Here is a 72,089-nt window from a genome sequence, read left to right as displayed (position 1 = left end):
AACTAGTGATATGCAGCATACACACAGCTACACACAGATACAGGTTGACATGGGGAAGGGAAACTAGTGATATGCAGTACACACACAGCATCTCACACATACAGGCTGACATAGGTAAGGGAAACTAGTGATATGCAGCACACACAGATACAGGTTGACATGGGGAAGGGAAACTAGTGATATGCAGCACACACAGATACAGGTTGACATGGGGAAGGGAAACTAGTGATATGCAGCACACACACAGCTACACACAGATACAGGCTGACATGGGGAAGGGAAACTAGTGATATGCAGCACACACACAGCTACACACAGATACAGGTTGACATGGGGAAGGGAAACTAGTGATATGCAGCACACACATCTACTCACACATACAGCTTGACATGGGTAAGGGAAACTAGTGATATGCAGTACACACGGCCTCTCAGACATACAGGCTGACATGGGTAAGGGAAACTAGTGATATGCAGCAAACACAGCTTCTCACACATACAGGCTGACATGGGTAAGGGAAACTAGTGATATGCAGTACACACAGCTACTCACACATACAGGCTGACATGGGTAAGGGAAACTAGTGATATCCAGCACATACAGCTACTCACGCATACAGGCTGACATGGGTAAGGGAAACTAGTGATATGCAGCACACACACAGCTACACACAGATACAGGTTGACATGGGAAAGGGAAACTAGTGATATGCAGTACACACATCTACTCACACATACAGCTTGACATGGGTAAGGGAAACTAGTGATATGCAGTACACACATCTACTCACACATACAGCTTGACAATGGTAAGGGAAACTAGTGATATGCAGCAAACACAGCATCTCACACATACAGGCTGACATGGGTAAGGGAAACTAGTGATATGGAGCAAACACAGCATCTCATACATACAGGCTGACATGGGTAAGGGAAAGTAGTGATATGCAGCACACACAACATCTCACACATACAGGCTGACATGGGTAAGGGAAACTATTTATATGCAGCACACACATCTATTCACACATACAGGCTGATATGGGCGAGGGAAACTAGTGATATGCAGCACACACAGCTACTCACATATACAGCTTGACATGGGTAAGGGAAACTAGTGATATGCAGTACACACGGCTTCTCAGACATACAGGCTGACATGGGTAAGGGAAAATAGTAATATGCAGCACACACAGCTACTCACACATACAGCTTGACATGGGTAAGGGAAACTAGTGGTATGCAGTACACATGGATTCTCAGACATACAGGCTGACATGGGAAAGGGAAGCTAGTGATATGCAGCACACACAGCTACACACACAAAAGGGATTAGATGGGCTAGGGATACTTGTGATATGCAGCACATACAGCTACTCACACATACAGGCTGACATGGGTAAGGGAAACTAGTGATATTCAGCACATACAGCTACTCACACATACAGGCTGACATGGGTAAGGGAAACTAGTGATATGCAACACACACAGCTTCTCACACATACAGGCTGACATAGATAAGGGAAGCTAGTGATATGCAGCACACACAGCTACTCACACATACAGGCTGACATGGGGAAGGGAAACTAGTGATATGCAGCACACACATCTACTCACACATACAGCTTGACATGGGTAAGGGAAACTAGTGATATGCAGTACACACGGCCTCTCAGACATACAGGCTGACATTGGTAAGGGAAACTAGTGATATGCAGCAAACACAGCATCTCTCACATACAGGCTGATATAGATAAGGGAAACTAGTGATATGCAGCACACACAGATACAGGTTGTCATGGGGAAGGGAAACTAGTGATATGCAGCATACACACAGCTACACACAGATACAGGTTGACATGGGGAAGGGAAACTAGTGATATGCAGCACACACAACATCTCACACATACAGGCTGACATGGGTAAGGGAAACTATTTATATGCAGCACACACATCTATTCACACATACAGGCTGATATGGGCGAGGGAAACTAGTGATATGCAGCACACACAGCTACTCACATATACAGCTTGACATGGGTAAGGGAAACTAGTGATATGCAGTACACACGGCTTCTCAGACATACAGGCTGACATGGGTAAGGGAAAATAGTAATATGCAGCACACACAGCTACTCACACATACAGCTTGACATGGGTAAGGGAAACTAGTGGTATGCAGTACACATGGATTCTCAGACATACAGGCTGACATGGGAAAGGGAAGCTAGTGATATGCAGCACACACAGCTACACACACAAAAGGGATTAGATGGGCTAGGGATACTTGTGATATGCAGCACATACAGCTACTCACACATACAGGCTGACATGGGTAAGGGAAACTAGTGATATTCAGCACATACAGCTACTCACACATACAGGCTGACATGGGTAAGGGAAACTAGTGATATGCAACACACACAGCTTCTCACACATACAGGCTGACATAGATAAGGGAAGCTAGTGATATGCAGCACACACAGCTACTCACACATACAGGCTGACATGGGGAAGGGAAACTAGTGATATGCAGCACACACATCTACTCACACATACAGCTTGACATGGGTAAGGGAAACTAGTGATATGCAGTACACACGGCCTCTCAGACATACAGGCTGACATTGGTAAGGGAAACTAGTGATATGCAGCAAACACAGGATCTCACACATACAGGCTGACATGGGTAAGGGAAACTAGTGATATGCAGCACACACAGATACAGGTTGTCATGGGGAAGGGAAACTAGTGATATGCAGCATACACACAGCTACACACAGATACAGGTTGACATGGGGAAGGGAAACTAGTGATATGCAGCACACACAACATCTCACACATACAGGCTGACATGGGTAAGGGAAACTATTTATATGCAGCACACACATCTATTCACACATACAGGCTGATATGGGCGAGGGAAACTAGTGATATGCAGCACACACAGCTACTCACATATACAGCTTGACATGGGTAAGGGAAACTAGTGATATGCAGTACACACGGCTTCTCAGACATACAGGCTGACATGGGTAAGGGAAAATAGTAATATGCAGCACACACAGCTACTCACACATACAGCTTGACATGGGTAAGGGAAACTAGTGGTATGCAGTACACATGGATTCTCAGACATACAGGCTGACATGGGAAAGGGAAGCTAGTGATATGCAGCACACACAGCTACACACACAAAAGGGATTAGATGGGCTAGGGATACTTGTGATATGCAGCACATACAGCTACTCACACATACAGGCTGACATGGGTAAGGGAAACTAGTGATATTCAGCACATACAGCTACTCACACATACAGGCTGACATGGGTAAGGGAAACTAGTGATATGCAACACACACAGCTTCTCACACATACAGGCTGACATAGATAAGGGAAGCTAGTGATATGCAGCACACACAGCTACTCACACATACAGGCTGACATGGGGAAGGGAAACTAGTGATATGCAGCACACACATCTACTCACACATACAGCTTGACATGGGTAAGGGAAACTAGTGATATGCAGTACACACGGCCTCTCAGACATACAGGCTGACATTGGTAAGGGAAACTAGTGATATGCAGCAAACACAGCATCTCTCACATACAGGCTGATATAGATAAGGGAAACTAGTGATATGCAGCACACACAGATACAGGTTGTCATGGGGAAGGGAAACTAGTGATATGCAGCATACACACAGCTACACACAGATACAGGTTGACATGGGGAAGGGAAACTAGTGATATGCAGTACACACACAGCATCCCACACATACAGGCTGACATGGGTAAGGGAAACTAGTGATATGCAGCACACACAGATACAGGTTGACATGGGGAAGGGAAACTAGTGATATGCAGCACACACAGATACAGGTTGACATGGGGAAGGGAAACTAGTGATATGCAGCACACACACAGCTACACACAGATACAGGCTGACATGGGGAAGGGAAACTAGTGATATGCAGCACACACACAGCTACACACAGATACAGGTTGACATGGGGAAGGGAAACTAGTGATATGCAGCACACACATCTACTCACACATACAGGCTGACATGGGTAAGGGAAACTAGTGATATGCAGTACACACATCTACTCACACATACAGCTTGACAATGGTAAGGGAAACTAGTGATATGCAGCAAACACAGCATCTCACACATACAGGCTGACATGGGTAAGGGAAACTAGTGATATGGAGCAAACACAGCATCTCACACATACAGGCTGACATGGGTAAGGGAAAGTAGTGATATGCAGCACACACAACATCTCACACATACAGGCTGACATGGGTAAGGGAAACTATTTATATGCAGCACACACATCTATTCACACATACAGGCTGATATGGGCGAGGGAAACTAGTGATATGGAGCAAACACAGCATCTCACACATACAGGCTGACATAGGTAAGGGAACCTAGTGATATGCAGCACACACAGCTACTCACACATACAGGCTGACATGGGGAAGGGAAACTAGTGATATGCAGTACACACATCTACTCACACATACAGCTTGACATGGGTAAGGGAAACTAGTGATATGCAGTACACACGGCCTCTCAGACATACAGGCTGACATTGGTAAGGGAAACTAGTGATATGCAGCACACACAGATACAGGTTGTCATGGGGAAGGGAAACTAGTGATATGCAGCATACACACAGCTACACACAGATACAGGTTGACATGGGGAAGGGAAACTAGTGATATGCAGTACACACACAGCATCCCACACATACAGGCTGACATAGGTAAGGGAAACTAGTGATATGCAGCACACACAGATACAGGTTGACATGGGTAAGGGAAACTAGTGATATGCAGCACACACAGATACAGGTTGACATGGGGAAGGGAAACTAGTGATATGCAGCACACACACAGCTACACACAGATACAGGCTGACATGGGGAAGGGAAACTAGTGATATGCAGCACACACACAGCTACACACAGATACAGGTTGACATGGGGAAGGGAAACTAGTGATATGCAGCACACACATCTACTCACACATACAGCTTGACATGGGTAAGGGAAACTAGTGATATGCAGTACACACGGCCTCTCAGACATACAGGCTGACATGGGTAAGGGAAACTAGTGATATGCAGCAAACACTGCTTCTCACACATACAGGCTGACATGGGTAAGGGAAACTAGTGATATGCAGTACACACAGCTACTCACACATACAGGCTGACATGGGTAAGGGAAACTAGTGATATCCAGCATATACAGCTACTCACGCATACAGGCTGACATGGGTAAGGGAAACTAGTGATATGCAGCACACACACAGCTACACACAGATACAGGTTGACATGGGAAAGGGAAACTAGTGATATGCAGTACACACATCTACTCACACATACAGCTTGACATGGGTAAGGGAAACTAGTGATATGCAGTACACACATCTACTCACACATACAGGCTGACAATGGTAAGGGAAACTAGTGATATGCAGCAAACACAGCATCTCACACATACAGGCTGACATGGGTAAGGGAAACTAGTGATATGGAGCAAACACAGCATCTCACACATACAGGCTGACATGGGTAAGGGAAAGTAGTGATATGCAGCACACACAACATCTCACACATACAGGCTGACATGGGTAAGGGAAACTATTTATATGCAGCACACACATCTATTCACACATACAGGCTGATATGGGCGAGGGAAACTAGTGATATGCAGCAAACACAGCATCTCACACATACAGGCTGATATGGGAAAGGGAAACTAGTGATATTCAACACACACAGCTTCTCACACATACAGGCTGACATAGATAAGGGAAGCTAGTGATATGCAGCACACACAGCATCTCACACATACAGGCTGACAATGGTAAGGGAAACTAGTGATATGCAGCACACACAGCATCTCACACATACAGGCTGATATGGGAAAGGGAAACTAGTGATATTCAACACACACAGCTTCTCACACATACAGGCTGACATAGATAAGGGAAGCTAGTGATATGCAGCACACACAGCTACTCACACATACAGGCTGACATGGGGAAGGGAAACTAGTGATATGCAGCACACACATCTACTCACACATACAGCTTGACATGGGTAAGGGAAACTAGTGATATGCAGTACACACGGCCTCTCAGACATACAGGCTGACATTGGTAAGGGAAACTAGTGATATGCAGCAAACACAGCATCTCTCACATACAGGCTGATATAGATAAGGGAAACTAGTGATATGCAGCACACACAGATACAGGTTGTCATGGGGAAGGGAAACTAGTGATATGCAGCATACACACAGCTACACACAGATACAGGTTGACATGGGGAAGGGAAACTAGTGATATGCAGTACACACACAGCATCCCACACATACAGGCTGTCATAGGTAAGGGAAACTAGTGATATGCAGCACACACAGATACAGGTTGACATGGGGAAGGGAAACTAGTGATATGCAGCACACACAGATACAGGTTGACATGGGGAGGGGAAACTAGTGATATGCAGCACACACACAGCTACACACAGATACAGGCTGACATGGGGAAGGGAAACTAGTGATATGCAGCACACACACAGCTACACACAGATACAGGTTGACATGGGGAAGGGAAACTAGTGATATGCAGCACACACATCTACTCACACATACAGCTTGACATGGGTAAGGGAAACTAGTGATATGCAGCAAACACAGCTTCTCACACATACAGGCTGACATGGGTAAGGGAAACTAGTGATATGCAGTACACACAGCTACTCACACATACAGGCTGACATGGGTAAGGGAAACTAGTGATATCCAGCACATACAGCTACTCACGCATACAGGCTGACATGGGTAAGGGAAACTAGTGATATGCAGCACACACACAGCTACACACAGATACAGGTTGACATGGGAAAGGGAAACTAGTGATATGCAGTACACACATCTACTCACACATACAGCTTGACATGGGTAAGGGAAACTAGTGATATGGAGCAAACACAGCATCTCACACATACAGGCTGACATGGGTAAGGGAAACTAGTGATATGCAGCAAACACAGCATCTCACACATACAGGCTCACATGGGTAAGGGAAACTAGTGATATGCAGTACACACATCTACTCACACATACAGGCTGACAATGGTAAGGGAAACTAGTGATATGCAGCAAACACAGCATCTCACACATACAGGCTGGCATGGGTAAGGGAAACTAGTGATATGGAGCAAACACAGCATCTCACACATACAGGCTGACATGGGTAAGGGAAAGTAGTGATATGCAGCACACACAACATCTCACACATACAGGCTGACATGGGTAAGGGAAACTATTTATATGCAGCACACACATCTATTCACAAATACAGGCTGATATGGGCGAGGGAAACTAGTGATATGCAGCAAACACAGCATCTCACACATACAGGCTGACATAGGTAAGGGAAACTAGTGATATGCAGCACACACAGCTTCTCAGATATACAGGCTGTCATAGGTAAGGGAAACTAGTGATATGCAGCACACGCAACATCTCATACATATACAGGCTGACATTGGTAAGAGAAACTAGTGATATGCAGCACACAAAGCATCTCACACATACAGGATGACATGGGTAAGGGAAACTATTTATATGCAGCACACACATCTATTCACACATACAGGCTGACATGGGTGAGGGAAACTAGTGATATGCAGCACACACAGCTACTCACATATACAGCTTGACATGGGTAAGGGAAACTAGTGATATGCAGTACACACGGCTTCTCAGACATACAGGCTGACATGGGTAAGGGAAAATAGTAATATGCAGCACACACAGCTACTCACACATACAGCTTGACATGGGTAAGGGAAACTAGTGGTATGCAGTACACATGGATTCTCAGACATACAGGCTGACATGGGAAAGGGAACCTAGTGATATGCAGCACACACAGCTACACACACAAAAGGGATTAGATGGGCTAGGGATGCTTGTGATATGCAGCACATGCAGCTACTAACACATACAGGCTGACATGGGTAAGGGAAACTAGTGATATTGAGCACATACAGCTACTCACACATACAGGCTGACATGGGTAAGGGAAACTAGTGATATGCAGCACATACAGCTACTCACACATACAGGCTGATATGGGTAAGGGAAACTAGTGATATGCAACACACACAGCTTCTCACACATACAGGCTGACATAGATAAGGGAAACTAGTGATATGCAGCACACACAGCTACTCACACATACAGGCTGACATGGGTAAGGGAAACTAGTGATATGCAGCACACACATCTACTCACACATACAGCTTGACATTGGTAAGGGAAACTAGTGATATGCAGCAAACACAGCATCTCTCACATACAGGCTGATATAGATAAGGGAAACTAGTGATATGCAGCACACACAGATACAGGTTGTCATGGGGAAGGGAAACTAGTGATATGCAGCATACAAACAGATACAAACAGATACAGGTTGACATGGGTGAGGGAAACTAGTGATATGCAGTACACACACAGCATCTCACACATACAGGCTGACATAGGTAAGGGAAACTAGTGATATGCAGCACACACAGATACAGGTTGACATGGGGAAGGGAAACTAGTGATATGCAGCACACACAGATACAGGTTGACATGGGGAAGGGAAACTAGTGATATGCAGCACACACACAGCTACACACAGATACAGGCTGACATGGGGAAGGGAAACTAGTGATATGCAGCACACACACAGCTACACACAGATACAGGTTGACATGGGGAAGGGAAACTAGTGATATGCAGCACACACATCTACTCACACATACAGCTTCACATGGGTAAGGGAAACTAGTGATATGCAGTACACACGGCCTCTCACACATACAGGCTGACATGGGTAAGGGAAACTAGTGATATGCAGCAAACACAGCTTCTCACACATACAGGCTGACATGGGTAAGGGAAACTAGTGATATGCAGTACACACAGCTACTCACACATACAGGCTGACATGGGTAAGGGAAACTAGTGATATGCAACACACACAGCTTCTCCCACATACAGGCTGACATGGGTAAGGGAAACTAGTGATATGCAGCACATACAGCTACTCACACATACAGGCTGACATGGGTAAGGGAAACTAGTGATATGCAGCACACACAGCTACTCACACATACAGGCTGATATGGGAAAGGGAAACTAGTGATATTCAACACACACAGCTTCTCACACATACAGGCTCACATAGATAAGGGAAGCTAGTGATATGCAGCACACACAGCTACTCACACATACAGGCTGACATGGGGAAGGGAAACTAGTGATATGCAGCACACACATCTACTCACACATACAGCTTGACATGGGTAAGGGAAACTAGTGATATGCAGTACACACGGCCTCTCAGACATACAGGCTGACATTGGTAAGGGAAACTAGTGATATGCAGCAAACACAGCATCTCACACATACAGGCTGATATAGATAAGGGAAACTAGTGATATGCAGCACACACAGATACAGGTTGTCATGGGGAAGGGAAACTAGTGATATGCAGCATACACACAGCTACACACAGATACAGGTTGACATGGGGAAGGGAAACTAGTGATATGCAGTACACACACAGCATCCCACACATACAGGCTGTCATAGGTAAGGGAAACTAGTGATATGCAGCACACACAGATACAGGTTGACATGGGGAAGGGAAACTAGTGATATGCAGCACACACAGATACAGGTTGACATGGGGAAGGGAAACTAGTGATATGCAGCACACACACAGCTACACACAGATACAGGCTGACATGGGGAAGGGAAACTAGTGATATGCAGCACACACACAGCTACACACAGATACAGGTTGACATGGGGAAGGGAAACTAGTGATATGCAGCACACACATCTACTCACACATACAGCTTGACATGGGTAAGGGAAACTAGTGATATGCAGTACACACGGCCTCTCAGACATACAGGCTGACATGGGTAAGGGAAACTAGTGATATGCAGCAAACACAGCTTCTCACACATACAGGCTGACATGGGTAAGGGAAACTAGTGATATGCAGTACACACAGCTACTCACACATACAGGCTGACATGGGTAAGGGAAACTAGTGATATCCAGCACATACAGCTACTCACGCATACAGGCTGACATGGGTAAGGGAAACTAGTGATATGCAGCACACACACAGCTACACACAGATACAGGTTGACATGGGAAAGGGAAACTAGTGATATGCAGTACACACATCTACTCACACATACAGCTTGACATGGGTAAGGGAAACTAGTGATATGGAGCAAACACAGCATCTCACACATACAGGCTGACATGGGTAAGGGAAACTAGTGATATGCAGCAAACACAGCATCTCACACATACAGGCTGACATGGGTAAGGGAAACTATTTATATGCAGCACACACATCTATTCACAAATACAGGCTGATATGGGCGAGGGAAACTAGTGATATGCAGCAAACACAGCATCTCACACATACAGACTGACATAGGTAAGGGAAACTAGTGATATGCAGCACACACAGCTTCTCAGATATACAGGCTGTCATAGGTAAGGGAAACTAGTGATATGCAGCACACGTAGCATCTCATACATATACAGGCTGACATTGGTAAGAGAAACTAGTGATATGCAGCACACAAAGCATCTCACACATACAGGATGACATGGGTAAGGGAAACTATTTATATGCAGCACACACATCTATTCACACATACAGGCTGACATGGGTGAGGGAAACTAGTGATATGCAGCACACACAGCTACTCACATATACAGCTTGACATGGGTAAGGGAAACTAGTGATATGCAGTACACACGGCTTCTCAGACATACAGGCTGACATGGGTAAGGGAAAATAGTAATATGCAGCACACACAGCTACTCACACATACAGCTTGACATGGGTAAGGGAAACTAGTGGTATGCAGTACACATGGATTCTCAGACATACAGGCTGACATGGGAAAGGGAACCTAGTGATATGCAGCACATACAGCTACACACACAAAAGGGATTAGATGGGCTAGGGATGCTTGTGATATGCAGCACATACAGCTACTAACACATACAGGCTGACATGGGTAAGGGAAACTAGTGATATTCAGCACATACAGCTACTCACACATACAGGCTGACATGGGTAAGGGAAACTAGTGATATGCAGCACATACAGCTACTCACACATACAGGCTGATATGGGTAAGGGAAACTAGTGATATGCAACACACACAGCTTCTCACACATACAGGCTGACATAGATAAGGGAAGCTAGTGATATGCAGCACACACAGCTACTCACACATACAGGCTGACATGGGTAAGGGAAACTAGTGATATGCAGCACACACATCTACTCACACATACAGCTTGACATGGGTAAGGGAAACTAGTGATATGCAGTACACACGGCCTCTCAGACATACAGGCTGACATTGGTAAGGGAAACTAGTGATATGCAGCAAACACAGCATCTCTCACATACAGGCTGATATAGATAAGGGAAACTAGTGATATGCAGCACACACAGATACAGGTTGTCATGGGGAAGGGAAACTAGTGATATGCAGCATACACACAGATACACACAGATACAGGTTGACATGGGGAAGGGAAACTAGTGATATGCAGTACACACACAGCATCTCACACATACAGGCTGACATAGGTAAGGGAAACTAGTGATATGCAGCACACACAGATACAGGTTGACATGGGGAAGGGAAACTAGTGATATGCAGCACACACAGATACAGGTTGACATGGGGAAGGGAAACTAGTGATATGCAGCACACACACAGCTACACACAGATACAGGTTGACATGGGGAAGGGAAACTAGTGATATGCAGCACACACACAGCTACACACAGATACAGGTTGACATGGGGAAGGGAAACTAGTGATATGCAGCACACACATCTACTCACACATACAGCTTGACATGGGTAAGGGAAACTAGTGATATGCAGTACACACGGCCTCTCAGACATACAGGCTGACATGGGTAAGGGAAACTAGTGATATGCAGCAAACACAGCTTCTCACACATACAGGCTGACATGGGTAAGGGAAACTAGTGATATGCAGTACACACAGCTACTCACACATACAGGCTGACATGGGTAAGGGAAACTAGTGATATGCAACACACACAGCTTCTCACACATACAGGCTGACATGGGTAAGGGAAACTAGTGATATGCAGCACACACATCTACTCACACATACAGCTTGACATTGGTAAGGGAAACTAGTGATATGCAGCACACACATCTACTCACACATACAGCTTGACATGGGTAAGGGAAACTAGTGGTATGCAGTACACACGGCTTCTCAGACATACAGGCTGACATGGGAAAAGGAACCTAGTGATATGCAGCACACACAGCTACACACACAAAAGGGATTAGATGGGCTAGGGATGCTTGTGATATGCAGCACATACAGCTACTCACACATACAGGCTGACATGGGTAAGGGAAACTAGTGATATCCAGCACATACAGCTACTCACACATACAGGCTGACATGGGGAAGGGAAACTAGTGATATGCAGCACACACAGCATCTCACACATACAGGCTGACATGGGTAAGGGAAAGTAGTGATATGCAGTACACACGGCCTCTCAGACATACAGGCTGACATGGGTAAGGGAAACTAGTGATATGCAGCACACACAGATACAGGTTGACATGGGTAAGGGAAACTAGTGATATGCAGCACACACAGATACAGGTTGACATGGGGAAGGGAAACTAGTGATATGCAGCACACACACAGCTACACACAGATACAGGCTGACATGGGGAAGGGAAACTAGTGATATGCAGCACACACACAGCTACACACAGATACAGGTTGACATGGGGAAGGGAAACTAGTGATATGCAGCACACACATCTACTCACACATACAGCTTGACATGGGTAAGGGAAACTAGTGATATGCAGTACACACGGCCTCTCAGACATACAGGCTGACATGGGTAAGGGAAACTAGTGATATGCAGCAAACACAGCTTCTCACACATACAGGCTGACATGGGTAAGGGAAACTAGTGATATGCAGTACACACAGCTACTCACACATACAGGCTGACATGGGTAAGGGAAACTAGTGATATGCAACACACACAGCTTCTCCCACATACAGCTTGACATGGGTAAGGGAAACTAGTGGTATGCAGTACACACGGCTTCTCAGACATACAGGCTGACATGGGAAAGGGAACCTAGTGATATGCAGCACACACAGCTACACACACAAAAGGGATTAGATGGGCCAGGGATGCTTGTGATATGCAGCACATACAGCTACTCACACATACAGGCTGACATGGGTAAGGGAAACTAGTGATATCCAGCACATACAGCTACTCACACATACAGGCTGACATGGGTAAGGGAAACTAGTGATATGCAGCACACACAGCATCTCACACATACACGCTGACATGGGTAAGGAAAAGTAGTGATATGCAAGACACACAGCTTCTCACACATACAGGCTGACATAGATAAGGGAAGCTAGTGATATGCAGCACACACAGCTACTCACACATACAACCTGACATGGGTAAGGGAAACTAGTGATATGCAGCACACACACAGCTACACACAGATACAGGCTGACATGGGGAAGGTAAACTAGTGATATGCAGCACACACATCTACTCACACATACAGCTTGACATGGGTAAGGGAAGCTAGTGATATGCAGTACACATGGCCTCTCAGACATACAGGCTGACAATGGTAAGGGAAACTAGTGATATGCAGCAAACACAGCATCTCACACATACAGGCTGATATAGATAAGGGAAACTAGTGATATGCAGCACACACAGATACAGGTTGACATGGGGAAGGGAAACTAGTGATATGCAGCACACACACAGCTACACACAGATACAGGTTGACATGGGGAAGGGAAACTAGTGATATCCAGTACACACACAGCATCTCACACATACATGCTGACATAGGTAAGGGAAACTAGTGATATGCAGCACACACAGATACAGGTTGACATGGGGAAGGGAAACTAGTGATATGCAGCACACACACAACTACACACAGATAAAGGTTGACATGGGGAAGGGAAACTAGTGATATGCAGCACACACACAGCTACACACACATACAGGTTGACATGGGGAAGGGAAACTAGTGATATGCAGCACACACGTCTACTCACACATACAGGCTGACATGGGTAAGGGAAATTAGTGATATGCAGCACACACAGATACAGGTTGACATGGGGAAGGGAAACTAGTGATATGCAGCACACACACAGCTACACACAGATACAGGTTGACATGGGTAAGGGAAACTAGTGATATGCAGTACACACACAGCATCTCACACATACAGGCTGACATAGGTAAGGGAAACTAGTGATATGCAGCACACACAGATACAGGTTGACATGGGGAAGGGAAACTAGTGATATGCAGCACACACAGATACAGGTTGACATGGGGAAGGGAAACTAGTGATATGCAGCACACACAGATACAGGTTGACATGGGGAAGGGAAACTAGTGATATGCAGCACACACACAGCTACACACAGATACAGGTTGACATGGGGAAGGGAAACTAGTGATATGCAGCACACACACAGCTACACACAGACACAGCTTGACATGGGGAAGGGAAACTAGTGATATGCAGCACACACATCTACTCACACATACAGCTTGACATGGGTAAGGGAAACTAGTGATATGCAGTACACACGGCCTCTCAGACATACAGGCTGACATGGGTAAGGGAAACTAGTGATATGCAGCACACACATCTACTCACACATACAGCTTGACATGGGTAAGGGAAACTAGTGGTATGCAGTACACACGGCTTCTCAGACATACAGGCTGACATGGGAAAGGGAACCTAGTGATATGCAGCACACACAGCTACACACACAAAAGGGATTAGATGGGCTAGGGATGCTTGTGATATGCAGCACATACAGCTACTCACACATACAGGCTGACATGGGTAAGGGAAACTAGTGATATCCAGCACATACAGCTACTCACACATACAGGCTGACATGGGTAAGGGAAACTAGTGATATGCAGCACACAAAGCTACTCACACATACAACCTGACATGGGTAAGGGAAACTAGTGATATGCAGCACACAAAGCTACTCACACATACAACCTGACATGGGTAAGGGAAACTAGTGATATGCATCACACACAGCTACTCATACACAAAGGCTGACATGGGCCAGGGATGGTAGTGATATGCAGCACACACAGCTAAATACATATACAGGCTGACATGGGCTATGGATGCTACTGATATGCAGCACATACAGCTACACACACATACAGCCTGACATTGGCTATACATTTAAAACTGTGGAGGTACAACCGAGCAAGCTCTTTCTACGAGGATTTCAAAAAGCGGCATCAAACTGCTGAGAAGTTTTTTGATCAAGGTTACAACATTCAAGGCCTCAGTAAAGCTTTCAAAAAGTGTTATGGTACACACGTGGAGGACATTTCCAAATTTTACGCATTTCATGACAAAAATCATGCAGTTCCCTATTTTTGACTAGTACCACATGTTCCCGTGTTTTTCCAGGCGAACGGTGGGGTACGCTCTCCTTTTCGCGAAAACCTGGTATCACCACTTTTTGATTGTGCTCACGACATAGTCGGAATCTACAATAGACACTGCTGAAATTTCTTATGAATATGGTAAGGGTTTTGACAAGTCTACGAAAGGTTCCAAACGCATCAGCATATATGTGTTGATGTTATCAGAAACAAGTCTCCCAGACGGTTCCATGTGAGGGCTGTGCAAGGCGGTTGCCATAGTTTGTCGAGACTGACTTGAGTGGATATTGGTCCTCGCTACAACTTGAAATCATTTCATGTTGACCCAAAATCTCGACAAACGTGTTAGACATTCTTCTTTCACTCACCAACCTCAACCATGTGCGGGGTATAAAGGTGCCCGACCTTACGTGCGTCTACAAGTTTAGACGTTGAACTTTGAGAAATACAAGTGCTTTCGGCGAACAGTTGACATTTTGTGGTGAATTTATAGTGTCGTGTATATGAAATCACTGAACCTAGATCGCAGATACACGTGGCGTCTCATCACTGTTCTGATATGATCTTGTGGAAGGTTCGTTACGCCAAATGTCAGTGTTACACTATCACACAAACTGACAACAATCTACGCCTGTGTCTGGCTTGTAAGTTTTGGGTGGTGGTGTGCAATGCCGACCTGATGGCGTATTGATAGATCTGTACCGGATACGTGTCTACCTGACCGGCATGGTCGTGTCTATACTGTCATTCTACATAAACCGTTTTGACTTTTAGGTTGATAATAAAAGGAAAAGGGCAACTAGGTAGTTTCTTGCTGGCTGTTTACCGAACACACTACAGCTGAATCAAGCAGGTAATGTACACATTAAATGCACTTACATTTTTATTTATATACGTATTCGACGTAATAAGCGCCCGGGACACTCTCTAATGAGCGTGTACCTAGATGAGTGAGTGAGTGAGTGAGTTGCTTTTAACAGTATTCCAATTTAATCACGGCGTGTCAGCTTAATGTGGGAGGAAAGCCCGAAGTGATGCAGGTCTCAGACGTTTACCACTTCGGTGAAACCCACGAGCACGGATATGGTGCTGACAAACCTAGAAACATAATCGGGGTGAACCGGGATACGAACCCACAATCATAGGTTTCTGGCGTGCCAAAGGTACGCAACTCTGCACAGCGAATCGCGGCGCCCTAGACGACTGGGCCGGCCACCCGTGCCCCCTGTACTTAGATGGACGTGACAGGTGTATGGTGCCAATTGTTTATCAGTCAGCATATCATCCTAATTGATTTCCATCACTTGATTGTCTGGTTTGTTCCCATGTCACCGTGACATGACAGGAGCCCTGATGTGCGTGAGGCAAAACAACATACTTTTTGTAAATAATTGCGTCAGTGGCGGGTGCTACCGATAAGACAGGACATGTTTACCCTTTTCCCGAACATCTGATGTCATCACTAAGATCCCTTCACATATTTTACACCATTTTGCCTTTTAGAATCCGTTTCGTCGGATAATCGAGACTGGTTATTCACTGGCGTTGTCGTTTCGTATCTACAATGCCACGGATAGCGATGTCCCCCAGTCGGTACAATTTAAGTGCACTTACTGATGTAATTCAACTTAACATCTGTTCACATTTGTGAAAATATCACAGAAACCAAATACGATGGAGCTCAAGTATGTCGCACATGACATACATATGGAAGTCGATCAGACCGTTGTGAAAAACCATCACGAGTTAATCAATTGCATGTAGTATCTATGGTTTCCATACAGAACGATCAGGCGTGCCTCCAGAAACAGCTATGGGGTGGTAGATGCCAATTGTCTACACGTTGTGTACGGACACCGACGACCTAATCTCTTTAGGGGTCCAAGCATACCTTAGCAAAACCTTATGCTCAACGCTTGTGCATCTTGGACATTTCTGATTTCCATAAATCTATCACTACCTATTTGTATTGTGAATATGGCTCCAATTTCGTGATATTTATGATTCGACATGAACTAACCTTTTATTATCACACTGGGCGTCTGAAACTGGTGCCGTATGTCCAAACCAGGTTTCTGTTAAACCATTATTTCGTAAGCAGTATGTCATAATACAACCTCTGCATGTCAGCATGGCTGCACGTGATTTAATACACAAAAGAGTGCTGTCTGACAGGTCGGAGGTCTTGCTCACATAGATGTGCTACTATTTCAGAACAGCCCTCTGGGGCAAGTCGTCGCACCAATCGTTGGTTAATTTGTCTGACGTCCAGTAAATGATCTACGACAAAGAATTGTAAGTATTATATTTGGAAGTGTCATTTACCGAGGACGATTTTTGGATTGTGGAAACATACGACTTCCGATAATAAACAGAAGGAATAGTTCGTTGAACGAGATGACCTGGGTTCGTGGAATTGATGCAGGTCCCCCTGTGACGAAGTTGGGTTACGGCTTCTATAAGGGAGGGACTGTTGATTTGGTTGGACTTTATTTATGGTGACTACCTGTGGTTCGTCTTGCGGAAAAGACATCGTTTTATCAATGTTCAACAAACTGTGACCTCGCGTAGGCCGCCAATGAAATGTCATGCTGGAAACAGTCTGTTCATTTTAATGAAATCACGAGCTTTTCTTCCTGGATTGTCTGTTCGCCACGTCCATACTCAGCATTTCTCCATGTCATTCCTGTTGCACGGGATATATTAATGTGTTGGTTGGTTGGTTTGTTGTTTAACGCCGCACTCAGCGATAATCCAACTATATGACGGCGGTTTATCATTAATCGAGTCTGGACCATACAGTCCAGTGATTAATATCATGAGCCTCGATCCCCGACATTGGGATCGATGACATGCATCAACCAAGTCAGCGAGCCTGACCACCCGATCCCGATAGTCGCCTTTTACGACAAGCAAAGTCGCCTTTTACGGCAAGCATGGGTCACTGAACCCGATCTTGCACTTTCCAGGAAAACATGCAATGTTTAAGTACCATTTGTGAGAGATGAAAATACGTTTGTGATGAACTTGAGGATGAAATTATGTCGCAAAATACAGGTGGGGTTTATTCCTATTACAGGATATTTACCATTCCAAACGAGACTCTCGTGATGACCTCTATACTGTAGTTCAAATTTCTTCTCCGACCGGAACATGTTCACAGGCTCAGTAAAGGAAACATTAACACGTGCGCAATATTCCAGCTACAGCACCGCGTCTGGCAACCCAAACCGCCTAGGTGTGTTCCACCCGCGTTGATTGTGTTTTGACTCAAATAAAACTAGAGACAGTACTGGGGCAAAATACTATTTTATTTTTAAAGTATATTTTCTTAACTATACAAATACATGTGAAATATAGTTACATACGATATATGTTATTAACTTGTCATTTGTGCTGAAGTGATTCTGTCTCAACAAGCATGGACAACTGCAGAAGATCTGAAAAGAAAATGTAGTTATTAATATCTTCCCTTATACTACTAACGTTTTCATCTACCAAGAAATATTGCACACCGAAACGCGCTATTGAGTGAGTGAGTGAGTGAGTGAGTGAGTGAGTGAGTGAGTGAGTGAGTGAGTATGCATTTATGTTGCTTTTAGCACTGTTCCAGCCATATCACTTCAGAAATAGGCTTCACACATTTTACCAATGTGAGGAATCGAACCCGTATCTTCGGCGTGACGAGCGAACGCTTTAGTTACTAGGCTACCCCACCGCCCCGAAACGCGCTATTGAATAGATTTATTACTGTACAATATTCGTCACATCGGCAGATTGATATACTCCAGTGAGCTATATGGATTACATGATGATCCTTTTCATGTCTTGTCCAATGACTCGTCATGAAATTTGATAAACAGGAATAGGCACATGTTCAAAGGCTTATGCGGCATGACGTGATATTAACTCAAGTGAAATATCGACTTCATATTTTTAGAGGAGACTTTAGGGGAATTGGGGTTTAATGTCGCGTTCAAGATTATTGCACTCTTAAAGCGATGTGTATACAAGTATGCGTATGGCTGTTTGCACTAGTCCAGATTTTTGAAGTGCTTTGCCCAGTAAGACACCATGTTTAACATGGATACCCCACTCGCATTTATTTAATAGACTTTCAACCACCCATGCTTTATTCCCTCATTGCTGAGCGTCAGGCATTGTAACAAGTACCATCTTTTAAATGTATCATCCGTTCATATTTATTTACCATATGTTCCTGTGTTTTTCAGGTGAATAATTGACTTGCCTTGGCATGTGTTTGTTATGCCTCTGGTGGGTCACATTTTCACTATTTGATTCATAAATTCATGTTTATCATATAGTCGAAATCATACAGAAATTTCTGATGATTATTGAAAATGTTTTGTCGCTTTTATTTATCATTTTTAATACACATGAACTGTGTTATTAATGAATTAACATATTCATGATATTATGAAAAATCACTGTTATAAGAAAAGATAAAAGTATTATTCTGATATAACACGAAATTGTTGACAGGCATGCACTATATTAAAATTCCTTTGCATAAAAACAAGTGGAGGATTGCACCTACCTGAAATGTCCAGTTGGTTATCCCCATCAGTATCGGCCAATTGGAGAATGACTCTGGCCTCTTTCGGTGTGTAACCGAGTCTACCGTCGAGGTAGGTCAACACGCTGTACAGCTCCATGCCGTTAACAACGCCGTCTTCGTTCTTGTCAAAGTCGAATATGCTCTGTCCGTTGGCTCCCGACATAACACCCGGCAGGTGAGGCACTGTGGCTCCGAATACTGTGTGTGTGAAATAATCGTGAACAGGTTTCGCCAATTGTAGCATGGAGTGAGTGAGTGAGTGAGTGAGTGAGTGAGTGAGTATGGTTTTACGTCGCTTTTAGCAATATTCCAGCCATATCACGGCTGATATCACCCATGTCGGGAATCGAACCCGAGTCTTCAGCGTGACAAGCGAACGCTTTAACCCCTAGGCTACCCGACCGCCCTGTCGCATGGAAGTTTGATGACGTTTAACAGGTGATATGACGATAATGTCTACATTTCGATAAATCATTATTTTCTGATTTCCTCAAACATAATTTGAAACGCCATGTTGATTGCACCTAGGGAAAATATATTGACATAAAATAATTGGGTGCGTGAGTGTTTAATTCCGCTTTGAACAGTATTCCAGTTATATCACGGCGTGTGAGCTTAATGTGAGAAGAAAGCCCGAAGTGATACAGGTCTCCGACGTTAACCATTTTGGTTAAACCCACGAAAACCTAGGAACATAACTGGGGAAAACCGGGATTCGAACCCACAATCATAGGTTTTTGGCGTGCTGTCGGGACGCAACTCTGCACAGCGAATTGCGGCGCCTGAGATGACTGGGCCATCACATAAATTAAGACTATAAACGGTGAAGCATAGTTGAACATCGCATCCCGAACGTACTGGCAGATGACAGTAACGGATATGCATTGATTTCGCTGTGTGTTATTTTGTCAGTGTGAGGGTATCCATACTATAATGTTCCAACATATTGCGTTGTTGCATTACTTTTTTCCATCAGTATTTCCATCGGTTCTCGAATAAGGAACTTGTGCACAGCAATTTTCTATATTAACAATATGCAGCTACGTCGGACCAGGACCGCCCCCGTGGTCTAGAGGTAGAGCGTCCGCTCGGAAAGCGGAAGGTCCGGGGTTCGATCCCTGGCCACGTCATACCAAAAGACGTTAAAAGATGGTACTTGTTGTTACCCTGTTTGGCGCTCGGCATTAAGGGGCTAAATCAAGGACTTGTCGGCTCGGAGTCAGTATACTGTGTCTGAGTGGGATATTCATGTTAAACTGCGGCATGGTATCTCAGTGAGCTAGTACTATAAATTGGCATCAGTCCGGACTAGTACAAGTAGCCATACACACGTACATGCACGTCGCTATATAGGTGCAATAATCTTGGACGCGACGTTAATCCCAATTTTATCTCACCTCTCGCACGACAATAGCAAAATGAAATATACTTACCAATAACATTCCAACAGAAAACAATGCTGAGGACAAGTGTTGCGTTGTACATTCTCATGTTTGTTCCTTCACAAACGTCAGCAGTAATACTCTTAATTCATTCCACCTACCTTATATACCATAATCTACGAACGATAATAGTTGGGATGACCCGTGCGTCAATTGGTTTAAATAGCGCTATCACTGCACTCAGCATGGTGCGTCCGTCAGACCACGCTACTGATCACCAATATCCGATCATTGGTATTTGAGATATGTATAATTATCCAGTTACATCTAATATCACAATCTCCACTTCTGGCTGAGCGAACTTCCTTCTCCGTTGGTGGTAATTACATGTATGACATATTTCAGTGTTTGACCCCATACATGTAAGGAAGATAATTGTTTCAGTGGACATGTGAAAAACCACTGAATGGCACATTATGCATGTGGTCATGTTACCTCGAATTTCAAGCCTGCAATGTCCGCCACACCGTTTTATATCTCCAAATGAGTGGATGAATTAAAGACTCTCATCTTCTCAGTTTTAAGTTTCAAAACACACAATCCCTTGTGTCATCTATCATATGTGGTGTTCGAACAATATTTTGTGTGTCATCGCAGGTGACATGTTTTAGCATTTCAAAAATGGTCCAATGGCCAATTCCCTTCCACTGATTTGCCTACCTATGCTACAAATAAAAGAGACCAGTTAAATGGCCCCAATCTGTTTAAAGATTCAGAGACAAAATATATCTTCAGGACTGAATGAAAAACGGTGTTGACGTTCCATTAGTCAATTGTCCTGACCCGTGATGATCCAGGTTAGAAGAGGTCTTCAGCAACCAATGCTTGCTGTAAAAGGCGGCTATGCTTGTCGTAAGAGGCGACTAAGGGGATCGGGTGGTCAAGCTCACTGACTTGATTGATGCATGTCATTGTATTCCAATTGCGTGGATTGATGCTTATGATGTCAATAACTGGATTGTCTGATCCAGATTCGATTATTTTTCAGACCCCCGTCATATAGCTGGAATATTGCTGAGTGTGACGTTTAACAACAAACAAACAAAGAAGTCAACTGTCCCTTGAAGTCGAGCAGCCCCACTTCCAGCCTTTGGTATCTACAAGTCACAAAGTTTGAGGTAAAATCTAGCATGCCTTTTGCACGAATATTTCAAAGAGCGTCATACAACTCTTGCTCAAGAGTATAGCTTTCAAAAGGTTTCATGCTAGACATGTGGAGAACATTTCGAAATTCCACACATCAGTGACAAAAAAAGATGTCCAATGCAGCTTCATGTTTTGATTTGTACCATACGTTCCCGTGCTTTGTCAGGTGAACAGTTGACCAGCCTTTGCATGTGTTTGTGACGGAAACAAATGCTTTTAACAGATATGTCTTATGATTATGGAAAGGGTTTTGTCGTTTGGGTATTTAGAATTACAACCTTTAATGCTGACGTCACGATTAGTCACATCAGTCTCAGTAGGCGCAGCAAGACCAAGGTGAACATGATCCCTTTGTTCCAGATGACGTGGATTATTCCCGAACTGAAAGCCTTGTATAACGCAAAAACATAACAAACACATGTTTTTTTAGATAATCGCTGGGATAACCGTAATTGCAGTGATTCGTGTATTATATTTGTCAATCTTGAGTTTTTGTATTAACCATTTAAAACTGAATAACAGTATTTATTCAGTTCGTTTCAGGAAAGGCTACATGTACATTCGTATTTTGTATATCTTTCAGTCTTAGGCAACACACAAAGTTTAAAAGCACTAAAACTTAAGTACGTAACACACTGACAATGAAAAAATGGATAGGAGTTATGGAAGCAATTACTAGAGACACACTATCAAGGATCTATCACACAATATATGTAGTTATCAATTAAAGCTATTCCACCGACGTGTGAGATGAAGAAAAAGCTGCATTTCTTGACAAACACTTTAGTTACTGCATATATTCCAATACAAAATGGTTGATATCAAGGTGGATGCCAAAGCAGCCATGTTTAAAATCGGAAGTGATACATTTTCAATGATACTATTACAGGGATCATAAACACACAATTTATCGGGTTAATCACAGGTTCAAGGACACAGCAGGGTCTCCGAGCGGGCAACTTTCTATCTGTATGTGCATGTTAATATCAAATTCCATAAGGCTGTCATTACGATTACGTTACCAAAGCTACAGCAGTGCCATAGCCAGCCGAGGGGCCTGGATTGTTTTTAATAGAAAACAGTTTTATTTGAATCATGAAAATACAATCACCCATCTACAACATCGGGAAATCGTATCCAGACCTTACCATCCCTCAAAATGTATCTGGTCAGTGTGTTGTGACAGATAACTCGGACAGTCAAGCCATCACCCTCTCTGATCTCGCTATAACACTAAATCGATCCAGACAGTTCTCATCGCTCAATGACAAGTTTGAGACGTTTACGTTTGACTGCAATCGCAGGTTAACAGAATTAGAGGAGGAAAATGAAACTCTTAAATCTAAAATGCGTGATTTAAAAATTAACATGGAGGCCAAGTCTCGGCTGTGTAATCTTATTTCCCATGGTCTTCACGATAGGCGTAGCGAAACGAGGGCTGACAGTGAAAGGTGTGTCAGAGATTTTATGTACACTTCATTTCATTTCTGACGTAATGCATCAAGGGCATGGAAAGAGCCCTCAAATTGCTCTCTAAATTCCGGACAGTGGCCATCCTCTGTATCTCCGGGGCTCGCATTTCGGTGAAGCTACACCAACCCCTGGGCCTAGCCTTGTGGTTCTCGCGAACTACAAATACATGCCCTTGATTTCTCCATCACTTTATCTCAGCAATGACAGCCAAGTAAAACCATTCTTACAAACTGAAACATATTTTAATTGGTTTAAAAGATAAAAGTTTTATCAGAGCTTATTGTAAATTGGGAATTTCCTTGCACGATGTTAAGGTAAATGTACACTCAACGCGAATTTGAAGTGGTAAAAGTTACATGCTAGAAAAGTGATCTTTGTTAACAGAAACAAGTCAAAATTGGCATCATATGACAACATAATTATTTGATTTCACTTAAGAGAGCATTTCATAAACATCTTTACGGATTCAAGATCACGACGTTCAAAAGTCTTGATGAATCACATTCAGTAACGGGTATGGCTGATTGGTCTGTTGCGAGTCCCATACGTCATTTGAGGAGCTGTGGTTGTACGTGGGATTCTATTGCGTAGATGTGACGTCACCATCAACTGATCTTCTCTATCGAGCGTCACACGCTGTCGGTCACTTAATGGACGATAATCTGCACTGTTGGTCAACTTGTGATGTTCCTGAAGCATGTAAGTTGTGGAATGATGGACATCAATGTGTCTGCCAACTCGTGACATGTTCCATCCAGCTTCAGTAAATAAAGCGACAAAACCCTTTCGACTACATGAATCACTATCAAAAGTGATGATACCAGGTGTTTGCGAAAGGGTGAGTGTATCCTTCCCCACTAGTGGCACCCGTCACAAACACGTGGAAAGGCAAGTCAATTGTTCACCTTAAAAAAACATGGGAACATATGGTACATGTCAAAAGAGGTAATTGCATCTGACATCATTTTGTCACTGATGCGTTAAATTTGGAAATGACCTCAACATGTCTACCATAAAACTTGTTGAAAGCTTTACTGAGGCCTTGAATGTTGTAACCTTGATCAAACAACTTCCAGTTTTCCAGAGTTAGATGGGACAGGGTGTTTTTATGTCAAACTTAAAATCAAACTACAAAACCAACAGCTAATGTTTGAGACCAGATACCAAGGTGTCCGATGAATCAATTTCAATCTTCTCAAACCTTCTGTTAATAAGGAGTGTTACACGTTTTATCTATTGTCCAGAAACGTGCGTGCAATTATCGCAAGTCGCGTGTTGGGAAATGTTACCATGTAAAATAAAATGTAACGTCGTCTTTATAAAAGTGTAGTTATTTTATAATTTTACATCATTTCTGTTTAATGATATCAACCATCGAACATCTCGTTTCTTTTGGAGTTGAGTATATGACGCAGGTTCACAGACGGTGATATTTTATTCTGTTTGTACAAATTGTTTACAAGGAGGCGAAGAGGATGAAAACCATGTTTTACTTATATGTGAAAAATATACTCGTTTATGGTATACATTTCCCCCCTTGTAGCAGGGTATTTTTAAAGACCGTCAGTTAACGGTAAATATGAGGAAGTCATGATATCATCCATGCTGTTGATGTAGTTTTAAAACAAACCTTTATAATAAAAAAAGTGTAACTTTAAAATCTATTAATGTACATCATGACAAATGTTGATATGCAAACTGTATTGTACTTTGGGCCATGGTGCCAAAATTAGTAAATAAAATATATGTCTGTCTGTTTAAGAATTCATAAACACTAAAAATAAACCAAGCTAAAGCATGAAGGCTTTGAGTAAGCAGATACAAGTTGAACTCACACAGCGTGAGACACGTTCAACGGGCGAATAGTCACAAGTTAGCAACGCTGGCAGTAAACTAATCAGTACTAACATATAACTGCCTTGATCTAAATCCGCAGGGGTATTACATTTTGTAAATCTGACAGTTATACAGTTGCCACAAAGCCCTTCAGTTCCGATGAGGTGGCGATCCGGAGCGTGAAGCAGAAAGTAAAGTGTATCTCATTTCATGCTTGCACAATTTTCGGAGATTTCGGTCTTGGAGCGTCCGGCTCTTTCGGTCTCGGTCTTGGAGCGTCCGGCGCTTCCGCTCTCGGTCTCGTAATACCTACAATGGACGCAGAACATACTTACATGCTGTTCATACAAGTGACATATTTCTTACCAAGTAACGATAAGTTGAACTCAAAATGAAGTTCGTTTAAACACGTTTTAAACGGTTTATGGCTGCGAGGTTAAGATACATCAAACAATGTGGTGCGGGCGAGAGAACTATTTGTATATCATTGCAAGACACATCTGTAAACACAGACCACAATTTGGCGGCAGTAAGCAAATCAGAATAAAATGAACACTGACAAGCGACTGTGACTACGGAAAAGGCGTACATTGAGTGATTATAAAATAATACTTGAAACAATATGTAGACGAGTGACAGCGAGCTAAAATCCTAACAAGACCTATTCGACTGAACACTTGATGGTAATGCTACCATCACACCAAAGTTGTTCTAACCCGTTCTAAACAAAATACTAGAACGGGCTGTGATCACTGTAGAACGCGTAGTTTGGCGTAAAATACGATGCGCGTTCGTTCAAAAGCAGTCCTCAATACGTCTATCTCGTTCATGGCCAGTCTGCAGTCCGTGTGTATCCGGTTCAGATCATGTAAAAGTGAACCGCATGCCGACAACGTTTCGAAGCAGTTCGAGCACGTCCGTAGCCATTCTCAACCCGTTCTTAACCAGTTCAACCTTGTTCTCTACCTCGTTCACAATGCGTCCAAGCCAGTTCAAACTAATTCTTAACCTGACCAACTCTTTCGCTCGACGTCCTCATCTCGATCGTCCCTAGTGCGTGTGTATTCGCGTGGTGGCCCGTCCTGGCCCGACTCAGAATTACGAAATATGATGATGTATGACTGAATTAGGCTTCCATAGTTTCATGAACCCAAATTTGTCCAGATACCACAAGGAGGGCCTGCTTTACGTGTTGCTGCAGTTCCCCTACCCTATAAATAGTGAAATTAAAGTTTCAGACTCGTGGTTGCATTTTGCTCCTGTGTGAGATACCCCTTCCAATAGAGGTTGAAAATCAGCCATGGTGAGAAGAAAGTTAACGAACGCTGAAAGATGGCAAGTGATAGGTATGAAAAATGTTGGCATGTCATGCAGGGCCATTGCAAGACAAATGGGTCGTCATCACAGTGTTATCACTCGTTTGATTGTCAAACATGGTCAAACCAATGATGTCAATGTCTGGTAGGCAAAGAAAGACCTCTAACAGAGAGGATAGACGTCTTTTCAGGATAGTCAGACCAAATCTTTTTGCCACTTCAACAGATTAAAGACTGCAGTGGATTACCAATCAGAGACTCTCGACGATGACCATAACGCGTTATGTACGACTGGTTATAACGCCAGAAGACCAGTAAAACGTCCTCAACTGACTGAGAGGCACATGCGAAATCGTCTGATATGGTGTCGTGCCCGTAGTCGATGGAACTTGGCCAACTGGAGAAGGATTCATTGGTCTAACGAGTGTCGAATGCTGCTACGAACTGTTGATGGTCGACTATGTGTTTGGAGGCAACGTAACACTCGTTTTGCACCAAGAGCATTCAGAAGACCTAAGCATGTGGCGGTGGGTCTGTCATGATATGGAGTTGTATTTCCTCCGGCTGCAAACTTATCCTGGTGACAATTCCTGGAAACCTAAATGACCAACAATCCCAAGATGCCGTTCTTCGTCCAGTGGTATTTCCTCATTTTGACAACCATCCTCTTCAGACAAGACCTGTTTACATGGACGATAATGCTAGACCACCCAGATCTCGAGCAGTTTTGGCTTACTTGCGTCAAGAAGCTATTGCCACTCTTCCTTGGCCGGCCTGTAGTCTGGATATTAATCCGATTGAGCATCTCTGGGACATTCTTGGCCGGAAAATCAGACATCGTGATCCCCCAGTTCAAAATCTCACTGGACTTGAAGCCGCACGTCATGAAAAGCTTTTCAATGTTTTCTAATCCTTCAATTTTTGGGTTTCGGTAAAATTCCTTTCTGCTCATATTATTTTGGAACACAAGATAAACTTGCTTTGGGACAACTTTTGCATCACATGAGGTTTACATATACGGCTTATAGCAATCGTACATCTCGTCATAATAGTCATCATTAAGTGCCAAAAGTAACAGCTCACAAATATGGTGGGTGGCGCTTAACTTTTGTGCATGTGTCTAGATACAATGCCATGTATATTGTAGAAAACGCGATTGAATCAACTAAGACAACATCGTTTCAGATAGAAAACTTTCATTGCACCACAGCTTGACATCTCATGTACATTTTGAAATGATGGTAACAGAACATTTTTTTACCAACAGACATTAAAATGGTAAAAAGTCATAAGCTAAAATTCAACATCAAACAGTGTTTCAATCATGGCTCTCATAGTTCAATCATCCTGTCCTGCCGTGGCACCCATCATGCTGGGCTGTTGAAATTTGCTCTTAAATAGTCCCTTTGTCTCTTGGCCACAACAGTGTCCCTGTCTTTCCTGTGGGAAGTGGCAGTCTGGCAGGTTGGCACCTTGTCTCCAGGCAAGGGATGAGGATGTGTGCAGCATCTTCAGCATCCACATGGATGTTTTGAATGGCTGGGGTTCGGGTACGGATGAGGTTGAGAAGGCACACACAAGCTTCAAAAAATGGTCTGTACAGTCACTGGCAACAGCTGCCGAACAAGGCTGGAATTCCTGGGCTCGTAGCGCCACCAGTGGCTGTTATGAGTTATGTCTCTCTATAACTCTCCCATGGACCAATCAGATTCCATCTCTCGTATCACTTGCATCTGCTTCAAACAAAATGGCGGCGCCCAGACAAAAGTGCTTCATATCATGTGAGCACCTTGATTACAAAAATTTAAAAGATTTAAAAACATCTGTTGACAACGAGTTGACGGTTCACGTGCTTTGCAAATCCTGCAATCGACCGAACTCTGCATGACAGTTTACGAACCAGATTTCGATTTCGCTGCGCGATTTTGATTGGAATATGCATAGTCTCGTTAGTCCAGCCAAAATGTAACTCCATAATACCAGTCTAGTTCGGCAAGGGTGGAAACTAGACTTTTATAATAAGTTAACTCTCTTGCCTCGGGAAGATGAGTCATTTTCTACACAGACTGGCTTCCAAAAAGACATCTATCCACATACATTTGTTATCAGCATCTACCAGGGCCATTATTACGACTGAAAAGAAGCCTTTGTATGTGTGGTACATTGTTCCAGTCTGGGAGGCTTTCTGATGGCAACATGTTTCCCATCGAGGGCACCATAGGCATGTGGGAGATTCCAGCGCATGCGGAAATCCTCAGCAACTTCTTCCCAAGTGGCTCTGACAACAGGGTATGTGATGACTTCTTTCTTAAGCACCATCACCAAGGCTTCACAGGCATGTTTCACCAACAAGCATATTGCGTTTTGGGGCTTCCTTCAATTCATATTGCGAGGTGGCATAGGAATCTCCTATTGCCAGATGATGCAGTGTGATGGCAAGCTTCATACCGGGTTCAAGAGCCTTTCTGTAGTTGGTGTCTTGTTTATTTTAATGAAGGGGGTGATTCGTTAAAGAAGTTCGTCAAACATGGGTCGGGTAATTCTCAAGACGTTTGTAGAAGGACTCTTGATCATCCAGACGGAGCTCCTCCATCAGCTGATGATAATGTCCCACAACTATTCTCCTCTTAGGTTTCAGCCACTTCCTCACCCAACAGTTTCTTACTTGTCTCCTCCTTTCTTCCTCTACCATCTCCTTGTACTCTTCCTCTACTTCCAGCATAAATGGATAAAACCAACATTCAATGTTTAATGTATGCCAAGTTATCAATGGTTCTGGGCACAAATTTTGAAAATCTTCACGTCAGGAAACGATGCGCACTGCCCGAAATCTCAAGCCCGTCTGATGAACCTGAAACCGTAGCTGTATGTGTACCCTAGCTTGTCCTATCGTACTTCAGACGGGGTGGTTGAAGAAAGAACTGCGTGAAAACTGCATAAACATACTCAAAACTAGGAGAATTTTATGAGAACCTACTAAGAACCTTTAGAACCATGTAGAAACGTGTTGCAAACTGCTTCAGAATTTTATATTTGGTTTGAAAATTATTTGCACGGAATAAGGATTGACTAAGAACGTAATGCAGTCAATTGGGTTTGTCACCGAACGGGATGAACGAGTAACAAACGGACCCGATCGGTGTGCACTTGTACTGAAATTTATGTCCTACTGCACCACGTCGTCACACGCCCCTAGTAGGTTCAAGTACGCCAATTCCGTTAGTAATACGTCTTTCTCGTTTTAAGTACGTTTTCAATCCGACTAATTGCAAGACGGAATGGACGGGATAAAATCTTTGGCAGACTCAAAGTTCTAGAGCACCCTCCCCGTCCGAGCCCGTCCATAAAGTTCGTAAAAAGACTATCAATAGTTTCTACTACGTCCACAACGTTCATACACAGGTGGGGCCCGTTTGACAACAATTTCACGAAGGTATTGCGAGCTAGTTTGGTGTGATGGGGGTATAACATTGGTTTTAAAGGTGACAAGGATAATTTAGAATTCTAAAATCTGAGCCAACAACTTGTCCTCTGTACAGTTCGTCTAGGGTTTCAACGCGACATCCATGTAGGTCACATTCTAACACTGGACAAAGCAACAACACGTATACAACTTTTGTGCAATAGTGACCTTACTGTAGAATCAGTATTGAAAGGCCGTGGTTTTCTGGTAAAGTGGAGACGGGACCGACGCTTGCTTGAGTATTCTTGGCGAAATTTGGGTTGTTCTCGATTCACAGACACTTGTATTACGTTGCGTTTGTTTGTTTGATTGTTGTATATGCAACACTCAGCAATATTCCAGCTACTTCTATATGACGACGGTCTGTAAATAATCGAGTCTGGACAAGACAATCCAGTGATTGACATCGTGAGCATCAATACTTGTATAACGTTAGTACATTTACTGTTTCAACTTGTATAACAAAAGGAAAACGGTTTGACGACATATTTCATGTAATACAACGCCGTATGCATCACTGAATCATCCTTGTCAACAAAAGGCCATCAGTTCAGCCAATGTTGATGTTGACCAGAGAAGTGTAGACAGCGCTGAGCAAAGTAAAACACTTTTGTGGAACAGAACCATTCTGTAAGCAGCCTATATTTCTCGGTATACATGCTTGGAATGGAACGCGTTTGCAAAATACTAATAAACTCATTGTTCATTTGATGTCCATTAAAAAGGGAAACTTGCGCACAATGTCTTGAAACATTGAATATTCGTTCTCCAAAAAATATTAAGACGGTCGTTCCCAACAGTTTCGCTGATGGCCGGAACACGAGTAGAAGTTCCTATTCTGTGTTCTGTGCCCTACAATTGGACATATTTACATTTAATCCTATCTATACCCACCTACGGCAACGGGCGGAGATCGTTTTAATCCTGCAAGAGTAAGATGATTTGCATTAGGCAAATGTCATGAATAAACACATGGCCATTTCAGTGTCAATATGGGATTTAATGTCTCATTCAAGATTTTTGACCTTATATAGCGACGTGCATTTGTGTGTGTGTGTGTGTTTGTGTGTGTGTGTGTTTGTGTGTGTGTGTGTGTGTGTGTGTGTGTGTGTGTGTGTGTGTGTGTGTGTGTGTGTGTGTTCTTGTTCTAGTCCGGACTGATGCCGATTTTAAGTGCTAGTTCACTGACATACCATACCACAGTTTAACATGAATACCCCACTCAGACACAGTATACTGACTCCGAGCCGACCAGCCCCTTAATGCCGAGCACCAGACAGGGCAACAACAAGTACCATCTTTTAACGTCTTTTGGTATGACGTGGCCGGGGATCAAACCCCGGACCTTCCGCTTTCTGAGCAGACGCGCTACGACTACATCAAGGAGGCAGTCAATAAACGTGTGTTCAATAAAACAAGAGTGATTAAGCCTTAACATATTTAATTTGAAATCACATCAAGATACTGATCGTAAACAAAACAAGACAAATATATGAAGGAATATATGGGTTGCACATGATCCATCTTCCCGAGGCAAGAGAGTTAACTGACTATAAAAAGTCCAGTTTCCACCCTTGCCAAACTAGGCTGGTATTCCTGGGCTCGATCGTAGCGCCACCAGTGGTTATTGTGCGTTATGTCCCTTCTAAGCCTCTCCTATGGACCAATCCGATTCCATCACTTGCAAATGATTTGTAAATAATCGAGTCTGGACCAGACAATCCAGTGTTTGACATCGTGAGCATCGATACTTTTATAACGTCAGTACATTTACTGTTTCAACTTGTAAAACAAAAGGAAAACGGCTTGACAACATATTTCATGTAATACAACGCCGTCAGCATACGTGAATCATCCTTGTCAACAAAAGGCCATCAGTTCGGCCAATGTTGATGTTGACCAGAGAAGTGTAGACAGCGCTGAGCAAAGTAAAACACTCTTTTGTGGAACAGAACCAAGGGTTGAAACTGGACTTTTATAGTCAGTTAACTCTCTTGCCTCGGAAAGCTGCACATGACCCGGCTGTGTAAATCATGCTCTTCGTTAATGTGTAATATGAAGGCTGTTTGATAAGTTCTGAGTCTCACATAGAAGGAATTACGTCATAGTGAACACTTTTATTTTGGACATTACACGATGTCATATCCATGCCACGATGGCATATCCACAAAAGCAGATATTTCTTATGAATATGAAATTTGTGTTTTTGTCGCTAATACTAGTATTTATTTGATGCACTATTTCATGTCCTCCTGATTTTTGTATCTTACTGATATAGATATAGAAACTGGACAAAGATTTCTAGGAGATGGTAACAGCCTTTGGTACATACCATAATCCGCATTTGCATATAATTTTGGCCTGTCCTTTTGGTCCATAGTCTTGTAGTGTTCACAGCACCTAGAACGAAACATAACATGTCATAATAAGAAAGTTGTACATATGTTTTATATGCATCGGAATTGCCGCTCTGATTTGCAGAACAAAATGTCTCGCTGAATATTTAAGTTAAACTTGTCCTGAAGAGTAGCCACAGTATAGTAGTACAGTAGTAATTAAGTATCATGTTACATTTACTGCAGTGCATTTGCAGTTGACGGCTGTTTATAAACAAAGCCTTAAATCAGTCAGTGTCGTATAATGACACACTGAATGGTATTTCTGAGGGACATAAACATGTGTTGACAGCATTAGGGCGAATTTAACTCTGTTTCACATATCGTACTAAAACACCAGAAGTTGTGATGCGGGAAAATCCCAGTGATGTCTTTGGGAAACACTCCTCTTTTTAAATCTACAAAACAACAATTATTTGTGAAAGTAACGATAAGTGTCATAGATCTAACCAATATGCTACGTGTGGTAGTTCCGAAAATGTAGCTTATGGTAAAATTAAGATATATTTATCTTTGAAATTAGTTGTTAAGATTAATCTTAACTAAAATCGTTTCGAAAAAAAAACAGACGCAGGAGAATAAGGGGGATATTGAAGATCTTCACATCCACAGTTGACTATAGTAGCCATGGAAGGAACTGTGTTGATCACTGGCGAATTGTCTTGATGGAAGATCACACCTTTCCTCCGCTTCCTATTAGTTTTAACTTTATCTCGTATTCGCCCCAATGTTCTGTGTCTTGTTTGGCCTTTTTTAAGATTGTCCACTATGATGACACCGTCGGCGTCCAATAACACGGAGGCCATAACACTTCCAGCTGATGGGACAGTCTTCGGCGCCTTGGGTAGTTGCTTCAACTGTTTTGACCGGTGACCCAGGTTTTATACATAGTCACAAATCGTAGCAAAAACCTTTCTGGATCAGCTTCAAACAGAGCTAGATTATCATGAGAAATGTTGTGTCTGGTGCGTGTTTAATTACACGTGTTACGTGTCGATTCCAAAATTGTAACAATATATCAACCTAGAAATAGTGAGTGAGTTGGGTTTAACGCCGCTTTTAACAGTAATCCAGTTATATCGTGGCGTGTAAGCTTGATGTGGGAGGAAAGCCAGAAGTGATGTAGGTCTCAGACGTTTACCACTTCGGACGTGGAAATATGTACGTGAAGAACTTAGTGTGAAACCAACAAACAACCAACAAATGGTATAAAATTAACAATTGTATTGCAAAACTAACTAGGTTTACAAATCAACACAAATTGCTGCACAGCAATAACAATCACAGTAAACAATGGAAAGGTAGTTAAATATTCAATTGCAATATATATGACATCAGTGGTCAGTATCATGTACAGAAATACAGCAAAGTCAGTGATAATAATCTATATGCAACCAGCGGCGACATTGGTTGAGCTTCCGAGATGAGCTAGGTGGGGAATCAGGAATGATGAGTGATCCGCACATGAAAGCTGGTTCAAATGTGATGAAATGCGAGAGAAAGATCTAAACACGCTATTGTCCCAATATATACACAACCTAACAAGCTTCTTGAAATTTCTACACAGTGCCCTCAAAAACCAGCGGCACTGGAACATTCAACATGTTTCTATAACATACGATCAACGTCCGCGGTGAACTGGACCGGAAATTAACACACGAGCATCTAAAATAGTAACGTTCTGACGACTGATCACTGTCCACAATGCATTGAGCGTCTAACGAATCTCAACAGAAACAATGTAAAACAATTACAATCAGTGTGAAACAATAAAATACACTGCCATATAACAGATGCCAAACAAGCTGATACCTTCTTTATTGCCAAAGTTTCTGGGAGAATGGAATGGGAACATACTGGCAAATGCTTCCTAGACTGAACTAGCAGCAGGATTTCTGGTATTCGTGATCTGGTCATGGGATCGACTTCAAGGCTCTCCCTGCCATGCTTAAACCTGGTGCCCGCCCATTTATAGTGCCATAGGAAGGGACATCCTTCCCTTGCGTTGTCCTCATAGCTCCACGGGTAGCTTCTGGCTACTGCACGTTCGTGGAGTTTGTTAATTTTCCAAAGGTCAGAGAGGTCGCACACCAAGTTCTTTGATCACATAATTAATGCTGACACATAACGGTGATGTTATCGGAGGCCTTGTCTATGGAAAGAACGACACATCTGTCACGTGGGACGCCTGGCTGTGATCTAGTGAGTTTATTCAAATTACTTTTTCCTCTTTTTAAGTTTGTGTATTCTACCTATGACCACATCTGACTCCGAAAGACATACTCCAGGTCCATCGGTTGGCTAAAGTTTTGGCTTCAACAGCATCCATTTTGATTGTTAAGCAGGCTGTTCACGATATTTGAGTCATATTTGAATAACTGACTGAGGTTGTTATTGTCAACAATAGTGAGTGAGTGAGTTAGATATAACATCGCTTTTAATAGTATTTTCCAGTTATATCACGTGTCAGAAACAAGGCCAGAAGTGATTCAGGTCTCCGACATAACCCACTTTGGTGAAACCCACGAGCACGGGTATGGTGCTGACAAACCAAGAAACATAATCGGGACTCGAACCTACAACCATAGTTTTTGAATGTGCCCAAGGTACACGCACACAGCGAATTGTGGCGCCTTAGTCGACTGGGTCACCCGTGACCCCATTGTGAACAATAGAGACGTAATGATACCATTATTATTATTATTATTATTATTATTATTATTATTTTCACACGATTGTAGGATTATTTCTGAAACGTTCGCAGTTGGGCGGACAGGGATTAATGAAGTGTCAACGCGCATGTTGACGGGGAATTAGCTCTTGGGGGAATAAAGGAGAAAATCGACATCACTGTCCCGGAACGCTTTATGCACAACATGTAAACAATTTACAACTGATGAATACTAACTGACAGAACCACATAACTTCACCGGTGGTGCACGATGACGTCACAGGAAACGCCCGAATGAGATTGCCAGGTGTGGAGGGGAATCCACGCGGGAAAATAGGTCACACTATCCTGACTAGATTTGTCGTGTGTGAGCAATGAACCCTATACAGTTAGTGCAGTATACCATAGGGGATGTAGTATTCATGTTAGAAATAACCAAATAGTTTAATGCTAGGTAGAAATACAAAATAACACTGACATGTTTTATTCAATACAATTTGAGTAAATCTGTAGAATTAAGATATTATCACATATGTGACAGAAACGTATTTTCAGTAATGAAAATATTAACTACTGTTTTATTAAAAAGAATACCGTAACTTATGCCGTGTACTCCCGGTGACTCGTAGTCAATTTACCACCTTTATATTTCTTTATAACTTACCTATTGGTCGTGGAATGGGGGAAATGTTTATTCCCAGCTGGGTTCCTATCGCATGGTCGGCACGTGGGTGCATTTTGGTTTCAAGTTCCGGTCAGAGCGTTTGATAGGAGCGTTCTGATTGGGTGACGGGCGGATTCTTGACCAATCGCGTCTAGTATAAGTACGGGAAGAGGTCAGAGGTCGGTTGGCGCGGCAAATATAAGGGGGCTTGACACCTGGGGTAGACTGTCTTGCGTTATCGGTTGATCGATACAGGTGAGGTGACAGCACCACTCATAACTCCGTGACGGAGTTAGTTCCCAGTAGATCTGTGGGGATCTATGTCCAAATGTTCTTTAATAAAATATGAGAGGAATTTGGTAGAGTTAAGACTCTTTGGGAAACCGGTAAGATAGTGGACGGGACGGGTGATATTTTACGGAAGTGCAGTGCATAGCAGGGATGCAGGATTATCTTGGGAGTGATGTAGGGCAAACTGGCTAGGTAGAAAAGTGGTCAAAACGGCATGTTGGGTAATTTTAGGATTTTGAGGGTGGGGGCTAGGTTTATAATTTGAGTTTCCTTGATTTATTGAATAAACTATATATTTTGTTACTCTGACTTTGTTTATTTATTTTTCTAATCACTCCTCTTCATCCTAAAAGAACTGGGAAATAGGTCGGTTGTAGCTTAAGAATGACGAACACAACGCAAAGCATGAGACATTGTTTGTGACAGCCGTTCCTTTTACATTTGGTGCCGTGACCCGGATTGTAGATGTGAAGTGTTTATTTTTTGTGTAGGGTACATAAGAAGTTAGAATAAATGGAAGCTACTTACAATTTGTCTGGCCCCTCTGATTTATTAGTACCCTCAGTAATAGAGGACGCTTATCATGATGTCTCATCTGTCAGTAGGTTGCCATATACCTCAACACCTTACCATGGTTCACAACAGGTTATCCAGCCACTATTGATAGATCTTGGGGAGGGAGACCTGGAGCAGGTACACGCTGGTCCTACCGGTACAGGGAATGTGACATTTCCAAATTCTGGTGTGGATTCCCAGCAGCTGTCAAATCCTGGTGGTAACAGTAGTAGATCTGTTAGGTTTGAGTCATCGCAACTACAGGGTGGGCAAGGTCAACCATCAATGATACCAGCAGGTACAGTCCATATGGGTAGCACAGTGGGAACAGCAAATTCTTCCCCATATCAGAGTAGGGTTAGGGAACAAAGTTTGCAGAGTTTCAGGGTTCAGAGACGGGAAAAACAACCTGATACGTTTGATGGAAAAAAAACAGAGTGGCAGGATTATATTGATCATTTTGAGCAAGTAGCATGGAATGGTTGGAATGAGTATGAAAAAGCTCAGCAATTGTTAATGGGTTTGCGTGGTACAGCACATGCTTTACTTAGTAATCTTATTTATGGTCAGCTGAGCAATTTTGTAGCAATAAAAAAATTTCTGACACAACGGTTCAATCCAAAAGAGAGGAGTGTAGCATATCGCTGCGAGTTCCGAAATAGGCGTCAGGGCAAGGACGATTCGGCTTCTGACTATGGGTATCAGCTTCGTAGATTAGCTTTGCTTGCTTATCCTGAAATCCCATATACTTCCCTTGAGCTTCAAATTATAGATCAATATGTTTCTGGGCTAAACAACTTCGAGATGAAAAAAAGGGTAACTTTTAGTCATCCCCAGACTCTAGAACAGGCTATATCCTATGCGGTGGAGTATGAAGCAGTTGAGGACAGTAGGTTCAAGAAGCCATTTGGTACATCAAGTAAAATTTGCGCTGTCAAATTGGAAGAAACATAAACCCAAGATCAAGCAAACAAAGGGCTTATTTTAGAGGCAATAACCGAATTGATTGATCAAAAGTTTGAAACATTCAAGCAAACTATGCTGAAGCTGAAACCAAATTATGAAATAAGAAGGGGCGCTTGCTTCTACTGTAAAACAGTTGGTCATTTTGCTAGGGAGTGTTCAAAATTGGAGAAAAACAAGGACAATGCTGAAAAGGGCACGACCACTGTGTCGGGAAACTAATTTGGGCTGAGGTGACGGCCGACACTTCAGCTCAGTCTTGTCAGGTTCAGGAACCTGAAGGCCTAGCTGAGAGTAGAGATATTTTTGAGTTGCCTAGTGGTAACAGTGAGGGGTCCCCAGGCCGTACTAAGGAAATTGTCTATGTACCTAATGTTCAGGGGGATCAAAAGTGCCTTTATGCAAATATTGCATTGAATGGTGGTCAAAGTTCTATGCTTATTGATACAGGTTCTCCCATTTCTCTTTTGTCCAGACAGGAATTTGCCAGACTCGGTTTTTGTCATGATCTGCTGGTGGAAAGTGAAAAAAATCTGGTTACGGCAAAGCATGAGACATTGTTTGTGACAGCCGTTCCTTTTACATTTGGTGCCGTGACCCGGATTGTAGATGTGAAGTGTTTATTTTTTGTGTAGGGTACATAAGAAGTTAGAATAAATGGAAGCTACTTACAATTTGTCTGGCCCCTCTGATTTATTAGTACCCTCAGTAATAGAGGACGCTTATCATGATGTCTCATCTGTCAGTAGGTTGCCATATACCTCAACACCTTACCATGGTTCACAACAGGTTATCCAGCCACTATTGATAGATCTTGGGGAGGGAGACCTGGAGCAGGTACATGCTGGTCCTACCGGTACAGGGAATGTGACATTTCCAAATTCTGGTGTGGATTCCCAGCAGCTGTCAAATCCTGGTGGTAACAGTAGTAGATCTGTTAGGTTTGAGTCATCGCAACTACAGGGTGGGCAAGGTCAACCATCAATGATACCAGCAGGTACAGTCCATATGGGTAGCACAGTGGGAACAGCAAATTCTTCCCCATATCAGAGTAGGGTTAGGGAACAAAGTTTGCAGAGTTTCAGGGTTCAGAGACGGGAAAAACAACCTGATACGTTTGATGGAAAAAAAACAGAGTGGCAGGATTATATTGATCATTTTGAGCAAGTAGCATGGAATGGTTGGAATGAGTATGAAAAAGCTCAGCAATTGTTAATGGGTTTGCGTGGTACAGCACATGCTTTACTTAGTAATCTTATTTATGGTCAGCTGAGCAATTTTGTAGCAATAAAAAAATTTCTGACACAACGGTTCAATCCAAAAGAGAGGAGTGTAGCATATCGCTGCGAGTTCCGAAATAGGCGTCAGGGCAAGGACGATTCGGCTTCTGACTATGGGTATCAGCTTCGTAGATTAGCTTTGCTTGCTTATCCTGAAATCCCATATACTTCCCTTGAGCTTCAAATTATAGATCAATATGTTTCTGGGCTAAACAACTTCGAGATGAAAAAAAGGGTAACTTTTAGTCATCCCCAGACTCTAGAACAGGCTATATCCTATGCGGTGGAGTATGAAGCAGTTGAGGACAGTAGGTTCAAGAAGCCATTTGGTACATCAAGTAAAATTTGCGCTGTCAAATTGGAAGAAACATAAACCCAAGATCAAGCAAACAAAGGGCTTATTTTAGAGGCAATAACCGAATTGATTGATCAAAAGTTTGAAACATTCAAGCAAACTATGCTGAAGCTGAAACCAAATTATGAAATAAGAAGGGGCGCTTGCTTCTACTGTAAAACAGTTGGTCATTTTGCTAGGGAGTGTTCAAAATTGGAGAAAAACAAGGACAATGCTGAAAAGGGCACGACCACTGTGTCGGGAAACTAATTTGGGCTGAGGTGACGGCCGACACTTCAGCTCAGTCTTGTCAGGTTCAGGAACCTGAAGGCCTAGCTGAGAGTAGAGATATTTTTGAGTTGCCTAGTGGTAACAGTGAGGGGTCCCCAGGCCGTACTAAGGAAATTGTCTATGTACCTAATGTTCAGGGGGATCAAAAGTGCCTTTATGCAAATATTGCATTGAATGGTGGTCAAAGTTCTATGCTTATTGATACAGGTTCTCCCATTTCTCTTTTGTCCAGACAGGAATTTGCCAGACTCGGTTTTTGTCATGATCTGCTGGTGGAAAGTGAAAAAAATCTGGTTACGGCAAATGGTAGGCAGTTGGAAGTCAAGGGTCAAGCCATGTTTGATTTTGAGGTTGATGATCTGTGTTTTGGACACAGTTTTGTTGTGGCTGATCTTGACGGTCTAACTGGCCTTTTGGGTATGGACTTTTTCGAGAAATACAACGGGGATATTTTGACAAGCAAAAAGGTTTTGAAAACAGCTTAAGGCAAAATCAGGTTATTCAAACAAACATCCTCTGGTTGTGCTAGAATAAGGCTTATAGAGAAGGCAAAAGTTCCCGCACAGTCCAAAATGATTCTGGAGTGTAAGGTTGATAGGTTTCCGTTGCTCTTGGAGGAGAGTGTAGTTGAACCAAATAGACATTGGCAGGGTCAAGGGTTGTTTGTAGCCAAAGGTTTAGTGCAACCATGCCTGGACAAGGTAATTGTGTCGGGTCATTGAAATGGAAAAAGTGTCTTTGCTATCTTGATGATGTCATTGTGTTTGGAACTGATTTTGAAAGTGCCCTAACAAATCTTAGGTTAGTGTTTACCAAGCTCCGAGGGGCGAATTTGAAGCTAAAACCAAAGAAATGTGTACTTTTCCAAACACAAGTTACCTTTTTAGGTCATTTAGTCTCTCAAGATGGAGTTCAGTGTAACCTGGAAAAAAACTGAGGTGATAAAAAACTGGCCAAAACCAGAAAACCAAACTGAAATTCGCAGTTTCTTAGGTTCAGTGGGTTACTATCCGCATTTTGTAGAGAACTTTTCAGAGATAGCCTCACCATTGATTGGGCTTACTCGAAAAAGGGCTACTTTTGTTTGGAATGATAAGTGCTAGCAAGCATTTGAGACATTGAGGCAGAAATTGCTTTCGGCCCCAATATTGTCATTTTCAGAGGATCAGGGTTTGTTCGTATTATATACACCTGGAACTTAATTAAACGCAACCCATATTTATATCAATGAGTCAACCTTGTTGCAACCTAACGAAAAATTCCTTTTACATACGTGTGTCTAGTGATGTTCAATGCTTAAAAGAGACACTAATCACAGAGAAAACATGAGTTTGAAGCATACTGATGAATTTTATTATCAAATGGTCACATTTTAGAAAAATACATAATTTGCACCAAAAACAAAGTGAACATTACTTTTTTAACACAGCGGTTACTGAAATTGTTGCTTCAAATTTAAATCAGTGCAATCCTGGAACAATGTCTAAAGAAGCCCAAAACACAGTTTATGTCAATATTTGGTGTATCCTCCTTGTGAACGAGTGACGTCAGCCAAACGCTTCCTCATTCCCTGAATCAAACGTTGAACTTGACGTTGAGGTATTCTAGCCCACTCCTCATGCAAAGCAGCATCGAGTTCACGTAAATTTGGACAGGTGGGTCTCTTTCTCGAACTTGACGGCCTAAAATGTCCCAAAGATGCTCTATGGGATTTAGATCAGGACTTCGTGCTGGCCAAGAAAATGTCTCAATTGCATTCTGATGTAAACATTCGTGATCTGTGAGGTCGGGCATTGTCATCCATGAATATCGGTCTTGTGGCCAATGGATGTTTATCAAAATGGGGAATAACTGCCGTCTCCAAGATATCATGCTGATATCGAGGTCCGTTAAGAGTGCCATGCACACTGATCAAGTCCAGTTTACATGAGAAAGATACACCACCCCGCACCATTACGGACCCACCACCAAAAGGAATGGTTTCAAGGATGTTGCGTTCGGCCATGGCTGTATTTGGATGCCTCCAGACACGTGTACGCCCGTCCACCATGTGCAAAAGGTACCGGCTTTCATCCGAAAAATGAGCTCTCCTCCATGATCGAATGTTCCAGTTCTGACGTTGAGTTGACCACGCCAAACGTCTGTGTTCCTGTGTTAACAGTGGACGTTTGATTGGTCTTCTGGCTCTATACCCCGCTGCCTTCAAACGATTTCGGACGGTTCTGGTTGAAATTGCTCGGCCACCTAGCCACTGTGATCTTAAAACTGTAGCGTTGTCAAACGGACGTCGCCTAACCAGCCGTAATAACGCTGCATCTTCCCGCCTGGATGTCTTTCGAGGCTGACCTGGCCGTGGTTTATCCTTAACTTCATTTGCTGCACGGTATTTTTGCACTAATCTTGCAATTACGGAATGGTGACGTATTCATAATTCTGTGTCATATTTGGTTCGTTTGCGCTTAATTAAGTTCCAGGTGTATATATCAACCATGGGTAAGGGAAACTAGTGATATGCAGCAAACACAGCCACACACACATACAGGCTGACATAGATCAGGGAAACTTGTGATATGCAGCACACACAGCTACTCACAGATACAGGCTGACATGGGTGAGAGAAACTAGTGATATGCACCAATCACAGCTACTCACACATACAGGCTGACATAGGTAAGAGAAACTAGTGATATGAAGCAAACACAGCTACTCACACATACTTGCTCCCATGGGCTAGGAAAACTCGGAATATGAAGCACACTCAACTACTCAGAGATACAGGTTGACATAAGTAAGGGAAACTAGTGATATGAAGCACACACAGCAACGCGCACATACAGGCTGACATGGGTAAGGGAAACTATTGACATGCACCACACACAGATTCTCACACATACAGGCTGACATGGGTAAGAGAAACAAGTAATATGCAGCAAACACAGCTACTCACACATACAGGCTAACATAGGTAAGAGAAACTAGTGATATGCACCAATCACAGCTACTCACAGATACAGGTTGACATAGGTAAGGGGAAACTACTGATATGCAGCTAACACAGCTACTCACACATACATGCTGACATGGGTAAGGGAAACTAGTGATATGCAGCACACACAGCTCCTCACACAAACATGCTGACATAGGTAAGGGAAACTACTGATATGCACGAATCACAGCTCCTCACACATACAGGCTGACATAGGTAAGAGAAACTATTGATATGCACTTCACACAGCTTCTCACACATACAGGCTTACATTGGTGAGGGAAACTAGCGATGTGCAGCACACACAGCTACTCACACATACAGGATGACATAGATAAGGGAAACTCGTGATATGCAGCACACACAGCTACTCACACATACAGGCTGACATAGATAAGGGAAACTCGTGATATGCAGCACACACAGCTTCTCACACATACAGGCTGACATGGGTAAGGGAAACTCGTTCTCTGCAGCACACACAGCTCGTCACACATACAGGATGACATAGATAAGGGAAACTAGTGATATCCAGCACACACAATCTCGTCACACATACAGGCTGACATAGGTAAGGGAAACTATTGATATGCAGCACACACAGCTACTCATACATACAGGCTGACATAGGCTAGGAAAAAATATTAATATGCAGCAAACACAGCTACTCACACATACAGGCTGACAAGGGTAAGGGAAACTTATGATATGCAGCACACACAGCTACTCATACATACAGGCTGACATAGGCTAGGAAAAAATATTAATATGCAGCAAACACAGCTACTCACACATACAGGCTGACAAGGGTAAGGGAAACTTGTGATATGCATCACACACAGCTACTCACACATACAGGCTGACATGGGTAAGGGAAACTATTAATATGCACCACACACAGCTACTCACACATACAGGCTGACATAGATCAGGGAAACTTGTGATATGCAGCACACACAGCTACTCACACATACAGGCAGACAAGGGTAAGGGAAACTTGTGATATGCAGCACACACAGCTACTCACACATACAGGCTGACATGGGTGAGAGAAACTAGTGATATGCACCAATCACAGCTACTCACACATACAGGCTGACATAGGTAAGAGAAACTAGTGATATGAAGCAAACACAGCTACTCATACATACTGGCTGCCATGGGCTAGGAAAACTCGGAATATGCAGCACACTCAACTACTCAGAGATACAGGTTGACATAAGTAAGGGAAACTAGTGATATGAAGCACACACAGCTACTCACACATACATGCTGACATGGGTAAGGGAAACTACTGATATGCAGCACACACAGCTCCTCACACATACAGGCTGACATAGGTAAGAGAAACTATTGATATGAAGCAAACACAGCTACTCACACATACTGGCTGCCATGGGCTAGGAAAACTCGGAATATGCAGCACACTCAACTACTCAGAGATACAGGTTGACATAAGTAAGGGAAACTAGTGATATGAAGCACACACAGCTACACAGACATACAGGCTGACATGGGTGAGAGAAACTATTGATATGCACCAATCACAGCTACTCACACATACAGGATGACATAGATAAGAGAAACTAGCGATGTGCAACACACACAGCTCCTCACACATACAGGCTGACATAGGTAAGGGAAACTCGTGATATGCAGCACACACAGATTCTCACACATACAGGATGACAAAGATAAGGGAAACTAGCGATGTGCAGCACACACAGCTACTCACACATCCAGGCTGACATAGGTAAGGGAAACTCGTGATATGCAGCACACACAGTTTCTCATACATACATGATGACATAGATAAGGGAAACTAGTGATATGCAGCACACACAGCTACACAGACATACAGGCTGACATAGTCTAGGAAAAGATATTAATATGCAGCACACACAGCTACTCACACATACAGGCTGACAAGGGTAAGGGAAAGTTGTGATATGCAGCACATACAGCTACTCACACATACAGGCTGACATCGGCTAGGGAAACTAGTGATATGCATGAGACACTGCTCCTCACACATACAGGCTGACATAGGTAAGGGAAACCCGTGTGAATGCAGCACACACAGCTACTAACACATACAGGCAGACATGGGTAAGAGAAACTTGTGATATGCAGCACACACAGCTCCTCACACATACAAGCTGACATAGGAAAGGGAAACCCGTGTGAATGCAGCACACACAGCTACTAACACATACAGGCTGACATGGGTAAGTGAAACTTGTGATATGCAGCACACAGAGCTCCTCACACATACAGGCTGACATGGGTAAGAGAAACTATTGATATGCAGGAGACACGGCTACTGACACATACTGGCTGACATCGGTTAGGGAAACTAGTGATATGCATCACACGCTGCTCCTCACACATACAGGCTGACATGGGTAAGAGAAAATAGTGATATACAGCACACACAGCTACTCACACATACTGGCTGACATGGGCTAGGGATGTTAGTGATATGCAGCACACATACCTACTCACACATACAGGCTGACATGGGTGAGAGAAACATGTGATATGCAGCACACACAGCTACTCACACAAACAGGCTGACATTGGTAAGAGAAACTATTGATATGCAGGAGACACAGCTACTGACACATACTGGCTGACATCGGTTAGGAACACTAGTGATATGGATCACACACTGCTCCTCACACATACAGGCTGACATGGGGAAGAGAAAATAGTTACATACAGAACACACAGCTACTCACACACACTGGCTGACATGGGCTAGGGATGTTAGTGATATGCAGCACACATACCTACTCACATATACAGGCTGACATGGGTAAGAGACACTAGTGATATGCAGCACAGACAGCTTCTCATACATACAGGCTGACATAGACTAGGAAAAAATATTAATATGCAGCACACACAGCTACTCACACATACAGGCTGACAAGGGTAAGGGAAACTTGTGATATGCAGCACATACAGCTACTCACACATACAGGCAGACATGGGTAAGGGAAACTATTAATATGCACCACACACAGCTACTCACACATACAGGCTGACATAGATCAGGGAAACTTGTGATATGCAGCACACACAGCTACTCACACATACAGGCTGACATAGGTAAGAGACACTAGTGATATGAAGCAAACACTGCTACTCACACATACTGGCTCCCATGGGCTAGGAAAACTCGGAATAGGCAGCACACTCAACTACTCACAGATACAGGTTGACATAGGTAAGGGAAACTAGTGATATGCAGCACAAATAGCTACTCACACATACAAGCTGGCATGGGTAAGGGAAACTACTGATATGCAGCACACACAGCTCCTCACACATACAGGCTGACATAGGTAAGATAAACTATTGATATGCACTTCACACAGCTTCTCACACAAACAGGCTGACATTGGTGAGGGAAACTAGTGATATGCAGCACACACAGCTTCTAACACATACAGGATGACATAGATAAGGGAAACTAGCGATGTGCAGTACACACAGCTACACAGACATACAGGCTGACATGGGTAAGGGAAGCTATCAATATGCACCAGTCACAGCTACTCACACATACAGGCTGACATGGGTAAGGGAAAGTCGTGATATGCAGCACACACAGCTTCTAACACATACAGGATGACATAGATAAGGGAAAGTAGCGATGTGCAGTACACACAGCTACACAGACATACAGGCTGACATGGGTAAGGGAAGCTATCAATATGCACCAGTCACAGCTACTCACATATACAGGCTGACATGGGTAAGGGAAAGTCGTGATATGCAGCACACACAGCTTCTAACACATACAGGATGACATAGATAAGGGAAACTAGTGATATGCACCACACACAGCTACACAGTCATACAGGCTGACATGGGTGAGGGAAACTTATGATATGCAGCACACACAGGTTCTCATACATACAGGCTGACATAGGCTAGGAAAAAATATTAATATGCAGCACACACAGCTATTCACACATACAGGCTGACATGGGTAAGGGAAACTTGTGATATGCAGCACATACAGCTACTCACACATACAGGCTGACATGGGTAAGGGAAACTAGTGACATGCAGCGCACATAGCTACTCACACACACAGGCTGACATGCGTGAGAGAAACAAGTGATATGCAGTACATACAGGCTGACATCGGTTAGGGAAACTAGTGATATGCATGAGACGCTGCTCCTCACACATACAGGCTGACATAGGTAAGCGAAAATAGTGATATACAGCACACACAGCTACTCACACATACTGGCTGACATGGGCTAGGGAAACTCGTGATATGCAGCACACACAGCTACTTACAGATACAGGTTGACATAGGTAAGGGAAACTCGTGTGAATGCAGCACACACAGCTACTCACACATACAGGCAGACATGGGTAAGAGAAACTAGTGATATGCAGCACACACAGCTACTCACACATACAGGCTGACATAGGAAAGGGAAATTAGTGATATTCAGGACATACAGCGACACACACATACAGGCTGACATGGGTAAGGGAAACTCGTGTGAATGCAGCACACACAGCTACTCACACATACAGGCAGACATGGGTAAGTGAAACTTGTGATATGCAGCACACACAGCTCCTCACACATACAGGCTGACATGGGCTAGGGATGTTAGTGATATGCAGCACACATACCTATTCACACATACAGGCTGACATGGGTAAGAGAAACTATTGATATGCAGCACATACAGCTACTCACACATAGAGGCTGACATAGGAAAGGGAAATTAGTGATATTCAGGACATACAGCGACACACACATACAGGCTGACATGGGTAAGTGAAACTAGTGATATGCAGCACACACAGCTACTCACAAGCAGTTCAATAGACTGACCATTTGTTATTCCCGGGAGTGTAACATACATATTAAATATACAATGACACTACATCATAACTTAAATATGAAATCAACTTATGTTACTAATCAGTCGATTTAAGTAAGTGACTCTGGTGCCAGTTTTGTTGTTGAATTCCCTGATATTTTTGAAAAATACAGGTTCACGGCAACGAGCGATAAAATGGTGCACGATTGGTTTCACAATCCGATGCAATTTTGGCAGAATCAGTTAAACTTTGCCATATGGTGTGCAACAACGGGATGTGGTGTATCTCTTTATGCTCCAGGATTTGAACTGAATAAGTCTGTTTTATCATTTTACGTGTACTATCAAATAATCCGTACAATAGGTGGGCATTCGAACGTATTTGTCAGGAATTTAATGTTTCCACGAGAAAAGATTGGCGTCTTAGTGGAGTTAACCATGGTCTAGGTATTCCGTACGCTGGTGCACACTCTGTTAAAGAAGTCAGCGATGAATTACTGAAAAGGGGTCGGCTTCTTCCAAGCTTTGCTCTCTCGAGTATGAGTAGAGAGACGATCGAATGAATAAGGGTGGTGTTGCTTTCACCATCCAAAAGGTTGAGCACTCACCTGGAAATGCTTGGAATGAATTTATATGATAAAACAGAAAATAATTTTACTAACTCAGGAGTTTTAAGATTTAATGAATCAATAAGAACTTATGTACGGGTAGTTCTTGGTGCACAATCGCAAACACGAACGTCCACGGGACGGCGCTAGATGCGCAAAAGCAGTTTGTTGCAAACGTGGAGGATGCTATTAATTCACCAGTTGACATGCCATCTTCTATAAAGCGTTATCAAGATGTATTACATTACGCTCAAGCAAACGTAGACTACGTTTATGCGCCTGGACTATACATGTCTCCTAGTAATATCGAACTTAAGATCGGTCAAGTGATAGGTTATAATAATAAAATTGTGATTGCTACCGATCAACAAAAAACAGGTATAAATTCAGATATTAACGCCGAATTAATAACGCAAACAAACACAGGCGAAACGGGAATAGTCAAGCCACAGTCACCGAAACAGATATCTACTGACGCACAACCACAAGTGCCACCGCAAGTTGCGGCTAAAAATCAACAACATATCGATGAAAAAACAATGCTTGTAGTGGGTGGAGTTGCGGCAGGTTTACTCATGGTTTGGTTAAATAGTTCTTAGCGAACTGATTTGGTTAAATAGTTCTTAGCGGATACGTACAACAGCCCAGTGGTGGTCTTAGCTAATAAATTCAACAGACAGGAAACAATACTCCCTATTATACCGGGAAGTTCAGACGCGGCTTTCCCAGCGAGTTTTCCAAGTGCTGAACCTAATGCTTTTAAATGCTTTTTTCTCATGAGCAATATGCTTATAGAGTTCGGATAGCTTGGCTATATTATTGATGAGTTCTCCCCGCATTGTTTGCATTGCCTTGTCAAGAGCTCGTAATTCCCTAATACTGAACTCCGAGGATGGTACCTGTAACGTGGAACTATTGTAATAGTTATCCAAGATTTCTCCGAGTCCGTCCGAGGCCACCTTCGAGCTTTCTTCCAAATTATCTATGGTACCGAGTTCATCACGCACAGTCCGAAGAACCTTAGTAGTCTTCGCGGAAAGTTTTTCTCATCGAGAGTAGTCTACAAAACCTAATTCATTACGAACAATCTTGACACCGTGTTTAGCGGCTATCGTAGGCAAGGCTAGGCTTACGAGTACGATAATTCATAAGATCAATATCAGGTTTACCACGCAGTCGCAATATTCCTTTACTATCTAATTCAAACTTTGAATAGTCAAGGCCAATAGGACTAACGTCTTTAAAGGTATCGTAATAATCATTAACGGTTGATTGTAAAAGTTCATCGTTAAGATTCATGCCACCAAAGCTGGTTTCATCAGTACCCGCTTCGATTGTACCATGGTTATGAAAATCATCTAGATTAAAATCATCCATTTTTATATTAAACATAAGGTTACATAATTTCAATATAACAATGTCTTCGCAATACGAACGCAAGTTAAACCCACAACATAGACTTCGAGATCCATTAGGGGTCAAAGCAATTCGTCAGTCTGTAACTATAAATAATAACCCTAGTACAATTGATCAGAATCAAACGCTTATGGTTCGCTTTCCTAATCTCGGCGCACAGGATGTCTTAGTTCCGGGAACTGACCGACTAGCATTTACGATTATTTTGACTTCTGCTGACGTTAACGGGGAGCCCGTTCAGAACATAGGTCGTGCTATCGTTAAGAAAGTCGCGATTAAAATTAGCGGTAATGAAGTTTTGAGTATCGATGATAGCGATGAATACAATTGTTACATGGATCTCTGGAGAACGGATAAAGAGCGGGAAAACTTACAATACCAAGGTATTTGTAATCGGAACACATTGAGACTGCGTGTAGATGCTTCTAGTGGTGATAGTACCATTGTAAAAGATCAGGCCGTTGCCAACGCATTAGGTAACTGATTCTATATTCTGCTAGACTTTGAATTACTAGATTCCCACATGCCCTTTTATCAAGCATCACTAGGCGATAGGTTAGAATACGAACTCACTTTTAATGACTACGGTAGAGTAATCTAAGTCACTGGGGTGAAACGGCTAGCTATTCCATTGACAATATCTTGCTGGAGTATGATATGATAACAGATCCCGAATTAGCCAGACAAATTCGTAACCAGTATACAGGTAGTTTAGCCATTTTGTACGATCGCGTACGACGTGGAATATCAATCAAAACGTCCCCACGAGGTCGTTGAAGGGTATTTTAATGTTGTTCGAGGACCCCCCCCCCCCCCTCCCCCGATGCGTTTAAGAGAAATACCGAGAAGTTCTACAATCCCAAGATTACAAAAGTAGAATTGACTACCGAGGGCGTCCCTAACCAACTATATAGTCAAGGAATGCTAGCCTATCAACAGTGGGATGAGATTAAAAAACTTCCTTCTATAAAACAAAACCAAGAAGTTAACGCGGTCGTGAAAGATCTCTCGGGAGTGTATCGATGGGTGAATACCTCACAACGAAGTACGCGCTATGGCTCGACATGCGAACAACGGACGATGTCCAACCTCACGACAGTGGGAGGAGAATAGAAAATGCCAGCGAGGGTGTCACTATACAGATAACGAAGCTCCAGGAATCAGCTGGTAAATTAAACATATATTTGTACATGATAATGGATGCGCAATTTAATATAGAGAATGGAAGATTCGTGCAAGCAATCTATTAATAATGTTTTACCTAAAGAACCGCACTGCGCTATCATATGCGGGCAAACGGGTTGTGGAAAAACAGCTTTTATTCTAGATATTTTACAAAGTCATTATCGGGACGTTTTCGCCCATATTATTATTCTGTGCCCGACTATAAGCGTTAATAAAACATACCTATCGAGAGATTGTGTAATGAATGACAATGGGATACACAAAGTTAACCCGGCGATCGTTTACAAGACTGTTAACGAGTATGTCACGAAAAATACAAAGGAGAATCAACCCTTTTTGTAATAGACGACTGCAGCGCGAGTAAAGAACTAACCAAAAAGAAAGATATGCTTTCATATTTAGCATTCTCCGGATGGCATACTCAACAAAGCGTTTGGGTACTTCCTCAAAAATACAACTCTGTCCTGAAAGATCTCAGAGGGCAGATCAAGTGGGTAGCCCTGTTTCATTGTAAAGACCGAGATTCATTCGAGGAAGGTTTACGCGAAAAATGATGTTCTTTATACCAAGCTCGAACGAGATAAAGTCAGAAAATTGTTAGCTTCAACGAAGCATTGTAAACTCGTATTAAAAACTGATCAACCAGCTGCTTATGCAATTGCTTAACAAAATATAGCAAAATTATAGTAAATACAGCAACTGCTAAGCAAAATTATAACAAAAATGTGGCAAACTTATGGCAAAATGTGGCAATATTATAGGAAAAATATAGCAAAAATACGATAAATTTAAATGTGGCTTGAAATCCTCATTCTTTCGCAATAGTTTATTATTACGGGTTGTATTGGATATGTCATATTTTATTATGTTAGACTTAAATATCTCCTTAGGTATTACATTATGGAATGTGACGAACTCATCGAACAAATGCTCAAAGATGAGCCAGAACAACATGTAGATAAATCTTCAGATAAACATAGAGAAAGACTCGCCGCTTTGGTAGCCTGTGGAAAATGTTCCCAATATTTTGATATTTTGACCGAATTGATAACATTGATAACATGACCGATGAAGAAATTAAAAAAACTGTACGTGCGTTACGAGTCTAGACTGGGAGCTACCATGACTAAAACAATAGGGTCGGCTATATTACAACTATACACAGTCGTAGCTGGTACGTTTCTCCCTATCCCGGCAGAACATCGCATGTATTTATGCGAGTCTCTCGAGAAATACCCATTCATCAAACACGCTTTAAGCTCAGTAAGCTGTGAGTTTCATCATAGCTACAGAATGTTCTTAGCTCCACTCACCACAGCTTTAATAGCGGCTAGGTATTGTCAATTTAAACATACATCCCCACTTAATAATAATGGAGACTCAACAGATTGAACGAGGAAATAACCCCGATTGCACCACAACAGATAGTGAATGAGGAAATACAAAAACAGGCCAGAGCGACGCGGAAAAAAACCCAAAAATCGCGGCTGGAAGAATGGGCGGACTCGCGAGGAAATCGAAACTAATGCATAATAATCCATATATTGATCCGATTAAAACTTGGGCACTAGTAGGAGGTGTTGCTATAGCGGCTGTATGGTTGTTTTATAAGACCGGAGAAGAGAAAACGTCACCCCCGATGTCACAACAACAAGTTCAATTAGAGGTTAGCCCCCATATAATGCTATAAGAAGCATGACTACTCCAGTTACAGACGGTAACATGTTGGTAAACGCATAGCGACTGATTTACGACATCCATTGTCTGAAGAATATTTGATTGCAAAGGCTCATTACCCTGGAGCCATGACATCTATATGCCTTGAAACACTTAATTGCTGTTATTTATAAGATGCTAATCCTATTTGTTAATCCCCATTTTTGTGTACATAGACTGTCTGCCATCCTGAACAGGATGTGTAAGTATGTCACTGATGATTTACTGTTTACATTTATATTTATTACTTACTAAATGTCAGGGGACCTTGGCTATATAAGCCTTGGTCCAGAGAAATTGAGAAAAGAGGAGAAAAGAAAGGTCTTACACCTAGCCTAGCTAGGGTTAGGCTGGGTGCTCCGGGGCGTCTAGACAACAACCACTACCACTATGTGCTGTCCTGATAGCATTCTGTCCAACACCTCTACAGTCTTCTTTATGCGCTTCCAATAGATCTTGTCTGCTGTACCCATGCAGGCATCTTTCACAGAAATATTTCTTTCCCTTATATTTAGTTGATCATATAATAGCCTGTTTAAACTCTTTATCCACGTAAAATGATATTTTCCATCTTTTTCGATCAGAAATGAATTGATTCTTGGAATATGTTCTGGAGCGGAGCTTATCCTGTGAACAACAATTCCTTTAGACGAATGTCCGAAAATATTTATAGCTAAATTATTTTGCTTTTCCACCTTATCAATTTGTGATATTGGTGATATCAACACTCCTTAATGGGTAATAGAAGGTTAGCTAACGTAGAAAAACTCGTACCAAATTTGATGGATAAGACAAAATATATAGTTCACTACAGAAATCTCCAGTTATATCTATCGTTAGGTATGAAACTAAATAAAATAATACACAGAGTTCTAAAGTTTGATCAAAGCCCTTGGATGCAGCCCTATATAAGGATGAACACAGATTAAGGAAAGATAGCCACCAGCGATTTCGAAAAAATCTATATAAGTTCATGAATAACTCAGTATTAAATTTTGGTAATACTATGGAGAATCTAAGGAAGCATGTTGATGTTAAATTAGTCAGATCTAATGAAGAAGAAAGACTAAGGAAACTTATAGCCAGTCCGGGTTTTAACAGAAGCAAGATATTTGATAACGACTTAGCCGCGTTGCATATGCAGAAGAGTAATATAAAATTCAACAGACTGGTGTACGTTGGTATGAATATTCTCGACTTGTCAAAACACTTAATGTATGACTGTTATTACAACGAACTTAAGAAGCAATACGGCGATAGATGCGAGGTGTTATATACCGACACAGATTCTTTGTTGATGGACATACAAACCGAGGATGTGTATGGCAGGAAAAATAGATATGTACGACACGAGCATTTACCCAAAAGATAATCCACTGCACAGCGTAGTAAATAAAAAGGTGTTAGGTAAGATGAAGGATGAATGTGCTGGGACTCCTATAGCAGAGTATGTCGGATTAAGACCTAAGATGTATTCTATAAAGAAGTCCGATAATGGGGAGATAAGAAAAGCTAAGGGTGTTAAGAAGTATGTGGTAAAAAAGCATGTCAAACACGAACAGTATAAAGAATCATTATTCAACGGTAGAACGTTCAAACACGAGATGAACTCTTTAAGAAATTACAATCATAGGACATGTGGATTAAGAATGAACAAGACATCATTATCCCCCATAGATACAAAGAGATGGATTGATAATGATGGTGTAACTACCTATGCTTATAGTAATGGTGGTGATACTGTATCGTCGGGGACTATGAGCAACTCTTCTCGTACAAATGGCCTGCCCGGTCCATGTTTAAGAAAATAAAGAATAGGCTCTCCTTCTTTCATAACCAATCGACTAATGTTATATGTCTTAAGAGACCAAATCGGATCGGTTGCACGACGTAGGCCTCCTTCGAGTTCACCGGGCTGGTATAAATATCTTACGCTTACTCTATCCGGAAGTTTTTGTTCTTTGCCTCTCCGAGGTGCTGAAGATTCTGAAATCACGTACCATATCACGTGAATAAATGGGTGGGCAGGTGACATTGGCTTGTAAAATAACGAGTCTAGAAAGCAAATATACGCAATGATCTTACCAGATTGGGAAAAATGTCCCCTCAGAGTCTCAGAGGTACTTGAGTTCTGTTCAAAGTAGTGTAGACGAATCTCCGTCTGAATCTATTTAGTGGGATTGTTACTCGCCTGTGTCACGACCGACTGCGCAGATCGTCCTATTGCAGTGTGACGTAATGACTCAATCTGTCAACAGCCGAGGCGACCTGACCTAAATTTACTAGTGAGTGTTTATGCAGGGTGGTTACAATGAGAGAGAGAGAGAGAATATTGTTTATTAAAGTGTCACATGTTATATACACTTCGTAATACGATATATACAAAACAGTAAAATATAACATCCGGCCAAATATGACCTACGAGACACTATAAAACATATCAATCATAAAACTATTCAGTTGAAACAGAATAAAACATACATACCTCGTGATGCAGGCGCGGAGCACGGCCGTGGGCGGTTTCAGTGAAGAGCGCACCAGTATGCCAGGATACAGGGCAACTGACTTCGAAAGTCCTTAGTTAAACAGTGCGCTCCCCCTTAACTCCCCCCACAGCGTTGCGCCGCCCACACACCACGTCATACATACATACATACATACATACATACATACATACATACATACAAGTCATACATACATACTTGGCTTAAAATGAAATTGCCTTCTTTTAACCATGTTGTAAATTGATTTGGCTAAAATACATTGGAGCGATTCTTCGTTCATAATAAAAATAAACTTTTCTAAACTACTCATATAATGAAATGTTTTATCTACAGAAGTTGCTTCTTTAGCTAAGTTGTATCTTAAATCATCATAAAATGGACATTCTATTAAAAAGTGACATTCATCTTCAACATAATTTACATGATCATTAGTAGGATTGGCGTGACAATATTTACAAGTCCTATCCAACAGTGGGGTAGGTGGCTTGGCGTAGCGGCCGGTCTCAACATGTAAAGGTAAAATACCACATCGAAAGGATGCTAAAAGTCTTCGATGATCTCTAAAACGTACATGACATAAATAAGGCTCAGCAGTAGGTGATGATTTGTACATTCTGTATGTGCGTAATTTATTGCCATTTGGATTATTCTTGTCATTCCATAGCGCAGTATACCACATATCACAATCTTCAGCAGTTAAGAAACACTTTACACGGTCAACACACTGTTTAATGCTGTATCCACAATAAGGTAAATTTGACAAATTATAGTGAGCTAAAATGTTTACGATTTTTTTATCCCAGGATTGTGATCGGATTTTGGAGCAATTATGAATGATAAGAGGGAGATGATGGGCCTGCATATTCTGAATTCTAAAATATAATCTAAAGCATTCAACGTGCTGTGACACTTTCACAGAACACCAGCCCATGTCCCCCCTCATAGCAGTAACTGGGGCATTTTTTCTTACGCCTAGAAACAAACGACAAGCCTTATTTTGAATTATTTCTACTTCCTTATACTTATTCAAACCCCAAATGCCAGCACCATAAAATAGAACAGGTACAATCGTTAAGATCAATAGGTTTGATACTAGTTATGCTGCCGCTGTTTTGCTGCCGCTGTGTTGTTGCCGCTGTTTTGCTGATGTTAATATAATATGTTATTATATGGCAACATGGCATTTTTCATACCAAACCCATCTCAAACCGAGACCCCACTATGGTTGATATGGGCTATGTAAGTACAACTATATCACAACGACTTCAGTCGTCGAATCAGGATGGCACAGAGTAGTTGATAGAACTGGTTCTGTATGTTATGGGGAGTGAATGACACTCATCTGTTCAGACATCATAAGCTCCCATGCACATGATGTAGTAGGGGCTTTTGACAAACATGGTACATGGTCTCCACGGTAATTCCGAGGTCGAATTGGTCCTCAGGATACTTCCATTTTTGTGAGAATAAACACGGATCGAAACCTGTCGTTCATCAGGGCTCATGCTTACAATCCATGGTTTGTTTGGTCCAGGCTTGAGCATTGAAAGTCCGACCGATTGATTGACCGACCGACTGACCGGTCGGCCCACTGACCCATCGACCCACCGATCCACCGACCAACGGACCGACGGACCGTTTGGAGGGAACTATGTTTTTTCACTCTTTCACTGTGCAGAGCAAGTCGTCAGCTATGAGGTGGGTGAGAGTCACGCCATCCTGTCAGTCTTGACTTGGTGGAAGTCGCTAGGCAAGAATCCTGGTTATGTCATCTCCTGTGAGTCGCAACAGAGATGTGTCCAGAAACAAGACACTACTCCTGCATCAGGGAGTCAACCTGGTAAGTAGCTATGACAAGATATGCACGCTAAATGTTTGCGATTGTTTTGGATGAGATGGATACTGAGCGACGCTTCCATTGCAGTTTATCTGCCCTGTGTGATACTGATATTGTGTCACCCTCACACTACGATCTACCAGTCGGACAAACGGTCGATCATGCAACTATGCGTGTAGGAATGTTTGCGAAAAAACCTATCCAAAACTGTCTACCTACTTGGAGCGTAATGATTTCAATAGTCATACACTCGACCATAATCGATAATGATTTTGTAGGTTATAGAGGCTTACACTGACATGCACTTTAGAGAGAAGTCTCGCTTCAGAAGGTGATGCCTGTCGCGTTCAAAACATAGACAGTCAGTAGTTGTACCTTTTGTTAGTGGGACTTTCTAGCATCCATTTATATTTTCAGATGTACGTATTTTATGGTTCATTCTTTCTTTCGAGTGATCTCACTTTTCCACGGAGTGATGGCGATACATGGGCATTGATCCACGAAGCGTCGCCCATCACAGCAAAAAAAATGCAGTTTCCGGTATCCGGATACCTGCCGGATACCACCGGACACTTACCCAAAACGCGTCCGGGTATCCGGTGGCAGATACCTTGCCGGATACCAGATCTGTGGTATCCGGCATGGACACCTCACCGGAAAGTATGTCACCTGGAATCCGGGTATCCGGCACCGGATACCTCACCGGATACCTCAATCTGGGTGTCCAGGGATCCGGCACCGGATACCTCATTCTGAGTTTCCAAAAACATGTCACAATTTGGGGGGTGCATTTTGTTCAATTAAGTGTGAAACACCTAAAAATATATTGGAAACTAACCATGAAAATTGAACATTGCTGAAGGTATCCGGCAGGTATCCGGCAGGTATCCGGATGCAATTTTTCGAGATGTCTTTCTCCTAGTAAATAATGTTAGCCTGGGCATAGCAGATAGCTGTAGTAATATTCTGTGCTATTTTAGTTGTAAATATCCCCTTGAAGTTGAGATCTATGGGCATGTACTTTTGGTGAAAACATTTTTCAAGTTCATATATATTTCAATTTAGATGTTCAGCGTATTAAATGAAAAGCATTCAGTCCTGGTATGATGGTATCCTTACATATCATCTTCATATTCCCAGTTTGTTTTAGCTTAGTGGTTGAAGCATTCGATTCACCACATCGGTACATTGCTTGGTGTCACCCATCATAATATTGTTTGAATTTTGCTCATAAAGTGGCACAACACCATACTCACTCTGACAAAAAAAATGAAAGTCATTGGCTATGTACTCACTTGGGCCTTTGTTCCTGGTGAGATTAAAAGTTTATTTTGGAACTGTATCAATACTTGTTACATCTTGACAGACGAGTTTCATTGAAGTTCGAAACAGAATATCATTAACCCAAATGGGTGCATAAGACTAATGGCATCCACAGAAAACACCTAATAAAGTACTGGTACATAAAAATATCAATGTAACTTTTCTACTGACATGGAACTAAAAACTTCGTTCAGTGAGCTGAATTAATTGTAGGAAAACATTAGGGCATTAGTATATTTGATATATATTAGCACCTATGTTATGAATGATCAATATCATATTTCTTTAAAGAAGCAAAACAAAAAAATTGTTAAGATAAAAAATCATATTTATTGATTTTATGACATTTCATTGGTTCAGTAACCAGAGGTGTTTGCAAGAACATTCAAAAACAGAAACAGATGCTTCAATGCCATTTTCTAAATAAACAAATTAGTCAAATCTCAGAAGAATTTCAAGGTAGAAGAATATCTAAAGTCAATTATGTTTGTGCAGTAAACCACAAAAGTCATTCAGATTTGTATAGTCAGCGTCAGTGTACACCACATAAACAGCCTACAGAATCACACTGATGTGGCATTATTCATTCAGAATCATCACTTTCTGAGGTGAACCTGTTAGTTGTTCTGGGGAGGATTATTCATCATCCGGAGAGTCCTTTGTATGACTTGTCTGATCTGGTGTCATTGTGAAATCCAGGTGCCTGAAACAATTTATAACATCTTTAAAAGCTTGTTATTAAAAATATAAGAAACACACATATATTGACAAAGGGTAAAAATTTGGTTTCTCAATGAGTAAGGTAATGACAATTTATCAAGCAACTGTTAACCAAACCATGTTAACCAATGTAAAAAAGCCATAGCAAACAGTAAATTGTACAGAAAATACAAAATTGTAATTGATCTTCTGAAAACAATTCCTGTAGTGCCATAAGGCAGGCTCACCTGAATTTTTCTCAAATGTTTGCATTACATCAAAACATAAGGAAAGGTAAACAAGGCTATGCAAATTGCATAAAATAGGTTCTTATACATAAAAACAGAACTAAAGTATTTGACGTAATAAGCGCCTCGCTCTAATAAGCGCCCATGGGAATATTTGCTAATATATTGGCTAGTGAACAATCCCAATTGGGACCCTTTCCAATTAATCAATGTATACAAGACTTATTTATTTGCGTAAAATACACACTTGTGTGTGATATGCATTATCATATTTTTATCATTTATCCTATCTTTAATTCAGATTAACAATAACGGCAAAAACTGCCGAATATATTGGTCAAGTGTAATCATAATTTAAGTAGTTCTATTTGGTTTTGGAACTTTTCAAGGGTAATTGTAAATCATTTGATTGTTATAAAGTTACACAGTATTGCATCTATCGTCTGTTTCTAAATACAGTGGAACCTATCTTTGACTTGTGTGACATAATTGAATCATACCCCAAGTTCATTATGCATTGTTATGCATCTGCACAGAGTGGTCAAAGTCCTTGTCACACACATAGTTTGCTACAAGGCAGAATCCAATAAGTACAGTTGAGACATCAGGCTGTATCCAGACAAACTGTCTGATAACCTCAAGTATGGTCTTGGTCGCATCAAGGGATGTAGCTAATCCTAAATAAACATTAAACAAGAGACATAATCTCTTCTACAGGACACTTGATCAAAGCCTGCCCCACCTTTGATGTTTATCATCTCGTTACGTTCACAACAGCTCATTAGCAAGATGAGCTCAATGTCAACTCATGGTGGATTAGGGATTAACAGGGCAATTAGTGTCAGGTGGGTATTATCACTTGCAATTGTCTGTTAATTACTTAATTGAGTAGTGACGGCTTAATTAGTTTCCAACCACACTGACTGTTATGCTACTTATCAAGTCAGTTTACTGGTAACATGTGGCTGTGGACCAAGGAAATGTATCATGCCAGATACTTAAAAAGTTCTACTCATAAGTAATAAAATAATGACAGTTTTGATATGCAATTCTCCCTACAAAGACATTTAACATTTGATATACATAAACTGTCTGTTGAAACTATGATGATGCTAATATACAAGTCGCACTAAACAACCTATTCATATACTGGTACCTAGCCAAACAAACATAATTTTTTTTATGTGTATGCACATGCTTGTACACATATACCTCTACTGGCATATCACACATACAAACAATCATTAGATGGATGTAATCGTTCAAAAATATTTTACATACAAAAACAAGTGAACAGATTCTGTAATAGCATGGTTAATATTGGGAGATGTTTTAGCATTTCCATTTTCACAGAATCGAAGGCATATCCTTTCATGACTCAGATCAGCTTGTAGTGATTTAAATTCACATAAAACTGATTCATGTCAAATGACCTATCCCGCATGTGTGGGACCTGTTATAAAAATACCATTCATTACTTATTTGTGTGTCCAAATTATGCTATTATTAGAAATAATAGGTATTATTATACAGCATGGATATGATATAAGAAAGCTTTATATGGAATTGTTGAAAATTATGTACAGGAAAACATTGAAATAAATCAATCAATACGTGCATTTATCTCAGAATCTGGTAGATTTAATCAATATGGACTTCTCCTTCATTATCTACTTATAATCAGATGATTACATTATTGCTCAACTGATAGTTTGCAATAGTATAGAATTAGTATTTTATTAATACTTATTTTGTATTTCAGCATCATTTAGATAAGCCATCGGCTTGTTTGCAAATCCAGTTCACTATAAAAAAAATATATGTTTAAAACACATGTAGTAGAACATATTGCAATAGTTAAGACCCGAAAAGAAGTTATGTGTAGGATCTTCAAAATGGTATGCACAAGAGCAGGTTGTAGAATCATGTTGGTGTTTGTTGTTTAACTCTGCACTCAGCCATATTCCAGCTATATGACGGCGGTCTGTAAATAATCAAGTCTGGACCAGTCTATCCAGTGATTGACATCATGAGCATCGATCCACACAATTGGGATACAATGACAGGGATCAACCAAGTCAGGGAGCCTGATCACCCGATCCATTAAGTTATCTCTCACAACTAGCATAGGTTGATCATGTTGATGGGGACTAACTTCAACCTGGAATCCCCACGTGAGTAAGTATGCGGCTGTTAGCTTTGTTTGATGTTTAACGCCACACTCAGCAATATCGCAGCTATGTGGCAGGAATCAAACCTGGGTCTTCAGCACGAAGAGTGAACGCTTCAACCGCTAGGCTACCCCACCACCAAAAATTCCCCCATGATAAAGTTGTCATCATGGTTATTGTTCAACTAGTTCAAGTGAAAATGTTCATACCCTTAAAATGTCTTTTCTTCCACTTCACGATGATCTCTGATGCAAAACTTCCCTGTAATTAAAGCTGTTCTTGATTCTTCACATCTGGAAAAATATGTTGAGGCTATTAATCATTCTCACAGAGTACAGGGAGTATATGAAATAAGACAGTGAGTCACATTCACAAGACCAAATAGCGTCCATTCCAATTTGGAATGAACGTTGGAATGCTTTGGAAAGATCGCTCATTCCAAACTTTCCAAAGCTTGGAAAGATCGATCTTTCCAAAAAATCCAAAATTGGAATGGCAACATTTCCAAACATATTTCCAACACTGGAAATGTTTGGAATGACTTGGAATGGTTTGGAATTGTTTGGAAATGTTTGGAAATATGGTTAGAAGGAACAAGTTAAAATATGTTTTATCAGTAATTTGAACAATAAAAAGACTATGAATTAGGGGCTTTAGGGGTTGCTTATACAGTAATTTTGAAATTTTGAGATTTGAAAAGAATGCCAAGAGTGGGTGGGGGACGAACTAAGGGAGCTGTGTGTTGGGTGGTTTTGGTTTTATTATTTTATTTGGGGTTTAAATGCGACTTATTAGTCCTGTTTTAATTAGGTATAAACCTAAGACTTTGAATTTTTCTAATTTATTTTATGGATTTAGGATTGATTCTAGTGTAAGTTCAGTTTTAAGATTTAGGGTGGTCTGTAGTGTTGTTCGGTGTGTTTGGTGGTGTGTGCAGTGAATGAGTACGTGTTCTGGTGTTTCTTGTTGTTTGCAATGTGGGCAGTTTCCTGTTTTGTGTAGATTAGCTATTTTACGGTGATTATTTAGTTTGGTGCCGCCTGTTTGTAGTTTAGTAATAATTCTGTCGATTGTTTTGGATGGGTGTAGTATTTTTGGTTTATTTAGGGTTTTTTTTGAGTACTTTCCTGATTTGGCTATTTAAGTTTTGGTATATATTTTGCCATTTTTTGTTGATTTTTTGTTCAGTGAGACCTTTGATTTCTGATTTTGAGCTGGGTAAGTTTAAGCTTATTTCTGGGAGTTAAAGGGATAATTTTGCTGCTTTATCTGCCTTTTCTTTTCCAAAGATTCCTACGTGGGCGGGGGTCCAAAGGAACCCTATTTGTTTCCCTGCCCTAGTTAAGTTCTTTGAGCTATTGAGTATTTGATTTATTAGTTTGGGGTGTTTTTTTAGTGTTTTTGAGGGCTTGTAGTCCACTGAGGTAGTCGGTTAGGATGAGGATTTTTTGTTGTTTTTTAGATTGCTGATTGTCTAGTGCTGAGACAACTACTGACTGATATAGAAGATTTAACGTGCGCTTTCCGACTGCAGCGTATTTCGCACACGGGCCTGGCCGGACCATTTAGTGTATTCCGAAAAGGGTGAAAGTGGTGTGTACAACCCAAGAGTGGGTTTTAGGGGTTGCTTGTATTGAATTTTTGAGATTTTTAAATTTGGAATAAATGCCGAGGTGGGTGGAGGAGGGAACTAAGGGAGCCGGGTGAGGTGGGTGTTTGTATGTTTATTGGATTTTGGATTGGTAGATTAACTAGTTTTTAGATGCGCTTAATTAGGTCTGTTTTGATTAGGAATACGCCTAGGGCCTTGAAGTTTTCTAGTTTATTTTGAGGGTTTAGTAGTTCATCTAGAGTAGGAACCTTATTTAGATTGAGGTTGGTTTGTAGTGTGGTTCTGTGTGTTTGGTAGTGGGTGCAGTGGATGAGTGCGTGTTCTGTGGTTTCGGGTTGTTTGCAGTGGGGGCAGTTGCCTGTGATGTGTCTTTTAAGTTGTTTTAGGTGGTTATTTAGGTTCGTGTGTCCTGTTTGGAGTTTTGTAATTAATCTGTCAATTTTTTTAGAGGGGTGTAGGATTTTAGGTTTGGCTAGTGGTTTTCTGAGCACTTTTTGGATTTGGCTATTTGAGTTTTGATATTGATTATGCCATTTTTTGGTTATTTTTTGTTTGTTTACACTTTTAATTTCTGATTTTGAGATGGGTAGGTTTAGGCTTATTTCTGGTATTTTGAGAGATAATTTAGCTGCTTTATCGGCGCTTTCGTTGCCGTAAATTCCTACGTGGGCGAGGATCCACAAGAAGGTTATTTGTTTGCCTGCTTTTGTTAGGTCGTTGGAGCTTTTAAGTATTTGGTTTATTAATTTAGGTCGTTTTTTTGTATTTTTGTTTTGGAGGGCTTGCAGCCCACTAAGCGAGTCAGTGAGAATTAGGATTTTATTGTTGTTTTTTGATTGTTGGTTATGCAGGGCTGAGGCCATGCCCATAAGTTCGGCCGTGAATATAGATTGGTTGTTAGGGAGTCGGTAAGATTGTGTGGATATAACTGGTTGTGTGGTATGGACTCCGAAACCTGTGTGGTTGGAGATCGGGTCTGAAGATCCGTCAGTGTATATGTGACACCAATTTGGCCAATTTTCGTGTATGTAAGAAGGTGTGGTGGTTTTAGCTATGTTTGGGTCGGTTTGTTTATTTATTTGGTTAGTTAGCGTTGTGTCTATTTGGGGTATTTTGAGTTTAGGGGTGAAGATATTTGAATTTTTGCAGTTTTGTTTAAGATTTTGAGTTTGGTGTTCATTGAGGTAGTTAGTTATTCTTTGGGATATTGGGGTGAGCTAGAGCTTGGTTTCTTGGGCTAATGTTTTGGTTAATTAGGTTTTGGATGAGAGGGTTTGTTTGGGACGCGGCCCAGAAATTAAGGCTTAGATGTTCCCTGCGTAGATTTAGTGGCATTTCTCCTGTAAAGGCCTGAAGTGAGGTGTAGGAGGTGCCATGTTGGGTGCGTGTAATTAGTTTAAGGGCTTGGTATTGTATTGAGTCACGTTTTTTAGATAGAGAGTTGTTTAGGGTATTGTATATGGCGCAGCCGTAGTCTAGTTTTGATCTAATTAGTGTTGTATGTAGTGAGAGGAGGGTATCTTTGGAGGCTCCCCAGTTAGAGCCGGTGAGACATCTTAATGTGTTAAGGTCTTTGCTGCATCTAGTTTTTAGGTTTTGGACGTGAGCCTCCCAGGTGAGGTGTTGATCGAAAATAAGTCCTAAGAATTTGGTTTGTTTTTGGAATTTGATTGTTTGGTTGTTTAGCTGGAGGATTGGGTAGGCAGGTTTCATGTTTTTATGTTTGAATACTATTCCTGTTGTTTTATCTGAGTTAATGGAGAAGCCCCATTTGTCTGCCCATTGTTGTATTTTATTTAGAGATTTTTGGATTAGGTTTTCTGCCATTTTAATGCTTTTAGTGCGGATCCATAGGGCTCCATCATCCGCGAATTTTGAAGTGTTTAGTTTAGGGGATAAGCCCTCGAATAGATCATTTATCATTATATTGAAGAGGGTTGGGCTGAGAATGCTGCCCTGGGGAGTGCCATTTTCTAGGGGACACTGGTCCGATAGCGTATGGTCTATACCCACGGTAATTTTGCGATTGTTTAGGAAATCTTGGATGAAGTTTATTATTTGGCCTTTTAGTCCTATTTGTTTTAGTTTTTGTATTAGCCCGTGGTGCCATACCATATCGAAAGCTTTAGAGAAGTCGAGGAATATGCCTATGGTGTATTGCTTGTTTAGCTGTCCTGTTTTTATATCCTGTTCTAGTCGGGCAAGGTTATCGAGAGTTGATCGGCCAGGAGTGAAGCCGCTTTGGTCGGGGTTTATGATGTAGTTTTGGTCTAGGTAGTGCTGTAGCCTATTTTTAGTCATAAGTTCCATTATTTTGTAGAGATGTGAGGTTAGGGATATGGGCCTATAGGAGTTTGCCTGATCTGCTGGTTTATTTGGTTTAGGTATTGGGATTACTAGAGCTTCCTTCCATGAGGATGGGACCTGTCCGTTTAGGTAAACTAGGTTGTATAGTTTAAGTAAAGTTTGGAGTAGTTTGGTAGGTAAGTGTTTGATTATTTGGTAAGAGGTGAGGTCTAGGCCAGGGGCTGTTCCTTTTTTTCTATTGTTTAGTACGTGATTTAGTTCTTCTATGGTGTAACTATTGAACTGCATGGCAAGTATTTATAAAACGACCGGGGGAGGAAATATTCTGGGGGGAGATTTTATTTCGTAGGGAGGGGGAGAATTTATTTCGAGAGGGGCGGAACTGTACCGGTATTATTGACACTGGCCACATGGAACTCTGGGTTGGAGAGTGTAGTTGTCGCAGCGCTCATTGATCCGGGAACCAGACCGGAAGTGACAGTTTGGACCGTCGCTTATGTCATTTCAAAAGGAGAGTTATTTCCCTTTGGAACAAAAAGATTGCCCAATAGTCAGTGTTGATAAGTCAATAATGATCGGTTAATCATCACACGAACAGTGATGATGGCGTTGAAATATGAGCACATACAGTCGTGCTGTGACTCGTTTGATTGAATTTGTTGTTATTTATTGTCAAAAAAGAAAGACGATATTTGCAATTGCAATAAGCTCCCAATTTATGCATCACACAATATGTTATTGCAAATTTCCATTTCATCTACCCTGAGCCTTTTTCCAATATTAAATGTTCAGCTCTTACAAGGAACGTCACAGAAAGTAGTATAGGTAATCGTCATGAGATTAAGTTAAATTGACTCTAGCTCACCACTACCTTGAGTCAATCAATGATACCATAGAGGGAATTCCTTTTGGCGTGAACGTTGACAATAGCGGTACAAATATATTAATGGATCACTGAACATCTGTTGCCTCCGATGAATAGATGAAGTTATGCCGCAACAGTAAGCTCTTAGAAGTCTTGTTTGCCAGCTGGGACCATGTCAATATATCAGGTATGAAATACATTTACACGTTGAACGCATTTGACAGAGAGTATTAGTTATCTTGAACGGTTGGTGAAACCGCGCAAATCGAAACAGTTCATGTATGGTGTAGTATTGTCCACATGTTGATATAAGACTTTATCACTGACTTCAATTCAAAAATGTTAGATATAAACTTTCGGACCCAACACAAGCCAAACACAAGTATTTATAAAAATCCCTACGAGAATTTATTTCGTAGGGTGGGGGAGAGTTTATTTCGAGAGGGGCTGAACTGTACCGGTATAAATTCGCCGGGAGGGGTGGGGGTGGGGGGTGGGGGGTGGGTGGGTGGGGGGGAGTATTCTGGGGGCGAATATATTTCGTGACACCGGAACTACTGATGCAACTGATTTCAGAGATCTTATTAATCCTCGCAAACATTCGGTTTTAACACTAACTACGTAAAAACTGTCAACATATCCACGCCGTTATACTCTGATTAAAGATCTAAAATATATTCCTTAATACAGGCTACCATTTGAAAATGGTATCAGTGTAATACCAGGGGCTAGAATATCATGGTGCAACCAGGTTTCTGTTAAACATACAACATCATAACTATCTAATTCAGCACTGATTAAATCTACTTTAAAATCTACTAAGACTGCGTACGTTTACATGTATAATCTTTATAAGCAAAGTAACCCAAAATATAGATAATGTGTATCATCTTCCCGAAATGATTAGCATGAAGAATAGATTCGAAAACACCTGTATTGAACAACATCAACCGGCATCGTCAAAGCAAAGTGTACATGTAATTGTTACAATGGTGCTGGCGGTGAATATTAATGAAGAACATCTTGTTAAAAAGACACACCGAAACTGATTTGCATAACTGATGACCACAACATATTGCAAAATATCAAAATAGTAAAAATGATACAGTTTAACCTAACACTGAAGAGAAAACAAGAACGACACAGAAAAGTAAAATAGTACGTCATATAGAACTGAGATAAAGTAATCTGAGAAGGGATTCATACGTTATATACAACTTAAAAATATAATATTATGAAAAACGAAAGGAAAGGTGGGACACCCCCCACCACACACCCCACACCCCACACAAGTAACTAAATGTATAATTCAGAAAAAATAAAGGAGATAAAAAAAAAAGAATAAAAAAACACATAAACAAATGAACATTAAAACTATTGGCAACTGCATGGCAAGTATTTATAAAACGACCGGGGGAGGAAATATTCTGGGGGGAGATTTTATTTCGTAGGGTGGGGTAGAGTTTATTTCGAGAGGGGCGGAACTGTACCGGTATAAATTCGCCGGGGGGGGGGGAGATTTTATTCTGGGGGCGAATATATTTCGTGACACCGGCCGGGCCCTGTAGTGGTTGATCGGAATGTCTGACTTTTCCACTAGTAATTACAGTTCTTTGGTATGACCTCTTTCATCCCTGCTGACGTTATCCTAATGTTCAATTTCAGTCTGCCTAACCAAGCGTAAGAAAGCATTGTACATGTTCTGATAAACTATACTGATGCAATTAAGCAAATGAATATTTGCTGTGGGCAAATATCTATTTTCTATATATATAATTTTTAGATATGAAGCATTCAAGTTAATTGTGGATACACTGGGCAGACAGAATTGTGTTTATTTCCAGGCCATCCTGATCGTCGTTTACTACTATAAGGTGTATGTTTTGAGGCAAGATCAAAGGCGCCGCACAGCATTTATTAGATAACAGACGGGGTCGTCCGTTTCGCTTTAAACAACCACCCCACCCTGTCTGTAGGAGTTATATAATCGGTGCGCAAATAACTGTGTCAAGTCCACTGCCGGGCTGATGCGGTGTCAGTGTCAGCAATGAACATGAATGCTCAAATTATAGTCCTGTAGCACTCACAAGTTGCTCAGCCAAAATATTTGAAAAGTCTGACAGACCAGTCAAGTGTGACCAGTGTACAGTTCGGTTTATTTTTTTAAACGTGCACAAAGCACGGACAGGTCATAGCGACCCGTCATATGTAAACCGACTCGTGAATGAATTCGCGTACGTGCTTGTTAAACGCTGCATGAGCAACATTCAGAGACAGAGAAACCAGTGTAAAATTCAGACAACGAGAAAAAGATAAACCATGGTTCGGAATAGAATGCAGGCGATCCCGTAAGAAATTCTATAAAGCAAAACGGCGTCTTAAAAAATCGAAAACAGTATTCAATAAATTGGTATATCACCAAGAAGCAACGGCTTACAAGAAATGTATGAATAAGAATATATGTAAATATAAAGACAATTTAAATAAGTCTTTTCGCCGAAACCTTCACCACTCGTCTAAAGTATTTGGCAGATCCTAACAGGATGCAAGAAATAAAAAAATCCGAAAGCTCCTGATATAAATTCCTTCTATAATTTTTATAAAAACTTAAATGAAAACAAAATAGATGACTGATGAATGTGCAACTGCAACACTGGTGTGTGATGTAAAAATCTTAAACGACGATTATAACGACTGGAGAAATTATAAAGGCTGCAAAGAAACTTAAAAGAAATAAGGCTTCCGGGCTAGATTGTGTGGAGTATGATCATATAATAGATAGCATTGGAGTACTTGCCCCACTATATTCGGAAGTTTTTAGTCCTGTACTCTCATGTGGTGTAATTTATAAATGGTGGAAATTATAAAACCTATCTTCAAAAATAAAGGCGATCAATCTGATCCAAACTCTAGACCTATTCCAATATTAAACTGTTTTGGAAAACTATTCACCAGTATCCTAAACGAATGACTTAGGAAACAATTTCAAACTGCATATCACTAGCATCCCTAGCCCATGTCAGCCTGAATGTGTGTGTGTAGCTGTGTGTGCTGCATATCACTAGCATCCCTAACCCATGTCAGCCTGTATGTGTGTGTAGCTGTGTGTGCTGCATATCACCACCATCCCTAGCCCATGTCAGCCTGTATGTGTGAGTAGCTGTGTGTGATGCATATCACTAGCATCCCTGGCCCATGTCAGCCTCTGTGTGTGTGTGGCTGTGTGTGTGATGCATATCACTAGCATCCCTAGCCAATGTCAGCCTGTATGTGTTAGTAGCTCTGTGTGCTGCATATCACTAGCATCCCTAACCCATGTCAGCCTCTGTGTGTGTGTGTGGCTGTGTGTGTGATGCATATCACTAGCATCCCTAGCCAATGTCAGCCTGTGTGTGTGAGTAGCTCTGTGTGCTGCATATCACTAGCATCCCTAGCCCATGTCAGCATGTATGTGTGTACCTGTATGTGCTGCATATGATTAGTTTCCTTTACCCATGTCAGCCTGAATGTGTGTAACTGTGTGCTACATATGATTAGTTTCCTTTACCCATATCAGCCTGTATGTGTGTACCTTTGTGTGCTGCATATGATAAGTTTCCTTTACCCATGTCAGCCTGTATGTGTGTGAGTAACTGAATGCGCTGCATATCAATAACATCCCTAGCCCATGTCAGCCTCTGTGTGAGAGTAGCTGTGTGTGTGTGTGTGTGTGTGTATGTGCTGCATATCACTAGTTTCCCTAGCCCATGTCAGCCTGTATGTTTGAGAAGCTGTGTGTGCTGCATATCACTAGTTTCTCTTACCCATGTCAGCCTGTATGTGTGAGTAGCTGTGTTTCTGCATATAAATAGTTTCTCTTACCTATGTCAGCCTGGATGTGTGAGTAGCTGTATGTCCTGCATATAAATAGTTTCTCTTACCCATGTCAGCCTCTATGTGTGAGTAGCTGTTGTGAGTAGCTGTGTTTCTGCATATCAATAGTTTCCCTTACCTATGTCAGCCTGTATGTGTCAGTAGCTGTGTGTGCTGTATATCACTAGTTTCTCTTACAGATGTCAGCCTGTATGTGTGAGAAGCTGTGTGTGCTGCCTATCACTAGTTTCCCCTACCCATGTCAGCCTGTATGTGTGAGTAGCTGTGTGTGCTGTATGAAACCGGGACTGCTTCATGACATGAAGGACAGACGCAGGTGTTGTTCGAAGTTATAGCCAAGTTTATTACTGATAAATGTTTTTAAACCCTTTAGAAGTGAATTCCAAAGTCCACAAATCAAACACCACAATTAGTCCAAATTGTGAATTGCAAAATATCCAATATACGTGATATGTACGTTCGACAGTAACATCAAATGTGATCTCTACTGTAGTAAAAACTAAACCCTTTAAACTGGAGACAGTAAGCTCGAACGTTAAACAAAAAGGGGCTTTGAGGGGCGCGCTTGGGCAGGCTATTGTGTGCACTAGGTGATTGAGGCTGTGACAAAGTACTCATGCAGTAAGCTGAAACAGAGAATTAGGAGAGCTGAAGTGTGAAGTATATAATGTTTAAAACATATTTGACTGAATATTTAATTCAGTAAAAATCTTAACTAATAAAACTCTCAAAAATATATACAACTATCTGATCCTGTCACATACTTCTCTACCTTGAATAATGGCGTCCTCGTCATTCCGGTTCTTCGTCAACAAGGGAAAGCAATGCCTTGGAGATGCTGGTGCTGATGTGTCCTTAAATGCCGGTCGCTGCCAATTGTTCCAGGCGCCGACTCCTCTGCTGCCAGTCTGGGTCAGAAGTTTGGCACATTACATAATCTTCTTAGGTTTGCCAGGCAGGCTTCCTTGTTAGTCTACCAGTTCTTCTTGGTGCAGGTGTGGGTTGAGGATTAGCATCAGGTGGTGCTGGAGGAGGTAGCTCTTCTCTGACTGAGTCTTCCGGCTCCTCTTCAGTGTTTTCTGCTGGTTGCACTGCTTCAGGATCTGCTTCTGTGCTGCTGTCTTCTTCAGGTATTTGGTCGTCACCACCAGAAGCATCACCTGCTACTCCAAGAGACTGTAGATCGTCACCTGTTGTCTCAAGCCGCACTCTCTTCCACAGTGTCTTCACTGATGATGGTAGCATCCTCAGCAACTGCTCGAAAATAGAATGGAGCATCATAGTCAGACTCTTATCCTCCTGGATATCCTCTTCTATAGTCTTCTTCGCTGTCTTTCTTGGTCTTGGAGTTGGCTTCTTGGCTGCTGGTACTCTGTTGTTATTCATGATCGCTGGTACTGATCCAATGCGCAGGAGATGGTTTCTATGCAACGTCCTCTTCCTCCCCTCACCAGATTCTCTCTGCACTACAAACACAGGGATATCCTGGTTTGGTTGCAAGAGAACAGCATAAGGATCTTCCTCCCAGCAATCTGCCA

General features: G+C 41.9%; 1 protein-coding gene and 1 long non-coding RNA gene across 2 annotated transcripts; both read right to left on the bottom strand.

Moving 5' to 3' along the window:
• Positions 1-18,940: 18,940 nt before the first annotated feature.
• LOC125381021 (probable calcium-binding protein CML28) lies at positions 18,941-20,392 on the bottom strand. Its single transcript, XM_048397077.1, has 2 exons — positions 20,198-20,392; positions 18,941-19,079 (listed from the first exon to the last, which is right to left on the bottom strand). Exons 1-2 carry the CDS (start codon positions 20,379-20,381, stop codon positions 19,027-19,029), a joined length of 237 nt encoding a protein of 78 aa, XP_048253034.1. The 5' UTR covers positions 20,382-20,392; the 3' UTR covers positions 18,941-19,026.
• A 5,221-nt stretch (positions 20,393-25,613) lies between these two features.
• LOC125381024 lies at positions 25,614-55,378 on the bottom strand. The gene is made up of 4 exons (XR_007221642.1): positions 55,198-55,378; positions 33,227-33,294; positions 31,789-31,818; positions 25,614-26,424 (listed from the first exon to the last, which is right to left on the bottom strand). It is a non-coding gene; the product is annotated as an uncharacterized LOC125381024 (long non-coding RNA).
• Between the last annotated feature and the right edge of the window lie 16,711 nt (positions 55,379-72,089).

The sequence above is a fragment of the Haliotis rufescens genome, unplaced genomic scaffold (genome assembly GCF_023055435.1).
Source record: "Haliotis rufescens isolate VD_foot unplaced genomic scaffold, xgHalRufe1.0.p SCAF_16, whole genome shotgun sequence".
Taxonomy (NCBI): domain Eukaryota; kingdom Metazoa; phylum Mollusca; class Gastropoda; order Lepetellida; family Haliotidae; genus Haliotis; species Haliotis rufescens.
This window is presented reverse-complemented; position numbering and strand designations above follow the sequence as displayed.

Coding starts and splice junctions, on each gene's coding strand:
- LOC125381021 (XM_048397077.1), bottom strand. CDS start 20,381: ATGTCGGGAGCCAACGGACAGAGCATATTCGACTTTGACAAGAACGAA. Junction 19,080..20,197: donor TAACCAACTGGACATTTCAG/GTAGGTGCAATC, acceptor TTTTCTTTTCAG/ATCTTCTGCAGTTGTCCATG.